General features: G+C 44.3%; 3 protein-coding genes across 3 annotated transcripts in view; all 3 read right to left on the minus strand.

Annotated features, from left to right (window-relative positions):
* Positions 1–12,219: 12,219 nt before the first annotated feature.
* ENDOD1 (endonuclease domain containing 1) lies at positions 12,220–40,029 on the minus strand (the record flags this gene model as incomplete). Its single annotated transcript, XM_082845215.1, has 2 exons — positions 12,220–13,442; positions 39,730–40,029. 2 exons carry the CDS (start codon positions 40,027–40,029, stop codon positions 12,240–12,242), a joined length of 1,503 nt encoding a protein of 500 aa, XP_082701341.1. The 3' UTR covers positions 12,220–12,239.
* A 2,929-nt stretch (positions 40,030–42,958) lies between these two features.
* Positions 42,959–44,543, minus strand: LOC309965625 (lysine-specific demethylase 4D-like; the record flags this gene model as incomplete). Its single annotated transcript, XM_082845212.1, is given in 3 exon segments — positions 42,959–43,198; positions 43,201–43,436; positions 43,439–44,543. Coding segments are annotated over 3 exon segments (1,581 nt in total).
* A 27,262-nt stretch (positions 44,544–71,805) lies between these two features.
* Positions 71,806–72,089, minus strand: part of LOC309965438 (lysine-specific demethylase 4D-like) — a gene marked incomplete at both ends in the record, with an annotated part of 909 nt that continues 625 nt past the window's right edge. The window contains one exon of the mRNA XM_082844962.1: positions 71,806–72,089. This exon is cut by the window's right edge and continues 625 nt beyond it. Coding sequence (XP_082701088.1) covers positions 71,806–72,089 — 284 coding nt within the window.

Below are 72,089 nucleotides of genomic sequence, written 5' to 3' on the forward strand. Positions count from 1 at the left end.
TTATCTGCTTTCTGTTGCTATAGATTAGTTTCCATTTTCAAGAATTTTACGCAAATGTAATCATATGGTACTTTCTTTTTCTTCGGTCTGGCTTCATTAACTCAGAATTATTCTGAGAGCTACCCATGTGGTTGTGTGTCAATTCCCTTTCACTGCTGAGTAGTATTCCATCCCTTTGTGCGGATATACCTCAATTTCTTTATCTATTCACCTGTCACTGAACATTTGAGTTGTTTCCAGTTTGGGACTATTATAAACAAAACTGCTCTGAACACCCACGTACAAGTCTTCGTATGGATGTATGTTTTCTTTTCTCTTGGGTAAATATTTAGGAGTGGAGTGACTGAATCATACAGTGGGTATATGTTTAACATTTTAAGATGTTGCCAAACAGTTTTGCAAGTGCTTGGACCAGTTTACATTTCCATCAACAGTTAATGAGAGTTCCAGTTGCCCTACATCCTCACCATTCTTGTGGGTGTGGGTGTATAATACATTTCACAGTGATTTTAATTGGAATTTCTATAATGACTAATGATGTTGAGAGCATATTTCATGTGCTTTTTTCCTTTTTTGACATACGTAGATCTTTTTTTTTATGAATTTATTTATTTATTTTTGGCTGTGTTGGGTCTTTGTTGCTGTGCGTGGGCTTTCTCTAGTTGCGGCGAGTGGGGGCTACTCTTCGTTGCGGCGCACGGGCTTCTCATTGTGGTGGCTTCTCTTGTTGCAGAGCACGGGCTCTAGGATCGCGGGCTCAGTAGTTGTGGCGCACAGGCTGAGCTGCTCCGTGGCATGTGGGATCTTCCTGGACCAGGGCTCGAACCCGTGTCCCTTGCATTGGCAGGTGGATTCTTAAGCACTGCACCACCAGGGAAATCCCAACATATGTATATCTTTTTTGGTCAAGTTTCTGTTCAAATCTTTAGGGATGGGACCTAAGCATCTGTTAAAAGTAAATAAAAGATCCCTGGTGATTCTAATGTTCAGTTGGGCTTAAGCACTACTGTCTTTCTGAAAAATTGAGTACAAATCTCTCATTTTAATTATGTGGAAACTGAAATCTGGGAAGAGATTGGATTACTTGTAAAGTAAGGGAAATTGCAAGACAGAGAAATCACCCTTAACACAATTATGGCCATTAGGGAGCAAGTTCTTCATTGCAGACTTAACTGCATCATTTCCATAAGTCGGATGAAGCATCTACCCATGTCAAGACTTGCTGGTCTTTGTTCCAAGCTGATCATTCATCATTTCTCTTAGTCATCTGAGTGTTTGTTCTATAATAAACATTTGAAGGAATTGACAATTGACTTCTTTTAACCAAATATTTGACAGTATTATAACTGTGGTGAAATGAAAGAGAAAATAGTCTTAGGGCTTCCACATATAGTGTTAACTACACAACTCTAGAGGACTCCATTCACATAGGCACAATGTGCAGTGTACAACCTGTACAACCTTATATGGTAATCCTGAACAACCTTAAATCTAAGATCTAGGTTCTGAATCTCACCTTCTAACTGTGTTATCCTAGGAAAGTCAGTTGAATCTCTGACTCTTGGTTTAAAATCTATACAATTTGGATAATTAGCGCTCACAGGATAAATATAAATGAAATGAGTTGATGTTAGGGATTAGCAAACCCAGGTGGCTATAGGAGCTAAAGCAAGTAACTTAAATGAGCAAAGTGGTTCAGAGAGGTGATCAAGAAAAAATGGCGTTCATGACGAACTGTCTAATCAGCTCTAGATGATCATGGCCTTAGAAAAATGCTGGCCCAGAGTTACCAGAGCTTTTATTTTTTAAGAGAAGTCAGAAATCAAAATAGGTGTGGTTCAGATGTCCACTGATAAATGTGAAAGGGCTTTATAAATCACAGCGCACCTTATATATTGAAAGGGCATCACTCTGTCTTAAATCAAGCTGTGAGTCAGTCCATGTGGGTCTCTTGTAGGTGTCTGTCCTACACCCCCTCCTTCATCTTTCTTATGACAAGTACCACCAACATCACACGGTTCACGACCCAGACTGGGTCAATCATCTTATCATGTTTTCCTGGCCACAGTGATTGGCCCAAGAAAGAATGTAGCCAACTGGGCAAAAAAAGAAAAAGAAAAAAAATAACTCCCTGGGGATTCTCCTAGCCAGAGCTAACAGAGAAGCTTCCTTCCCTCTCTAGATATGCGGCCATAAGGATGACTATCCAGAGCTGCCTGTGACCGTGCTCCATGCTGTACAAAGAGAGACCATCTACTCTAGGGGAGAATAAGGACAACATAGTGCGATAGAATTCCGTCATCATGTGAGTCCCTGATATCAAAAGACCCTCTCCCAGCTTCTGTTACATGATCTAGTAAATTTGGGACTGGGCTAGCTTCAAAGAGGTTTCTGTTGCATGCAACGAAAGGATCCTGACAAATGCATTTTGCCATCTTGAAGTACGATGGCAGCAAATGAGTTTTCACTGATTTTCAATACATCCTCGTGATATCTGATTCATGGAGAGAGGATACAGTGCTAAGAAGTGAGTCTTGAGGAAGGAGATGGAAAGGTGGCCATGGCGTTTCAGGGGAAGCTAACCAGGGCTGTGTAGAATTCTCTGTGTTGGTTTGGACACTGCACCCTGAGGTATTTTCTCGTATTTGAAAGCTCAGATGTGGGCTCTAATGAGCTTCCAGAAGTGATGGGCTTTTAGAAAGGGATTTACACTAGGACACATGAGAGATTGAGTGGGACATTTTGATCTGATATTTTATTAATTTACACTGAAAAATAGAACTGATCTGTAGACTGGAACACTTCCATCAGCGTCTTAATACATTATGGTCTTAAGTTACACAGGAAATCAAAACATAATTCAAAGCCACTTTGTAAAAACTTTGCTGAAATAAAGCATTGTTGAGGGGGGTTGAAGTCTATGTGTTTGGTGTACATTCGCCTCGGAGGCAAACCATCACCCGAAGCCAGGTCACAATCAAAAGTTTCTTGGTGGGAATGGGATAGAATAAGAGGTGTTAGGTAGGTCGAAGTTTAATGGCATTGAGCCAAAAATAATGATGCATTCATTTTGCAGGGCAGGTGATGTAGTCTTTGGATTTGGAAATATCCAAAGTTCAAGTTGCCAAGCCTTGCTCTCTCCTGGAGAGTACTCATCTGGGCATAGTCAGTGTGTGTCTAGGCAAATTTTCTTTCCCTGCCATACGATGACTGAGCACCTCCTTTTGTGCTGGAAACACTTTCTCTATACATGTCGTAATGCCCTCAGTTGGATTCTGGAGTTGTGGTGTGTGTGGCCAGCTCTGGAGAGCAAACTGTGTTCTTCATCACTCTGCTTTCAGTGGTGTTACATTGGCAGCTGGAAATCAGGCATGGTGAGGGTATTTATACCAGAGAAATTGGCAAACATTACAAATCAGGGTCTTTTCTTTCCCTCAGCAAGCTGGTTGTTCACCATTAACTAGCACACTACAGGTGATGAGCCTTCTTTCAGGTGTACATTTCTACTTTGATCTATTATGGGCTGATCTTCTATTTGACAAGTAGAGAGCAATTTGTTGGCATTATTTCTAAGATTTTAGAGGACACCACACTTTGTCCCTAGCCGTCACATTACAGGGCTCGCCTAGGCCAGGCTCCAGCCCCGTGGGAAGCTGGTCTAAGGCACTTCCTGACCCTCTGCTTCCCACCATGCCTCTCACCTGGCAAAACAATTACTGCCTATGGGAGTTGATCCAGCCAGCGGGGAGGATTTCATAGGATCATTTATTCTAAGTTGCTAGTATTAACACAATGGGCTGCTCTTTGTATTTTCATAGGAAAGAGACAGCCTAAGGGAAGGGAGCCAAGGGGGGAGATTTCTGGAAATACTGCAGGCTGCTGGGGGTGGAAGCAGGGCGGTTATTTCGGAGCATGAGTGTTACGATATTTCTTTTCTTTTTTTTTTTTTTTTGCGGTACGCGGGCCTCTCACCGCTGTGGCCTCTCCCGTTGTGGAGCACAGGCTCCGGACGCGCAGGCTCAGTGGCCATGGCTCACGGGCCCAGCCGCTCCGCGGCATGTGGGATCTTCCCGGACCGGGGCACGAACCCGCGTCCCCTGCATCGGCCGGCGGACTCTCAACCACTGCACCACCAGGGAAGCCCACAACATTTCTTAAATGCTCTCAGGTTGGCTGCCACCTAAGGGTAACCCTGCTCATCAATTTTGCAAGTCGGGGAAGAACTGATGACAATCATAATAATGATGAAAGTGATAATGATGACGATGTTGATGATGTTCTGCTGTCGTCGCAATAATGTCCCAGATTTCTCCGACTTTTGGGGAACCCTCAAATAGGAGAGAGAAATTGATCAAACTTAATCTCTGTGACTCATTAATGTGAAAGTACTTGTTGAAAAGCAAAGATTTATTACCTGCAATTTGGCAAGATCCTAAAGATGGTCCTGCAGTGGCATCCAGAAAAGGCGCCGTGACTCACAGGAAGTAAACTCAGATCTCCTGGGTCCCAGGAGCGCCCTCCCCTTTGACCAGCCTGCTGATTCCTCACTCCTGGAACTTTCACTTCCCTGGAAGTTTCCTTCTAAATGCCATGAAGAGGATACACCTGGATATGCCTCATTAACAAATAGCTTGGGAAATCAGAGACTTGAGACAACCTCCAGAATCATAATCCCAGGAGCTGCTGTCTGGTGTTCTTGAGGACAGTGACTCAGTGGCAGGCCCGGGCTGTCCTCCCATTGGCAGGCTGCCGGGGAGGTCTGGGTGTTTCCGCCGGTTCTCAGAGACTCCCCTGGGACTTTTCACTCCCTGGCACCCATTTCTTGTTCAGCTCTTATTATTTATTACTCATATGGTGTCTTCTTTTTAATGCCTAATATTTCAGGGACTCGGCTTACTCATATGGGAGGAAAGCAAACAGGCATGACGTGAGTGCAGAGCAGTCTACTGAAGACGGATTTCACTGACTTTAAGAACATGGGACTTGGGCTTCCCTGGTGGTGCAGTGGTTAAGAATCTGCCTGCCAATGCAGGGGACACGGTTCAAGCCCTGGTCCAGGAGGATCCCACATGCCACAGAGCAACTAAGCCCCTGTGCCACAACTAGTTAGCCTGTGCTCTAGAGCCTGAGAGCCACAACTACTGAGCCACGTGCCACAACTACTGAAGCCCGTGCATGCTCTGCCACAAGAGAAGCCACCGTGCTGAGAAGCCCATGCACCGCAACGAAGGGTAGCCCCCACTCACAGAAACTAGAGAAAGCCCGCGCGCAGCAACGAAGACCCAGTGCAGCCAAAAATAAATAAAATAAGTAAATTAAAAAAAAAAAAAAGAAGAACATAGGACTTAAGGATAGACAAGAGGCAGAATTCTGAGGACCTGAAGTTCAGAGCCTTATCAGGGCATCGTGTACAACGCTTACCGTCAAACCCAATTTTTGGCTAAGCCATGTACACTTTCTGGATAACTGCTTTAATTTTCATTTGTGTCTACTCACCTTTTTTAAAAAAGAACTATGCACTGATTTTTCAGAAAAAAGAACCAAACGTGGAGCCTTCTATAATAATAAATCTTTATATTTCTGTGATCCTTTATAGTTTACAAAGCATATTATCTCATTTGATTCTTCTGATTTTTTTTTTTTTTTTTTTTTTGGTCTCGCCTCGCGGCTTGCAAGGCTCTTAGTTCCTGGACTAGGGATTAAATCCCGGCCCTCGGCAGTGAAAGCGCCGAGTCCTAACCCCTGGACCACCAGGGAATTCCCCTCATTTGGTTCTTACATAAACCTTTTGAGGTTGATACTTTTATTATCCACATTTTACAGATAAGGAATTAAATTTCACAGAAGTTTGGAGACTTTCCCAAAAGTGTCGTAGGAGAACTAAAAGTTGAACCCGGGTCTACAGAATCCAGAGTGCAGGCTTACAAACAAACAACAAACAAAACCAACCCCAAGCCCTATACCGTAACTCTTTGTAGAAGCACTGAAGTGCAGAATTCAGGGCAAATTTGATCTTGAGCTCCTTGTTTTTCTTCCAAAGATGCCTGAAATCCTGGAAGCTCTTGTTAGAACATGGCCTCTCCTATAACACGGAGTCTTCGGGATGGTTCTAGATAGTGATGTTCCAAATCAGAGTAGCACTGATCCATACAGTACTGGATGGAACTTCTCTCTGCACCCATAAAGTAAAAAGTAAATAAATAAACCTAAAAAACTTTTTTTTAAACTGAATATCGTTCCATCTTAGCAAGTGTGCCCTTTCCTATCCAAAAGAGAAATACTCCCTAAGGAACTCTAGACTCCTGCTGTCAAAGTCTAGACGACTGTGGGTACACCTGTTGATACTCCAGTGTATGCAATGTTTGGGAATATCAGACGAATCCCTGCAGATGAAAGTACTTCTGAAAACTCTAGGGTTCTATGTAGGTGAGTCTGCCACCTTCACATGAAAAGAAAACCAATAAACTTGTTTAGATGGGCAAGGAGTGTCCAAACTTATACTTGTATTTAGGAAGGACTTATAGACATACATGAGAATCTTAATGAGAGCTGGTTTGAAACAGCTCTAGGTATCACCTTATCCCAACCACCACCAAATTATTTTACTCTCAAAGCCCTTTTCATTAAGCATGAATTACATTTTTCTATACTTTTTTTTTTATTTCTCAAAGCTATTATTTATTCTGTACAAGGTTCCACTATACATCACACATTCTTCTCCTCTTGCTTACAGAGTAAACAAGTGTACACCAGCCCTTTGGATCAGGTTCACAGGTCTTCCCTGGAGAAGGGTGTCAGGCCAGTTAGCCTCATATAAGTTTAGCTCTGGGTTGTTGCATGAGCCAAAGCCCTTTTGTTACCCTCATGAACCTCTCCCACTGCTCAGGAGCCTTCAGGTTGTGTAAGTGCCCATGAGGCAGGACCCCTCCTGGCTAGGGCTACCTGAGGAACTGTCCATCGGAAGGCGCTCTGGTTGGAAAAGTGATCTCTCTGGGGATGTAACTAGATCAAGATCAAATGAAGGAAGACTGGTCCTGAAGGGTCAAATCTTAGAAACTCGGAAGGTACCTAATACGTGCATCAGTTACAGCAGGAGGCGGAGGGATGAAAAGATACCTGGCAAAGTGGTCAAGAAGAGGGGTGGAACTTGCCAGTGAAAAGGGTGGTTCAGGAGCTAAGTCCACAAGCTCTGGGCATCTGCCAGCATGACCCTTCTAATTTTAATGTTTGAACCAGAGTGATCCATTAAGTGGGCCAAGTTAGGACACAGAGAATAAGTAGACCTCTTACAATTTCTTAATTATTTATCAAAATTATCTTTTGGTTCATTTAATTAGTATGGATTCTTCTTTATAAAAATAATCTCATTTTTGAAAGGTATGCCATCTTCAGAGAGAGCATGCAGTTTTATATCATACTCAAGCCTCCAAAGTACGAACGTGTTGTCAGCATCTGCTTTGGATGGGATGAGATCACCCAAGGATGGCACTGAGGCTGACAGGCAGGGCCTCTTGGAGGCTGTACCTGGCGAGAGCGAGTTGGTGGAGGAAGGAGGGTGGTCATTCTAGTGCAAGGTCTAAGGATTAACTATGAGGGCCCAGAAATTCTATCCAATCAATACTCCAGGATCAGTTAGTCTTCGGGCACTAATTCATAATGTCTTAACTCATAAGAGGCTGAAGAATAAATAGTATTGACTATTTACAGGGAGGGTCATCATCCTTTTCAGCCGCGAATGTGTACATGCTGTCTAGTTAACTCTCTTCCAAGTAATAGGGTTCTTGGGAAGCTGAGTCTGTTATAAAACTATGGACTTAGCAAGGAAGGGTCTGGAGGGGAAATGCTTCTCTACTCCAGAGACAGACCAGAAATGCTCATGCCTCCCTTCCTGAATAGGTGCTAAAAAACATGCAGAGTTCCTGTTCTCAGAAACTCCTTTCTCTAGACTCTAGGTCCAGCCGTCACCTGTCTCTTCAGGTATCTTGACACCACTGAGGCTCTGGATTCCTTCATTTGCATTCATAACCTCAACTCCCAGACCGGACTTTAACCCTTCCAGCTCTGCTCTAGAAACATCCTGAGGTCTAAGGCAACTTCATCATTTCATCCAAGGTGTATGGATATTATGACCAATAGCTATATCGACAACAGTTAACATTTACTGGGCACTCGCCATGTGACAGGCATGGGGATAAATGTTTTATCTTCATTAACTCATTGAATTTTCATAACAACTCTCTGAGGTAGGTACTAATAATTAGCCCCATCGCATAGACAAGGAAGCTAAAGCTTTGGGTGGTAACTTGCCCAATATCACATGGTTGTTGAGCAGGGAAGCCAGGATTCAAGCCTAAGTCATTTGGACTCCAGAGCCTGCGCTCTTAACCATTAGGCAACACAGCCTCCAGGAGTGACCTTGATCCCCTCCTGAGAGCATCTCTCTGTGAACTCCTAGTCACTGCATACAATCAATGAAGACAAGTGGTCATGAGTGCTTTCTTTGTTGAAATTTAAGCTTAAAAGCAATAGGTTTGGAGTGTAATTATTAGAAATCAAGCCATAATCTGGGAGTAAATAACAACAGAAAGAGACAATGAGAATTCTGTCTGAGAACCCATTTATAAAGGTCAAGGAGTCCACACTATATGGCTCATAGTGTAACATTTTGAAAAGCTCGTACTGTGATGAGTTTAGGTGAAATGCTGAACAAGACACAGAATCACACATAAGACCCTGCCCACACTGGGAAGGCAGCCAAGAATTCCTGCCACCTCCACCCCAAGGTTGGGTGCCCTAATAAAGGCCACAGAGAGGACCACCTCCCTCCAGAGACTGCTTGTCATTTCTCACACTGTGGAGGGGGGGGGGGGTGTTTCCTAATGAATAAACAAATCAGAGTGTTTCTATAACTTACTATGTGATTCAGAGTCAGTGAAGCAATAAGCCCCGGGTGCTTCAAATATTTCATGTCCCAGATAGTTTTTCAGATAAACAACATGGAAAAGAAGTTCTAGGGCTTGTTTCACTGATCTAACCTTCTCTGTTTTCTCACATATGATTCAAAATTTAAAAAAAAAATCCAGATGGGAGTGGAAACAGCTTGAGTTAATGTTGATCAAGAAGAAAATGGGAAAAAAATTAAAATCACAGATAACCCCCCAAACCTCATTACAGCCATCAGGATTCTCCCCCTTTAGATATCTTCCAGAATGGTTGATGCATGGTCAACAGTTACTTTATTGAGCATTGTAAGGTGCACAGCATTGTACATAGCTTTAAAATGTCAAATTGACTTTTGTCACACCCTCTGTAAAGGATTCCCCAGTGTCCACGGTTTCGTGGTCTTTCCTGCTGTGCTTCAGGTTCATGCTGTTAGTACCATTGCAGGCTTCCCAAGATGTGGTACATGGATCAGCTGCACCATGTCCTCACCACTAGATGTGTGAACTCCTCAAACATGGGGTCCATGTATCGTCGACCTCTGCAACTTTGCTGTCCAAATACACGTTTGATGGATGAATGACTGAACGAATGACCAGGGTTTCACTCTAGTTCCTTCTCCTGACACCGTCGTCTGCATTTAGGGGCAAGTGCTGATGCTGAGAAGCAAACGCTCAAAAGGCACAATGGAAAAGAAAAGTGTCCAAAGACATGTCTGATCCAGACTAGAAAATCAGCTCCATAGTGATGAAGAGTTGGCTGACGTCCCCAAAGGCCTGAGAATATAACGGAGCCACAGAAAAATCTTCAAGCCAGAGATGGGGCTCGTCAACCCAAACTCCCACCCCAAAGCCCAAAGTAGATCACTGGGAACAGGCCAGCAGTCCAGCCACCTGCTGGAGCCAGTGAACCAGATGCACAGCCAATACCAGTGGTCCGGAGCAAAGGGTCTCAGCCACCTAAACTCAGGGATATTTTTTCCTTTCCAGATTTCAAAAAAGGCCACACCATAATAAATAAATAAGACGCTAAACAACTGGAACTGAAAAGGAAGACATTTTCAAATGGTTCTCAAGCAGCAGTTCAAATACCTTGCTCCTTCCATGGTGCCAAGGGACTCAAGCTACCACGGATGCCCTCTTTGGGTCTTTCAGTATGCAAATAAGTACTCTGAGGGGATATCGAGTCCATGGGAGGCAGTAAGCATGACGTTATGCATGGATGGCTAGCTGTTTCATCATATAGGCCAAACCCATTTGATCCATCAGAGCCTAGTCTGTTTGACGGATGATGGAGAAAACTCTGCCCTGGCCCAGGCAGGCAGCTGGACCACAGATCTGACATCCCAGGTGTGATGGGACATATGCAGAAGACCTTGGCTCCTGATATGCCATCAGTTAGCATCAGGCCTCAGCTTCCTCATCAAATGAGGCTTTGGTCAGACCATCTCGCTGGTCCCTTCTGAAATTCCCTTTCTTTCATCCAGCAGGATTCCTGACCCATCAGTACCAAGGCAAACCCTTGCTCCTCGTGTACTTTCATGCTGCTAAAACGAAGGAAAGTCCGACTACAGATTTTTATGCTCACTAACAGAAGTGTTGGTAAAATACTGCTTCAGAGTCTTAGGTAATCTGGTGCATAGCTCCCTACGACACGTTCGCAGTCTGGTGTCATACTACCTTACCTTGCATCACAAATTGATCAGGATGGCAGCTTGCTGGCTGCTCTTCCACTCTGGGTCCAATTCAATTATTTTTCTACAAAATGTAACTCTCACTGCACTCGCATTTCTTGTCCACCGACTTGATGCAAATGGTTGACCCACCCTTCTCTCCTTGTTGCCTTTCTGGACCCCAAGTTTCTGCATCAAACTTTCAGATGCATGGTGGCCTGCAATCCCCAAATCAGTAGTTTACCCTTGGTCCTTTTCTATTATACCCCACAGCAATTCTTTAGGAAACTCAGAAAAATCCAGGTGATTCCCTCTCAGCTGTGGAAGGCAGAGCAAAGTCTGGGAGCTTCAGTTTCTTCCTGTCAATCATTTTCAGTGCAAGATTTAAAATGACAAGTGCTTAATCAAAAAATTGGGGATTAGCTCTCACATAGAACTTGAATTAACGGGAGAGTTATGTTTTCTAGCCTCAAACACACTAAAAAATAATTTCCTGAGATAATGATTCTGAATCAAGGTTATCCATATGTAAACTTATATATATGTATATGGATTTTTCTTTTTTTTCCGAGATGGCCAGAAGAGTTTTTAGTTGGGGGCTCTTTTTTATACCTTTATACCAAAGCAATCATTTAAGGACAGAAGTCAGAGTGCTTTACTACTTTCTACTTTTGGTATTGGGTACTTGTTTGAAGTGTAAGAAAGAATGATCTAGTATGTTGCAGAATATGAATTTTCATATTAGCTTAACATGTAGGTCTTTGAGCTCTGTCTTCTCAGCCAGAGATTTAACATATGTCAAGTTAATCCAAGCTTGGCTAAGGATATCCTCGGACCTACAGCACCTACTCAGAGCAGGGGTCTGACCTATGCACTCCCTTTTTTTTTACCTGGGAGGGCTGTACTAAAGCATTCAAGGGGCAAACAACCTTAGTCCTTGCATTCAGAATTTGTTATGCCACGTTTGCCATAAAATGCTTATCATTACCTAAAAGAAAAAGTGCCACGAAATTCAACTTTGAAGAAAAAAAAACAAAACAACCTTACAGGTCCTTGGGAGCCATGGAAAGCTAAGAGATATAGCAGATTCTATGTCCTAAGAAAGTTATTTCAACAGGGAAGCATGTCTTTACCTCACCAGGTCAGCTGAGTTGGGGAGAAAAAGAAGCAAAATGATAACAAATTGGCCAGGAATATTTATATCAGTTTTGCCTTAAGTCTCAGAGATTAATAGGAGGAACAAGACTCCTTTCTACTTTTCTTGGAAAGCCTTTGGTTTAAAGTTGTCCTCCTTTCCTGTAATTTTTAATTATCACAGATGAACACCTGAGTCTCTCACATGGTCACCTGTATCAGAGTGAATAACTGAAGGTGATGGCTTAGAAGTTCACCCACATCACAGTAGGCGACCTACACATAATCTCACCTTGAACACTTCTCTTGGGTGAAGTCAGGATTGTATCATCTTCCTTTGCAAAAACAGGCAGACACCCCCCACCAAAGGCCAAAATATTACAATAATTGACAGTGAACAGAAACCCATTACATAGGCAAAATATTCCAGCTTTCTCTATTAAAAAAAAAAATCAAATTCACTGTGACTGGGCACTCAGTTTTTTTTTTTTTTCTATAATTCCCCAGGATTGTCAAAAGTAATCTTGTAGCCAATCTGCTTGCCGACAGTAAAAATGACCTGAAATAGGCCACCCATGGTGCCAAAAGCAGTGTCAAAGAACAGAGAGATGATGCCACCAAGGCCCATTGCAATGTCCCTGCACACAATTGGAACTGCGCCTATGGTGTACACAGGAAAAGTGGCCACGTCCACAAGGACCCGGACAGGGATGCCCACGATACGGCAAACAACCTTCAGCAGGCAACAAAGGATCCGGAGAATGGCCCTGGTGATCCTGACCATGACTTTGAGTACCTTCCAGGGAATGCTGGCCAGCTCCTCCCCAATGGTCAAGAAGTAGGAGACGGTGGCTGACCCCAGGCGGTAAAGACAGCTTTCTAGACCACAAGTCACCTGTTTGGTGACATACCACAGGAAATACACAAGGTACTTCAGGATTCTGACTGCAAGGAAATAAATTAATTGGCAAAGCTTGATGAATGGGGTAGCAGCGAAGCCCAAGAGTTTTCTCAAAAGGCTACTCCTTTCCCCAGATGCCTCTGGAGGCAGCAGAGTGGACCTGGTACTCCTCGTGCTGGAGAGGGTCTCAGAGTCCCCTTCAGAGTCTACCCTTCGCTCCTCATCCTGGACTTGGTTGACCATTTCCAGGATTTTTTTCATCTTCTCTGTGTCTTGTTCACTTTCCCCACAGTTGTTCTGGAACAGCTGAGGCGTGAATGGAAGCAGTTTCTCAAGTTCTTTCACCATCACATCTTCTATGACCTCCCGGTCCCCGGTGTGCTTAACAAAGCCCATGGCCCAGCCTCCTCCAGGGACAGCACAACAGGCTGCCAGCCAAACAAACTCCGGGACGGTCACTTTGTCTTTGACCTTGAGGTCTGAAGGCACGGCACCTGCGATGATGTAGAGCTCTTCCCCATCGCCACACTGTGGGCTCAGGGCCCGGTCCATCAGGCTGTTGAGATTCACGTACCACCGTTTCTGGAAGGATGGGGTCATTGGAGCTGCATTTGTGAGAGTGAACGTGGCCGTGTCGGGGTCACTGCTGAGGGAGAACGGGTACAGCTGTCCTGTCTGGTATTCAGAACCCAGGTAATCTGCATGCAAGGCTTGCTTGCTTCCCAGATTGTTCACAGAGCTGATGGCATCAGCCTCATCCATCACCTCCTCAAGGCTGCTGTTGGGGTCATCAATCTGAAAGAAGAAAGAGAGGTTGAGATGCGTCCCTGTTCACAGCAGACAGGGTGTCCTTGGATCATTCTGCCAAGACGTGAGCAAAGTTCCTATCACACCAACACTTGCAAGGCTTAGGTTTGGAAGGGTACACACACTTCATTCTAATATCCCACAATCCTGGTGTCTGAAAACATCTTTCAAATGGGCTGTTTCCTATTTCACTCTCTGTGTACACTCCACTCCTGCCCTGCAGTAATACCCCATCGCACACTCACAAATACACCATCAGGACATTGGTTTTCAGTCTGCTGTGGTTTTATAAATTTCATAGCCCTTTTTGGGAATATTTTTCCATGAGATTCAAAAAAAATGAAAACAAGGGGAAAAGTAAATCTCAGCAGGCCCATAAAAATCATAACTGTAGGGCTTCCCTGGTGGCGCAGTGGTTGAGAATCCGCCTGCCGATGCAGGGGACACGGGTTCGTGCCCCGGTCCGGGAAGATCCCACATGCCGCGGAGCAGCTGGGTCCGTGACCCATGGCCGCTGAGCCTGTGCGTCCGGAGCCTGTGCTCTGCAACGGGAGAGGCCACAACAGTGAGAGGCCCGCGTACCACAAAAAAAAAAAAAAAAATCATAACTGTAATTCAGATAGTCAACCACCAATGTGAGCTGCAATTTAAAGAACATATTCTTAAATGAAATTTACATACTTTGAGATATACGAAAAACATTCAACTCTAATCAGAGCATTTAAATCAAATGCGGTGGTGGTGGGGGGGCTTTCCTGGTGGCGCAGTGGTTAAGAATCCGCCTGCCAATGCAGGAGACACAGGTTCAAGCCTTGGTCCGGGAAGATCCCACATGCTGCGGAGCAACTAAGCCCGTGCGCCACAACTACTGAGCCTGTGCTCTAGAGCCCGTGAGCCACAACTACTGAGCCTGCACACCTAAAGCCTGTGCTCTGGAACAAGAGAAGCCACTGCAATGAGAAGCCCATGCACCGCAATAAAGAGTAGCCCCTGCCCGCCCCGACTAGCGAAAGCCCGCACGCAGCAACAAAGACCCAATGCAGCCAAAAATAAATAAATTTTAAAATAAATAAATAAATCAAACAGGAGAAAATGTATAGATTATTGTCAGTTATTAGATACTTCCCAGGCCAAGCTAAAAGTAGACCAAGTTCTCTTTGAATTTCATCTCCTCATAATATTTGCTATCATTAATGCATTTTCTGTCCAGGCCAATCTAGCTATGTGTTATATATCAATAATGATCAATATATACATCCCTCTTGGTTCTGGTTTTTTTTTTCTTTTCTTTTTAAATTCAGCAGTGTAATACATACTTTCACTTTGCCAATCTGAAAAGATGAGAGGAAGGAGCTCAGGATTTTGCTGACTCTATTTTTTGCTCCCAAACTAGAACTCTATTTTTTGCTCCCACACTAGACTGTAAATTCCTTGACACCAGGGACCCTGTATATAGGACGCAGTCAAGGACTGACACCTACTAGAATCTCAAGGCACTCTTGTTCATCCGAGATGGTCATCACAGCAGTATTTATAATAGCAGGAAGTTGAATCAACCTACATTTTCAGAAACTGGGGACAGTTAAATAAATGGTGTTATATCCATTAAAGAAATATCTCAAAGCCATTAAAAAGCACTTGTAATAATGGGGAAATATGTGCTATAATGTTGAAAGGAAAAGGCAGATTATAAAATTAAATGATAACAATTTTTTTAATTCTAAAAATAGGCATGAAAAAACTTTGGAAGGAAACACATGAAAATGTCCACAACGGTTGTTTGACTCCTGAGGGTGAAAGTGATACTTTTTTTTCCCCCTATTTTCTTGTTTCTCTCCCTGTACCTCTTCTACCCACATCAACCCACAAATTATTTATATGTTATTTTCAAAAGGAAAAAAAACAAAAAAGAAACTAATTAAAATAAGTAAATTCTTACTAATTGATTCCCTAGGTTTAGACTCGCTAAACCTGTCTCTAAACCTAAGGGAGTCAAGGTCATGTGATCATGTGATCGTTGCACCTCCTGTCAGGAGGGCAACCAACTCTGCATTTCTCCAGCTCTGCAATGGCAAAGGTAGGCATGCTCATGCATGTCTGTGTAGGGTTAGCAGGGCAACAGATGAGCAAGTTGGTATAAAAGCAGGAATATTCACTGAAGTCTAATGATGAAGTAAAGCCATAGCCTCACCCTTCAAGGTTGTTCTGTCCCTTCCCCCAGTCTTAGAAGTAGAAACGCTCCTGGACGGTCTCCACTCCTACCACATCCTCACAGGACAGAAATAAGAAGCACATTCATTTTGCAGAGCGGCTGCCGCTGCTCTTCTATAGCTGAAAGATACACCCCATGGAAAGATCAACTTCATTCCTGAATCATGAGATCGAGATATGGCAGAGCCAAGATTATGGAGTCTTGGGTGGAAGGTCAGGAATTTTAGGATGCATGTTTCTCCATGGTTCCTAGGGAACCGTGTCTGCATTTAGCCTGGGGTAGCTGCTTTATCCCATCTAGCGGAAGTCTGGAGCTGGTTTTTTCATTGGTAGCTGTGTGACAGAGCACAGGTCAACACAGTGGTTCGCCTTCTGCCCGAGAGTCACCCAGGGATGAAATAATGCCTACAAGGACAGAAGGCAGGCTGGAACACGAGAAAAGAGAGATTCTTGGATGAGCAAGGGGAAGGAACAAAAGAGAGTCAGGCAGGAAGAGAAAAGGGGAGGGAAAAAAGACAGGGGGAAGACAAAAAGAGAGAGAGACTCGTGTGTGTGTGTGTGTGTGTGTGTGTGTGTGTAAGAGACAACACAATATCCTGCTCTTAGGCAGAAACCAGGACTGTGGGTTGATTTACTCCCAAACTTCAGAGCACGGTCTCCCAGCTGCCAAGGTCAGAGGAGACTGAGCTGGTTGCTTCTGCATCTTCTCGTGCCACTTGAGTTCAAGGGGCTGCCGTGGTTAAGCCTTTTCTGCCCACAGTTTGCAGGTACACGGGAAATGGGCCAGTATGAACTGAAGTGGTTAGGAAGGCCAGGGCCCAATTCCACAATGGGCCCTGTGCACCTCCCTGCCCTGGGCCTCCCTAGGCAAAGCAGAAACTAAACAATATGCTCTGGATGTGCAGGCAGAAGAGAGCACATCTTCCCTCCCCTTCCCCTTGCTTTCTTCAGAACCCCGTATCCATGGTCACTGTATTCTTATGAACCCCAAATTTGGCCCTATGGTTTGATGACAAGGTAGACTACAGTGTTTGAAATCAAGACAGAATGCCTGAATTCTGTACCTACATAGTGATATAACAGGAGGTCAAGAACTAATTTTTTTTTTAACTGCCAAGTAAATGCTTTCAATATAACATTCTACAGAAGGTATTTTTTAGCTGATTCTACAAACGGGGAAACTAAAACACGGAAAGATGAAGTAACTTTTCAAAAGATATCCAATAATTAGCAGGACAGGATCTGAACGGAGGTCAGTCTTTTTATTCCTAAGGTACATGTTCTTTATTACTAAGCCATATTTTCACCCATCTTAAAGAAGACTGCTGTACCAGTTTTCTCCACCAGAGAGTAAAAAATAACCACTGAAGTCTCCTTTTCTCTCTGTGTCACAGAATAAATGAAGTTCCTTAAGGTTGCAGGGAGATAAGCTGACGTCTGAGCCCCTGGAATTGCAGTCCCCAGAATGGAGAGAGAGTGGAAAGGAGAAGGTAAAAAGGTACATGTACAGGCTGGCCCTCATGCTTCCTTTCTGCCTTTGCCCAGAGCACATGGAAGCTGAGCCTCTAGCTTCACAGTCTAAGAAATGTGGCCGCACAGGCAGCAGGCAACTGGCCAGAGTAGTTTCCAGAGTACTACTATCCTTAGAAACTGGTCAGCTGGCTGGTTCCCCCAGAAGCACTGTTCCTGTTAGCACCTCACTTGGCTACTTGCTGTTTTTCTCTACGTCAGCAGCTGTAACAGAGAACAGTAAACACAGCAAAAGTTCACGGAGGAAGACTGTGTCAGGCATTCTAGGCTTGTCTTGTCTGGCCATAGTTCAATACACTAATGTATATAATGTATATAAATTAGTATGGATGCTACCAGTCAAAATTAAAACATAAAATAAATAATAGAGAAACTTCCCAAGGCTTACCTAATACAGTCTTAAATCTCTGACAAAAATACCAAAGAATGTTTTATGAGACCACACACTGATCTTCAATGAACCCTCTATTCTCTCCTTTGAGGATCCAATTACATCAAAGCCTCTCCTTCTATCCTTTTTGTGATTTATGTTCTTTTTCATACTTTATACCTTACTAACTTTGTATATTGCATTCCAGGTGAGTCCCTAGATCTATCTTCCAATTCACTAAATCTCTCTTTAGCTATGTTTAGTTTACTGCCTACTTTGTTGAGGTGTTTTTGTTTTTCATTTCAATGAATCTTTTTTTCTTTTCTAGCATTTCTATTTGGTTCTATTTCATAGTCTCCTTTTTTATTTATTTTTCCTCTCTTGAGGAATTCTTTTTTATCTTTCAATAGTTTAGACATTCTTAAAGTCCCTTTAAGATCTGTCTATTTTATTCGGTTTTTCAGTTTATTTTGTTGCTTCTGTTGGTTGACTTCAAGGTGGTATGTATACTTAAGTGCTTAGCAGTTTTTGCTCATAAGCTTGTCTTCATAAGAGGTCCATGATGTTTTGTTGAAAAAAAAAAAGGCAAAAATGAAAACAAAAACAAATCTAATAGGATTGCTTTCACAGTTGCCTCTGCCAGAGCCCTAAAGAGTTCAATGATTCTGGACTAGTTTCTGAGTTATTTTCTCAGTTCAGGGTTTCCACATGGAGAAAGCAGTGCACATTTGGACCCGTACAAAAGAAAGATGATGGCTTTAAGCTTATTTCTGGAGGGTGACTATTTCCACTAATGACAATGATGTGGGCAGCTACTTCCTATAACAACTCGCAGGTAGTTTTCATGCCTGGTTCACCAGTGCTACAACAGTTTGCCAGCCCCCAGCTTTACCTGGTGAGCCTAGTTCCAGACCCATGTCATGAAGAGGTTATGTAATCTTGATTCCTGTCCCCAGGCAGGTTAGAGCCCTAGTCCCTACCATCCCTGTGGCTTCCCACATATAGCTTTGGCTATTGATTTCTTATATATTTCTGGCACCTGAAAATTCTTCTTACTTTTTTGCTGAAATATGAATTTAATTTAAATACATACATATAATATTTTTTAATACAACATTTCTATGTGTTTGTAGTGGAAGGAGAGGCATTCCACATCTGCCCAGAAACTTGGTTTTTCCCCGTCTAAGGTTTATAAAGTTTCTCCTAAAGTATGCCTTGTTTCCTTTTATAACTTATTATGGATTCATCATACCCAAATTTACTTACTTCGCTTAAATCTCCTTTTTTCTATTTAGACCACCTACTGGATACCTGTTTGGTGTAAGTAGAACAGTATCTTCCAACACGTTTACTGATGTGTCAAGAACTTTACAGGCTGAAATCTCTCACTAAGAATAGGATATAGGGACTCCCAGATCTTTGCCAAATCACATCAGCCAGCGTACAAACAATCTGATTCTGTCTGGTTTTTCTTTGTTTATTTTTACCAATTCCTTTGCATTACCTATCACCTATAATTCTCTTGTCTGTTCATGTAGGCATTTCTGTCTTACTGAAATTTATTTCCATTGGTTTTGTATTTGCAACTTAGAGTCATTAAAAAAATGGATATTCCATTATGAAATCACTTTACCATATAATTTATAAAACATATTAAATCCCAGGCCCTTATAATAGTCTGCTAACTGATCTCCACTGAGAGAAATGCCCATGATGATTTCCACTTCCTCTCTTAAAACCAGTTTTTTAACTTATGACAAAACTTTCTTTTGATCTCAAGATGACTAATGTTCTAATGTCATTTGTTAAAGAGTCATCTGGAAATCTAAATAAAATTGGCATAACAGCTCCCCCTCATCATCATGCTTCCTAACTCTACAAAACAACCATTATGTCTTGGTAGGCTCTCACTTTCTGAAGGAATGGCAAAGTGTGTCTGTAACTAAAATACCTGATTCGTGTATGGAACACTGTACTAAAAATAATAAGAATATTTGATTTAAAAGTCTAATATATTCTTTGAGACACTGTCACATAAAGGGCAGGTGTTTTTTTTTCCATGCTCTCTGCAGACATAGTTTAAGGATCTGTTTATAGTAATTACAGTAAGTTACCGACAACACTGCTCCCTAAAGACAAAAATACAACTATGATGTAAGATGTAATTTCAGATTACAATTTCTGGGTTGCACTTGCCCTTTTGCAAGCACCACTAATCTTTCTCTTTGGTTTCCCAGCGGAATCGCTGGATGAAGGGACAGGCACAAAGCTCTCTGTGTAATCCACCTCCCTGTGGACCTAGTCCTCCGGGGCTGCCGATATAATCTGATACAGTTCCTGGGTTTAATGGAAAATTTTTTCTCCTAATCACAGCATGCTAGGTAGGTTTTAGAAGAATGTGTGCTCCCCAGCCACCAGCATCCTGCCCCATAAATAATCTTATAAAAAAATTCCTCTTCAAATTTAGTACCAAAAAACAAAACAAAACAAAACAAAACTGTTTCTCTCTCTCAACGAGTTGGTCTGTTTCCTTTAACCAGACAGCCAAAGCTATTTAAACCCATGGGATTTCTTTTTTGCTTTGGAATTAAATGAAAGGAGACTTTCAATTTTCCTGCTAATATGCATGTAAGAAAAGTGGACTAATAGAAAATTGAGGAGAGCTGGAGGGAAAGTAGGCACCCATTCAACAATATGTATTAAGCATATTTATGTGTGATCACTACTGTAGGAGAAAGCAGTAGGACTGGTAATAATAACACCACCAACACTTATCAGGTACTATATGCCAGGCCCTATTCTAAGAATTTCACTTGTACTAAATCAGTAAGTGGCTGCACTAAGTATTCACTCATCTAAACTCATGAAAACTAGGTACTTTTATTATCACATTTGGACAGGTGGAGAAACTGAGGCACGTGATGATTACGTAGCTTACTCAAGGTCACACAGTTAGTGAGTGGTGATGTCATGGCATGAACTCAGGAAGTCCATCCCCACAGCTGCTGCTCTTAATCACTGCTTCACATGCCTCAAAATAGGCCTCCATATCAAGAAACTCACGCTCAACTTAAGGAAACAAGATACGGATACATACAAAGTTAAATAGGAAACCAAGAAAAAACAACAGTGCAACACAAAGTTAAGTGCCAAATAAATGTGATGAAGAAAAAGAGCAAAATCGGATCCAGAGGAAGGAAGGGCACAATAAATGAGGTCAGAGAAGATATCTTACTTTTTGGAGAAAACAAAAGCTGAGGCAGGGTTAGAAGGATGTGCAAGATTTTGATAAACTTAGAAAAATAGAAAGGTTAGTAAGGCTTCACGAGACGTCTACACAAAGGCTTGAGGGCAGAGACGAGCAGCCTGTGAAAATGCGACTCTGAGTAAGGAAAAGTGAAAGGTTTAATTGGAAGGGATAGCCGGGGGCCAGACTATAAACGATCTGACATAACAGATAACTAATCATAGGATAATTATAACTGCGACTCACAGAGCGCTCTCTATGTAGCAGGCACCATGGTAAGTGTTTTACAGAACATATCTTTTTAAATCCTAACAGGAGCCCTATGACCTCCTTTGTAGATGTAACTGAGGCTCAGTCGTTGAGTAGCGTGAGGATGTCATACTTTCGGTGAGGGAGGGTGAGGTCGCAAACCCACATGGTGTGACCTCAGCGACCTTAACGCACTACTGCTCCATTCTGCTTTCTGTGTGCTTTCAACGCTATGCTTTCAAGTCTAAACTTGACCTGTACACAGGGGACATTCCCTGATGGCTTCTGAGGCTGGAGCGTCATTAGGGATGTATAATTCCAGGGAGATATACACCTGCCGGCACTGGCCAGGAAAGCCTGGACCACAAGGCAGCTGAGGGAATGGATAGGGAAGGACATGTGCGAGATTCTGGAAGGAAGGAGCGTCGGGATGTGAAGGCTGATGCAGGAGAGTCCGTGGAAGGTAGAAGATGATGTCCAAGGCTGGATCCAAGGTCACCCGGAAATGAGAGGCAGTGGAGGGAAACTGGACAGGCTGATCTTTAGAGGAGACTACATTGACAGGCAGAAATATTTGATAGCAGCTGGAGATACAGAACTGGAGCTTGGGCACAAAGGTGAGATTGGCCACAGAGGAGTTACAAAGGCTCAACCTGATGCACACACTTTCTGGGGTCCGGGCACTGTGGTGTGACTCACATAAGATTTGCACTGTAGGGGACTTCCCTGGTGGTCCAGTGGGTAAGACACGCTCCCAATGCAGGGGGCCTGGGTTCGATCCCTGGTTGGGGAACTAGATCCCACATGACACAACTAAGAGTCCACGTGCCACAACTAAGAAGTCTGCATGCCGCAACTAAAAGATCCCATGTGGGACTTCCCTGGTGGCACAGTGGTTAAGAATCCGCCTGCCCATGCAGGGGACACGGGTTCGAACCCAGGTCTGGGAAGATCCCACATGTCGCGGAGCAACCAAGCCCAAGAGCCACAACTACTGAGCCTGCGTGCCACAACTACTGAAGCCCACATGCCTAGAGCCCGAGCATCGCAATGAAGAGTAGCCCCTGCTCACCGCAACTAGAGAAAGCCTGCACGTAGCAACGAAGACCCAATGCGGCCAAAAAAAAAAAAAAAAAAATCCCGTGTGCCTCAACAAAGATCCCCAACAAAGATCCCACATGCCACAACTAAGACCTGGCACAGCCAAAATAAATAAATAGATTAAAATAAATAAATCTTAAAAAAAAAAAAAAGACTTGCACTGCAGTGCATGTAACCCCATGGTGCCTTGTGGACAATGAGAAGTGAACCAATGGATGTTTCTATTGATATTTTAATAGTTATGCATTTATGTTTAACGTGTTCTGGGAAAGATATAACCAGCATTTCCTACACATGACTTCATGGATATGATTATTTAGGATAAGACTAAATTTATTTTCCAATGAGTTGATTTAAAGTCAATGCAAAGACCAAATTTCAAGTAAATGCTAGTATAGGACGACTCTTGTGAAGCAGGTCTGCAAATGACTATCATTTAGAAAACACTGCACTGCTGCATCCCATTGGCTCTTCATACAACCCTACCACGTAAGTATTATCATCATCTCCATTTTACACATGGGAAAATTAAAACTCAGGTAAGTGACAGCTACAAGCTCACCCAATTCATAAGTGGCAGAGCCAAGCCTATGCCCAGCATCATCGCAGAATCAAAAGCTCCTAGCCCTGCCCATGCCTCTAGGTGAAGAAGAGAGGCCAAAAGCCACAGGGAAGCCAGGCTAGAGGATGGGGGGGAGGGGAGGGAGGGGATGAAGGGGCAACTGGGAAACTGACGGAGCCTAGGAGAATTAATCTAGTGTCACATGAAAGTCAAGGGAGGACAAAGCTTCTCCGAGAGGAGGATCAGTGTGTGGCACCTGCTCGGAGAGGAAAGGGAAGGATGGAGACAAAGCCTGAGGGCCCTGATGATTAAAGTGTCATTAGTGAGGCTTCAAAGGGCGATTTCCACAGGGGGCTCAGGAAGGAAGACAGGTGGTGGAAGTGACTGGATATGGGCAAGAGGAGGCTGCAGACAGACCTCCGTTTGAGAAGTTTTTACATGAAGGCAGGAGAGGAACACAGCCTTAGCTGGAGAAGCAGGGCTTACAGGTTTAAGCAAAGATTGTCCTCCAGCTCCCCACCTGCATCCAAGGAAGAGGAGGCATCGGGAGGGTGGGGCTACCTAGGTCTCCGTACAAGGGAGCATCTTGGGGCTTGAGAGCATCTCACAGGGACGATGACAAGGTGACGGGCTGGAGGGGCAGGGGGCCAGTGAACAGAAGCCCCTGTCCCTGAGGGTTCCTGGGCTGCGAAATCCACACACACCTCAGGGACCAATGTCACCTGGTACAGATTTGCAATGGGGGAATTTGTCACTGGTTGGGGCGGGGGGAAAGAAAGCTGCTGTGGACAGGGGCAGTGCTCTGCAGGACACAAACATGAAGCTTCGGCACTTGTCGGTGTCCGGATGGGACGGGGCCAAGGGTTGCAGGTGACAGCTAATGGCCCTGCTGATGTGAGGGGACCAAGCAAGTGCAGTGAGAAGCAAGTCTGGCTCGGGGAGAAGACTGGGTGCGTTGTGTCAGCAGCTGGCAGGTGCAGGGGTCGAGGGGGGCCCTGCTGCTGATGAGCGGCTGCCAGGAGTGCGGACAGTGCTGAGGAGTGTGGAACATGAGGGAACCATCCTGTTGGGCAGGCTGATCTCCAAAGACAAAGTGGGGAAGGGTCTTCCCTTTACACCAGTGAGCTAATTGCGACACATTGAAAGAATTATCTCCCTTGAGCTCCACAATAACCTACACATGCACATATGATTTCCTCCAATTTGCAGACAAGAAAAGAGGGGCTCCAGAGAAAATGGACTGTCCTCTAGATCTGCTCCAGGATTTCCCCCTGGGAAAGTTGGTCCTCAAGAAGGATGATCAAAATGGTGGTGAGGGGCTTCCCTGGTGGCGCAGTGGTTGAGGGTCTGCCTGCCGATGCAGGGGACACCGGTTCGTGCCCCGGTCCGGGAAGATCCCACATGCCGCGGAGCGGCTGGGCCCGTGAGCCATGGCCACTGAGCCTGCGTGTCCAGAGCCTGTGCTCCGCAATGGGAGAGGCCACAGCAGTGAGAGGCCCGCGTACCACAAAAAAAAAAAAAAAAAAAAAAAAAATGGTGGTGAAACTTTGCACTGATTCGCCCTGGGAAGGGTGGAGTTTCCTTCCTCAGCAGAATCTTAGGCTGAAGCTAGATAAGCACATGCTGGGAATGATTCAGACAAGATCCTGGGATGGGGGAGACCTAGTGAGCTCCCATCTAACTCTGTGGGGACAGAGAGGCTATTTCCTTTGGGGTTTGTTTTATTTTTCAACCAGAGTTAAATCATTAGACGAGTGGAATAGCGGGTGTTCCAATTTTGTTTCTGCTGTGTGAACTGTGATACACACACACACAGACATTAAAGAGTTGCTGTCACCCTGTTGCCCATCACCAGGTGGGTGAGAGGGCCCCCCCTTACAAGGAACTAAAACTGCAGCTGAAATCGGAACATCAGATAATCTTATCAGAGCTGGAGCTGGACGCTGCAGACAGGCCCTCTGCACACTCCCACAAGTCAGAATGAACTAGATCTGAGGACCCACCAGAAAAATACCCAGCTTGGGAAAGAGCTGCCTTTCAGAAAAGAAACAGGAGGCCAGAGGGGCCACAAGAGCCGCGGAAGGACGTTTGGGGAGGAATAAACCACCAGGCCTTTCAGCTCTCAGGAAAGAAGTAAGCAGAGTTCCGACCCACCCATTTCAGAAAAAAAAAAAAAAAAAATCCTCCCTGCTTGGCATCTAAAATATTCTTTATCCTCTTGGGAACAGAAACAGCTTTAGAAGAATTAGAAGGATGCTTTTTCCTTTTTTTTTTTTTTTAATAAGGAATGAGAAATGCAGGGCTTTCCATTTCCTGAACAGCCTTCCTCCCCCTGAATCACCCTTCCTCTGGGCTCCCCAAGCTGCCCACACACCTCCCTGCCTTTGGGGAGGAGGAAGCGTCTCCAGCTGTCCTTGTGCTGCGCACATCGTAGGCGCGTGGCGCATGTCTGTGTGGGGTGAACCGTGCAGAAGGGAGACAAACGGCCTGAGTTCTCTCCTCCTAGGTCGGAAGGTGGTGGAACAGAGGAGGGAATGAAAGGACGCTGCACTTCCATTTCAGACCTTCCTTTGTCTTCAGAATTTGAAAAAATAAAAATGAAAGGGGGGAGGTTCAAAAAAAATGCCCCAATCCTAAACTGGCACTGGGTACAGGCAAGGGAGGCCTGAGAAGAGGCCAGGGGGTGGCCTCGAGAGCGAACAAATTCCCGCGGAACGCCTCCAGTTGCTCCTCCCGGGAGCCTGAGAAAGTGCGCGGGCGCCTTTAAGACCTCTCCAGACCTCCGGTACCTTCTCAAGTTACAACACCCCTGGTCATCTTCCTCTTCACTCACTGAAGCCAGTTTTCCATTCTGTGCTCTTGTTTTCTTTTCCAGAGCAATTATTCTTAGCATTTGACAATGTGTTACAGAATTCAAACAAGTCAGTTAAATTGAGACATCTCCATTTCTAATTTTTTCCACCTTCTGTGTTCAGAGATCAGAGGTTCTTAGAATCACCTGGAAACTTTAAAAAGCTTAAGTGGGGGGGGGGGTAGTGCTTGGAGATCAGCACGATGTGGTTTTTTTTTGTTTTTGTTTTTGTTTTTGCGGTACGCAAGCCTCTCATTGTTGTGGCCTCTCCCGTTGTGGAGCACAGGCTCCGGACGCGCAGGCTCAGCGGCCATGGCTCACGGGCCCAGCCGCTCCGCGGCATGTGGGATCTTCCCGGACCGGGGCACGAACCCGCGTCCCCTGCATCGGCAGGCGGACTCTCAACCACTGCGCCACCAGGGAAGCCCCACGATGTTTTTTTAAAAGCTTTCCAGGTGATTCTAAATGGAGAACCCCTGGGCTGGATCCCTATCAGATTCTCCTTTGTGTCTGGTGGAATTAAGCCCCTGCCTGGACAGCTATTACAACAAATTAGTGATATTTCCTTAAATCTAGAGTTCTCCAAATTCAATCTGTATTAGAAGCAACTTGGTCCCTGGTCGGAGAACTAAGATCCCTCATGCTGCGCAGCGCGGCCAAAAAATAAAAAATAAATCATTTAAAAACGTAGATTTGTGTACTTCACACCAGAGGTGTATTCTGTAGGCCTGGGGTGGGGCTCAAAAGTGCATTTAAAAAAATTTCTTTTATTTTTATTTATTTTATTTTTGGCTGTGTTGGGTCTTTGTTGGTGCACAAGGGCTTTTCTCTGATTGCGGCGAGCGGGGGCTACTCTTCGTTGCGGTGCACGGGCTTCTCACTGCGGTGGCTTCTCTTGTTTCGGAGCACGGGCTCTAGGTACGCAGGCTTCAGTAGTTGTGGCACACAGGCTCAGTAGTTGTGGCTTGCGGGCTCTAGACTGCAGGCTCAGTAGTTGTGGTGCACAGGCTTAGTTGCTACGCGGCATGTGGGATCTTCCCGGACCAGGGCTCGAACCCGTGTCCCCTGCATTGGCACGTGGATTCTTAACCACTGTGCCACCAGGGAAGCCCCAAAAGTGCATTTTTAACCACCACCCCTAGTGATGCTGATGCAGGGGGTCCATGGACAGCAGTGAAACACAATTGCTTACTACATCCTTTCTGGTAGTGGCCCAGCTGGGCTTAATTTATTCACATGCTATTAATACTTTCCAAGAGGTATTATCCACAAATCACAAGAGCTGGGATGATAATGCCAAGAAAGAGAATAAAGTACTACAGGGCCATTTGGATCCTCCACCCATCAGAGCAGCTAATATTCTGATCCCCAAGATGGATAAACATGAATTTCCTGCCTTATTCATATGTGAAGTGAGAAGTCTCTTTTTGCTTATTTATACTTTTCGGGTCATACCTCACTGCTCTTTCTAACATCTTCAGTAGCATCCTATACTTCCGGGTTAAATGACAAACTAGCATAGTCATGACTCCCCCCACCCCCAATTTCTCCAACCTCCTCTCTCAAGTCTTCCCTTACATTCAACCAGAAAAGGACAACACTGTCCCCCAACCGAGTCAGTTGCATGGTTGTGATGTAAAGGCTGCCCTGCTTCCCTCTGTACTGCTGCCCCTGTCAACACTGGTGGAGGGGGGCCTTCACCATTCCCCTCCGCTACTTATATCCTAGCTGGGTGCCCGGGCCCAGCTCCAACCTCACCGCTCCTGTGTTGGGTGGTCTCCTTTGGCCCCCCAGATCCACTCTCCACTCTCCTGTGCTCTGCTCTGTGTCCCAGGAGGCTGATTTCTCGGGACCACATCATCTGAGCTCTCTGGCCCTCTGGCTTCTGACTGGGGCAGCCCGTGGGAGGGGGGAAGAGAGAGGATGTATTCCCTTGCTCCCTTCCCACCTGGTTGCTGTGGTCCTGGCTCTGGCTGAGTTCCTCTGCAGTCACAGCTCTCCCCAGCTCCCCGCTGACCCCACAGGCCTGGGATGGTGACAGCTTCCTGCGATGGCTAGGCCCTGGGTACTTTACCGTATCTTGTCGACTCCCTTAACTCTCGGCAAATAGTTTCTTCATTCAATTCTGTCAGTTACACTACTTTGAGAGTTCCACCTGTTTCCTTCCCAGACCCTGGCTGATATAGCCTCAGTAAGAGCCTTCCCAGCTCACCCAGTCCTAGGAGATCACACCCACCTCGGGGCCTTTCGTAGCATGAATTACACACATGGTTGGTATGCAGAATGGGTTCTGTTGAGTAGTGAGGGTCCCTTGAGTAGTCTAATCTGGCTGCCCACTCTGGGCTCTCCCAGCCAACCACCAGGTATGCCAACCCTGTCAGCCAATGCACCACATTCAACCCCTACTTCTAAATTAACCAAGTACTTCTGACACTATCTCTAAAAGAGTGGTATTTCTTAGCACATGACCCTCTCCTACCCACCTCCTTGCCAGGCATAACCAAGGGACAGCCAGCCTGGTAGGGACAGCAGCCTACCAGATGGCTCTCTTGGGTTCTCGATACAAGAAGCTCAAAGCCTGACAACAGTCAGGGTGTGAAGGTTGCTAGATGGACGTTAGGACTGGCAGCCAGCCTGACCCATGGGAAAGCAGAAGAACTCGTTAAGAGAGAAAAGACAGAGGAGGGTGGGAGAAAGATCCTGAAGACTCTGTGGGGCTGTTTGATTTCTAGAAGCTTCCCTGTTCTGGATCCTTTGAGGCCTGTTCCTGTGCCTGTGAATTTACCAGTGATCTCGTACAACGGTCCTGCCCTTCACCCGAATAAGCCTGGGTAAGCTTATGATTCATGTATCAAAAAGCCTGACGGGCTTCCCTGGTGGCGCAGTGGTTGAGAGTCCGCCTGCCGATGCAGAGGACACGGGTTCATGCCCCGGTCCGGGAGGATCCCACATGCCGCGGAGCGGCTAGGCCCGTGAGCCATGGCCGCTGAGCCTGCGCGTCCGGAGCCTGTGCTCCGCAACAGGAGAGGCCACAACAGTGAGAGGCCCGCGTACCGCAAAAAAAAAAAAAAAAAAAAGCCTGAAACCTCAGGAGTCTTACTCTTATGAGAACCCAAGTAAATCGGGGCAGGGACTTTGCAGGCCAGGAACCGAACCGTCTAGACACCTGGATTAAATCTCGGGCACAAAGGAAAAGACGCGTGTGCCTTGGTTGCAGAAGATCTGGAACAGATCAGAGGGGCACCCGGGGACTGAGAGAAGGCACTTCTACTAAATTCTTCAACAGAGAGTATCAATGGGAAAAGGAACACAGAGGATAGTGCAGGAACAGCTGAACTCAGAAAAAGTGGAGACCTGTCACAGGCAAGGCAGCAATGAAGCAGGAGTACGGGGGAAGTAAGGGCATTTCAGCAATAACACTGGGTCAGACCTAAGGGCACGGTAACCCTCATCCTGGTTGTCTCCAAGGCAGGCACTGGCTGGGAAGCAAAGGTTACTTATTCATTCCACATGCTTAACATACACGTATTGAGAGTGTAGACACAGCGCAGTCATACTGAACCGCCCTAACTCATCCACAGGGTAGGGATGATTTATGAGCTGCAGGCCACAGATGAGGACTGAATCCATGAGATTCAGTAACATTTCCAAGGTCAACCAGCTGGTAACTGACAGAGCTGGGACTCAGCCCAGTTTTGTCTCGCTATAAAACCAATCTTAACAACTCCGTATGCCCAATCCTCGCCCCTTCAGGCCTAAGAGTCTGGTGGGAGAGAGTTAAGTAAACCACTTCTTACGCCTGGTCTGCCTTCCCGACTACGTTAACAAGACACCTGAGGGCAGGGCACATCGTGGGTTCCTATTTCTGGGCTTAGACCCAAGAACTCAATAAATGGTTGTGATGCTGACGACAATATACAACACTGATAAAAGGATCAACAAGCAGCCGAGGTCTGGGGACTCAGCCTTTGCAACGCTAACATTCTCCCCCTGCTGCCCCAGAATGAATAAAGGGATGAACAGATAATAAACAGGGTGAGCTTGTTTCTGCCCCTGAAGATCCCTCTAACTGCATGCCTACCTCTTAAACCCCAATTCATTGACAGAGAAGAGAGAAGAGAAGAGAACAAATTGATGATGAACTCTTGTTGCTGATTGGCTGTGACCACACTTATGATGTAAGTAAGTGAGAAGAAACTCCTAGGCTCTGACTGGCCTGGGGCAGGAGGCCCCAGGAGCAGAAGGGCATCCGCTATGGAAGCAGAAAAGCAAGAGCAGTGACAAGCCTGGTCAAAGAGCTCCCTGGGTGCAGAACGGCAGCCTATGAGGTACCACTCACTATCAACTCAGTTATGCATCACCCTCATCTGAAAACTGGGGAAGGCGCATAGCTAATCTCCACACAAGATTGTAACTAACTATAAGACATGGCCCTTCTCCAAAGCCAACAGGCAAAACGTACCCTTCATCTTAAAGATCATTAGAAAAGGGGACTTGATAGCCCTTGGACCCTTTTCCACAGCATCATAGCTCTCATGTCAGGAAATGATTTATTTGCATCCAACCTCAACCCTCCTCAAGCTGTTGAAGCTTAAGACCTCTTGTCTTTAGCACAAAAGAGACAGCATCTGCTTCTCAATGTTGTGTCACATATATCCTCAGAGGCTAGTAAATCTGCCCCCAGGCAAAATCATTTCCATTTCTTTGACCTCTTCTCTTGGGTTTTGTGAGCTTTTCAAGTTCCTCTACAGGTGAGACTACTTGGCAGCAGGGTTTAGTGACCGAACAGAATACCAGATTAGAAATGAGGAGATCTGTCAGCTCTGTCACTTACTGGCCTTGTGACCTCGGGCAGACCAGTGACACCCAGGCCCCTGTCTCTTCTATAAGAGGAGAAGGATAACACCTCCTGTGCTCAGGAATGAGGAGAGGGGGAAGAAAGCAGGATTATTTCAGGCCATCAGTCAGTTATACATGATACAGACTTGAGAGAAAAAGCTGATGAAATAGACTTTGCATTTCAAGTCCCCAGGCCTTCTATTTCTAGCGAAAATGCTTAATGAGACAAATTGTTTATGTTTCTGTGCAGACTTGCTCATCAAAAAGTGTGCTGTTTGAGAGGCTTGTTAGATGTGGCTTCACAGAGTCCAAAAGGGTGCTAAGCCTTGACTAGAATAAAGGATGTGAGAGTGCACGTCTCTCTATATGTAATGGAAATTTCTGGAATGTTACACACACACATACACCCATAAACACAAACTGTGAAGACTGGCTATCTGTGAAAAGCGGATCTTTTTCTTTATATACTTCCAAAATGCTCAGAAGAATCTTTTTACCATAAGCACATATTGCTTTTATAATCCTAAAAAAAACCCTAAATATGATAAAGAACCAGCACCCCATTAAAAAGGTTCAAGGAAACTGTCTGTAGGTCTAGATCTAAGGCTGCCATGCCATGATAGGAATAAGACTGCAAAGCTTTCAAATTTCACCGCTGGTGTTCAACCCATATCTGCTGGATGCTCACAACTCAACAACATTTATTAAGCACTTACTCAGTGCTGGCATCATGCTAGACCAGGAGTTGGCAAACTACAGCCTGTGCACCAAATCCGACCCACCACCTGTTTCATAAATAAAGTTTTCTTGGAACATAGCCACACCTACTCATTTATGCATTGTCTGCAGCTGCTTTTGTGCTAGAACAGCTGGGTTGAATAGTTGCAGAAGAGACCATACAGCCCAAAAGTCTAAACTATTTACTATTTGGCCCTTTACAGAAAAGGTTGCTGGCCAGTGTGTTAAGCAATGAGGATGCGATGGTGAGTATGACAGGCCTGAGCCCTGCACTCATGGAACTCACAGTCTAATCGGGGGCACTCAGTCAGTCACGCAACAAATGTATTATCGTACCACACTAGCAAAGAAACGTGTGTTTGGTGCCACTACAGAGTATTATGGGCAGTTGACCTAGGTGGGAATATCACGGAAGACAAAAAAGCCCAGCGGGTACAAGGGTCCTATGATGGGAGAGAACATAGAAATAAAAAACAACAAAAACAAAATAGAAAGAAGCCAAAGTGGCAGGAGGTTAAGGCCTGGCAATGTGTGACGCCAGATACGGCCAGAAGGGGAATGGGAGACCAACCACGCAGGACTCTGGAGACCCTGATAAGGACTTGTCTTTATCTGAAGAGAAATGGGGAGCCCTGAAGCGTTTCCAGTGAGGCCACTGGAGATACAATGAGATGAACGTTTTGAATTTCTCTGGCTTCCAGGTGGAGACCTAGGTGGGATGGGTTAGCCAGTCAGGAAGCTGTTTTGCAGAGGCCTGGATGAAGATGGTCGCAGCTTGGATCTCAGGGTGTAGATGGTAGGGATTAGAGGGGTGAAGTCTGTCCACTGAGGTGCAGAAGCAAGACCATCAACCATCCCGAACGGTCCACTTGGCTGTGAAGGAGGTGTCCAATGTTATCATGGGTTCCATGGTTCCAGATACAACACAAATATCCAAGAATGACAAAAGACCTTTTTCTGGTTCATAAACCCAGCTTTCCTTTCCCTGTGTTTCCGTGTGTCCTGAGACTATGATGGATGCCCAGTCTTTCAGATACATAAACAGTGGCCATTTCCTTACATGGTCCCTGTTCAATCATGCATCCTGGGCAATTCAACCACCGCTGAAATGAAGGTGCAAGTCAACTGGAACATGTAATCTAATTTATGTTTTCAAATCCTATTTCATCCAACTATTTACTCTGCAAAAGGTGAAGTACTCATATTTTCAGTTTTGATTAAAAATATTAAATGCCCTCATTTGACCTCCTTTGAATGAGCCACACGTCTGTCAGGCACTGGGTAAATAAAAGCATGACTGGTATACTAAATGGTGCTTCTATTTTGGGTTCATCCATGAGTTGGTTTCTTTTTTATTTCTCCTTCCTTTCAGTGGCCAAATAGATATGTCAGCAGGCAAGGAATTATTGCTTCCATAGATGTCAAGTTCTACTAACCAAAAGGGTACGTGACCACTCAGGAGACATGATACACAACATGAAGGAAAAACATTTTTGAACTAACAGGAATTCTAGGAGCGAGATCAGATCACTGGCAGTGAAAGCTACTGGCAAACAGGAGGACTTATTTTCTCATATTTCCGCTTGTACAGCTGACAGTTTAAAAGGAAGAGGAATTAAAGCCCAACAAATAAAATCTTTATTCCTCAAGGAATGCTCCATTCAATCACCATGAGTTATAACTGAGATTTCCAGGATGGTGTGTTAGAAGCCAAGCCAGACATCATCCAAAGAACTGGATCAGTTCAGTAAAATAAAAATAAAATAACAGGGCTTCCCTGGTGGCGCAGTGGTTGAGAGTCCGCCTGCCGATGCAGGGGACACGGGTTCGTGCCCGGCTCCGGGAGGATCCCACATGCCGCGGAGCGGCTAGGCCCGTGAGCCATGGCCGCTGAGCCTGAGTGTCCGGAGCCTGTGCTCTGCAACGGCAGAGGCCACAACAGTGAGAGGCCCGTGTACCGCAATAAAAAAATAATAATAATAAAATAAAATAAAATAACAAATCAGTCAATTTGGAATCCGGAGAGAAAATACTGACATTGTCAGTGGAAAGCAGCATGGTAGAGCAGAAAGAGAGCTAAGAGCTCTGGAGTGGGACAGCCATAAGCTCCAATCCAGACTTTGCCATCTAGCAGCTTTGTGACCTTGGATAAGTTATTTAACGACGCTGAACCTCAGTTTCCTAAACTATAAACCATGGGTCATAGGACCTAGAGTTGTTCTGTGAATGAGTTAATTTGTGAAGATCCTTGCACACAGTAAGGGATCAGTACATGATAGTTCCTTTCCTGGATTGTCCAAATTTAAGTCTGGGCTGAAAGAATGGTGCACAGCTCCATCACCACTAGACTGTTCCAGGACAAAACATCACTAAAATGTTCTGCCGATACAGCGCAAGTACCCTAACTCGCTTCTGAGAATGACCACGAATCAGATGGAAACACTAAATTCAAAGATGAAGAAAAAGCCAGAAAAGGAGAAAAATGGAGTGAAGGGTAGCATGTATGACTGCTGTTTTTACTATCTGCACTCCAGTAAGGAAGAAATTGTGAGCAATTGATTTTGGAACCATCCTTGTGAGCCCGGCGCTTCCTGGCCCTCCTCGGGCTTAGCAGAGTAGGCTGGAATGCAATTGCTCACTGTTCGTCTTATGACAACACACCTCTTGGTTGCTCAGGTCTAGGAGGGTGGAGGTGCCTCTGGCACCTGTTTTGTTTTTGTTTTTCCAATCACCTAAATCCATCTACCCATCCACCTGTCCATTCCATCGTCCATTCATTCAATCTCTCACCATGTACCTTCTGAGCACCTATCATGTGAATGTGGGACATATACCGAGCATGTGAGAAGATACACAGTTGGATGTTTTAGGTTGTTGGCGAGATTTGTGGAATTGCAGGAGTTGCCTATCTAATCCAACATTCCATTCATGTGTGCGTGTTTAACATCTATTAGAGTAAGACCTTAATAGTGTACACATTACTATTTATTAAGACCTCACCATATTACAGGTTCTATGCTGCGTGCTTATATGTGTTATCTCGTTTATGTGTCACGACCACTCTGTGAAGTCAACACTGTTATTATCTTTAATGAACAGATCAGAAAAATAGGACTGGAAGAATTTGATCACACAGATTGTAAGTGGCAGAGCAGCGATCTGAAGTCATGGTTTTTTTCTTTGTTTGTTTTTGTTTTTGTTTTTGTTCTTTTTGCGGTACGCGGGCCTCTCACTGTTGTGGCTTCTCCTGTTGCGGAGCACAGGCTCCGGACGCGCAGGCTCAGCGGCCATGGCTCATGGACCCAGGCGCTACGCGGCATGTGGGATCTTCCCGGAGCCGGGCACGAAGCCGTGTTCCCTGCATCGGCAGGTGGACTCTCAACCGTTGCGCCACCAGGGAAGACCCTAAAGTCACGTTTCTTAACGAGGAAGGAAGAATCAGAATTGTCCTGTTTGCTGTGTCCCTTACCCAGAGATGTGTATGATATCTTCTTTATATCTGTTCTCTGACACAATTAAAAGAGGGCTGATGTTAGAACAAATGAAACAGTGTGTCAAACAGTTTCAGGAAGTGCAAGCAAGAAGCCACTGATGGAAATTAAAAATTAAGGACTTAATCGAGGTTCTAGCTGTGACAACTGTTCACATACATTTACTAAGATTTGAAATATGACTTCATTGGGCCCTTTAGGAAAATACTTTTGCCGTTGGCAGGACTATCTGCTTCTCTCCGGAGCCACTGACACCTAAGCAACATTCACGTGGCCAGATACGTGCTCTGACTTGTCCTACGACTGTTGGGAAAGAGAAATGGAGTAGAAATTAAGATTTCCATATAAAAGATGAGAATTGAAGTCCTATGACCATTAATGCAGTGGATCCATGGGAAGTCAAAGATCTCCATGGTTCATCAAAAGAGCTCCGGACTAGGAGCAACTAGTCATGAGTTCAAATCCAAGCTGTGTGGCCTTGGGCACAACAATTAACCTCTCTGAGCCAGTTTCCTCATTTCTACAATGAAGAGAATAGGATCTACCTCACAGTATTTTTGTAAGATTAAAGAAGTATAAGCAGAATATAAAACCAGTTCCTTCCAATATTCACGTTGACAAAATGACAGGGTCTTGAGGACTTCCCTGGCGGTCCAGTGGTTAAGACTCTGCACTCCCCCGGCAGGGGGCACGGGTTTGATCCCTGGTCGGGATACTAAGATCCCACATGCCACGTGGCATGGCCCCCCCAAAAAAAAACTTTTTTAAAAATGACAGGGTCTTATACGTTCGCTTCTAGCGTGAACTGACAACATCCTTTGCAAAGGCATCACTAGTACCTTATCCAAAAATTCTTCCATTAAACAGAAATGAGCTGAGCAACTAAAAGGTTTGAGGCTCCCTGTACTAAACCAGAACCCAGTTCTCAATTTTGACTGCAAACCCTCCGGACCATCTCTGTCCTGCTAATAGGGACACACTGTCTCATCTCTTTCTTGCCTTCTCCCCATTCTCAATTTAAAGGTGACCACATTCCACATAAAACCCACAACAGCCCTCTGTCTCCTCTGTTTTCTTTTTAAAAAATTTTTTTTGATGTGGACCATTTTTAAAGTCTTTATTGAATTTGTTACAACAGTGCTTCTGTTTTATGTTTTGGTTTTTTGGTCAGGAGGCATGTGGGATCTCGGCTCCCCGACCAGGGATTGAACCTGCACCCCCCTGCACTGGAAGGCAAAGTCTTAACCACTGGACCTCCAGGGAAGTCCCTCCGCTTCCTTTTAAAGTTCTCATTATGTCCTTCAGAAGGCCCCTCAGATGCGGGATCCTGTCATCTGATGCTAAAGAGATCGAAATCATCTGGGGTAGTTCCAAAGGCTGGAGCTAGAACAGGTGGGGTGGATTTAGAGGAAGGTTCCAGCTCTGCATATGGAATATGTTTGGAACAGTGGCTGCTGGTTAGCTGGGAGGCAAGCTTCTAAAGCAGGCAGCTCTCCACCAAGGAAGCCCAAGCAGAATATCTCACCAACTGCTGCCTGACTGAACCTCCGAACATCAAATGATTTTATTCAACACTTACTGAGTGCTTTCTATGTCCTAGGCACTAGAAATGCAAGCCCTCAGTCTCTCCGCTGGAGAGACGGACCCACAAGCAGGTAGGTATAAAACAGTGTGGTAAGTAAAAAACTAGAGAAATTACAGGGAGCACTGTGGGGTGGACCTAACTCAGGAAGTGGACCTCACTCAGGTGGGCTCTTCCTTCTGGAGGAGGTGACACCTCGGCAGTCTTAAAGGATGGAGTAGGGAGGCAGTGAGGAGCAAGATGGGGGCAGTGTAGAAATGGCATTTGGGGCAAAAGGAATCAGCATGAGCAAAGGAACAAATGTGACCAACAGAATGGTTTATGAGAGGCACTCCAGGCAGCTAGATAATGCTAGAACAGTACATGAGGGTGGGGAGGGGTAGGAGACAGGCTGGAACTACAGACAGGAGCCAGGGCATGGGGCCCCTGTAAACTGCATTCTGCAGGGTGGAAGTCTGGGTCCCTGTGTTTTTAAGCACAAGAGTGCTTACAACACCCTAAAGGTTTTACGCACGAGTGACTTCAGTTTCTATCATCTTCCATTCAGGAGGTTTTCGGTTGTTGTTGTTTTTCTCTCCCCAAAGGGAAACTGCAGGACAGCCTTGCAAGCTGCCTTAATTGAGCCTCAGGAGCTTCAGGGTCAGAACAGCCCTACCTGACTAACGACGGAAGGCAAGCACCCAGCTCCTTTGGTCCCCTGCCTCTTCCTCTATCTGCTGGGCCTCTTGGTAACACTAACTTCCTAAAGAGGTGATGTGGGCACAAGGTGACTCAGCATTACAGAGTGCTTGGAAGCAGCCAGAAGTCCACGTTGAGCCCTGAGCATCTTTCTGCAGTGGGCACACTGGCTGGGAGGCAGGCCTCGGGGGGGGGGGGGGGGGCAGGTTTGCTGCAGTGTGCTCCAGAGCCTGCCAGCATGGCAATCTGGCGGCTTCTCCCCCCTCTCTCCTTCCTTGCCTCCTTCCTAATAGCCCCTGGCTCCTGGCTGACTTGACTGGACACTGCAGTGGGAAGGGACGGGCAGCACAAAACTGTCTTGCAGAGAAAAGCATCCTTCCAGTTGTGCTCAGCCACTGGGCCCTTCCCACCTCCCCGGTCGGGAACTCTGGTCTCCTGTGCTTTTCTGAACCACTGTACCTCTCACCTCTGGAGCTGCCATTTGGAATTACTCCCTCCCACCCCACCAGCTCCTTCCTCCTTCCGCATCCTATTTTACCTCTCCAGTCCTATCCCTCATTACCAGGGCCCACGGTCTCCACTGCCTATGTGAAGGTTCTGTCCGTTTCCTCTCTGCTGAATGAGTCATGCTCCTTTGGGCTCCTTCAATAACTGCATAAATGGCTCTGCTCCACACCCTGGCCCCAAACCTTCCTTGATCACTCCTTCATACCCGACCCCTCCCTTCCATCACTCCTCCTTATTCTGAGCACGTGAGTCATCTACTCACTGAGTCATCTACTCTCTTGTACTGGGTTAGCTGCTCCAACCACTCCCCACACACTAATCCCTGACTCAGCCGTGCGTATCTCACACAGCATGTCCCCTCTGCTGGGAATGTCTTTGTCCTTGTCTCCCTTCTGAACTCCGCCTCATCCTTCCAGGTAAAGCACAAACGTCACCCTGGCCCAAAGGCTTACCCCGTCACCTCCAAGACGGATTAAATCTAATAAGACTTCTACCCTTTTAAACTGAGGATGTTTTGCTTATGTCATAATAACAGCTAGGACTGATATACCAGGCACGAGAACCTTATATGGAGTAATTCATTCAATCCTCAAAATCACCCTGTTATTACCTCTAAGTCAACCAGCCCAAGTTTACAGCAAGTCAGTGGAAGAACTGAGGCTTAAACCCATGCAGCGTGGCTCTAATCAGAGGTGTTGCCACCTCGTCACCCAGCAGACCAGGAAGCCTTTGAGTCCCAGAGCTACACTCTGTTCCCCTGGCACCCCAAGTGCCTGGCACACAGTGGGTGATTACTAAATGTGGTAGTTCTGGATTTAACTGAAATTTGTTCAGCATGCATCCCACGTCTTCCTCACATGTACGTTCTGTCTCCCCAAGCCATCCATGAGATCCTTGGTGAGAAAGGACCAGGTCATCTATTTTCCTCACAGGTCTGCAATCACATGCATACTGGGGAACTGGGGGAAATGCAGAGAGCTCTAGGGGTGCAGATGGGGGCAAACTAACTTTAGGTTACTATATGCCTTAAGTGTGTATACTTTACAAAGGCTTTTTCACATGCCTGATCTCAAAGGTTCTGACATCAACAGGCTGTGGAGAAGGTAAAGAGACGGCCTGAGAGCTGGTCAAGGTCTTAGAGCCAGAAATAACTGAATGATATTATAGAAATTACAACCCAGGGCTCTGAATAAAACAGCTGAACGCCAGTCCCCTGCTCACAATGCCTAGGCAGCTGTGGCCATCAAGAATGGGCAGGCTGATGTAAGTCAACTATATTTCAATTAAAAAAAGTAAAACAAGAAAAGATCAAGGTCAACCAGTTCTTAAAAAAAAAAGAATGGGTGGGCTGAGTGTTCAGCTCCTCCCCCAGATCGGGTGTCCTTGGTTGCTGGGACAGAGGAGCCTGGCAGGGTGTTCTCCACAGGAGGCTGGCTGCGCAGACCTAGGGCAGGGTTTGTGAAGGCAGCTTCAGCAGGACCTCTGGGAGCCTCTTGGAGTGTCTGCTCATTCTCACCAGACAAAACAGAAAACCCTGAGAGATGACACAATTTCCAAGTGGTCTGATAATATAGATATGAAGAGCCAGGAGAAACAGGTTTGTTCTTCCCATTAGTAGGAGGTAGTCAATGTCCCTACTATTTGTAACTATCCCATCGCATTTCTAAAAATCCATACCTTTATTTCATTGTCCTAACCCAACATTAACTTCAGATCGAATTTACTCAATGTCCTGTGCAGAAGGGAAGGCTTTTCAGGCTCAGGTGGCCTCTGCAGAAGAAAAGCTTTTTCCTAGTAGGAAGGGCAGTGAACTTCTAGCCAAAAGACCTGCCCCATCTTTATGCAAGTCTCATCGCCCTGCTGAGCCTTGATCTCCTCTTCTGTAAAATGGGCATGAAAATGCCCACTCACCCACCCATCCCACAGAATTGTGGCAACGACCTGTGCGCTCCCAACCTAGGCATCCCGAAGATTTGAGTGGTCTCTTGGGTGTCCGTCTCACTGTCCTCATTATTCAGGAAGTGAATGAGACACTGCAGATGTCTCCTCTGAAGTGCAGAGAGAACCACCTCCCACTGGGGGCCTCGGACCCCTGAGGCTTAAGCCAAGGCTCACAGATCGCCCAGCTCCGGCCGTGGCTTTGACAGGGGACGAGGCTGTCTGTAACTCCGGCGGCGCGGTGGGGCGGGTGGAAACCCGGGTTTCCCGACGCTGGCACCGAAGGCTGGGGCTGCCCTTCCCCGCCCTACCGCTCACGGTGGCTGCAAAGTGCCCTGGGAGGCCAGCCCAACGGCCGGTCTTGGGAAGCGCCTCGCTTACCTGCGGCTCCACTAGCCAGCGCTGCTCGGCTCCCAGGGGCGCAGGGCGCGCGGCGCGGAACGCCGAGTACACAGGGATACGGTCCCAGGTGCTGTACAGGGTGGCGAAGCGCTCGGCGCCCTCGGAGCGCTGACAGATCTTCACGTGGGCAGCGGCCGCCAGCCCCGCGGGCGGGGTCCCGGCGTAGAAGAATCGGTCGCATTCGCCGAAGCCGTCTTCCTGCTCGCTCACGAGCCGGCCCTCCAACAGCCCCGCCAGAGCGAGGAGGCCGCCCAGCGCCAAACAGCGCGCGGGGCCCATGGCGCGTCCGCGGGCCGGGCGGGGAGAGCGCGAGGCCGCCGAGCGGGGCCGCGGGGAAGTCGGAAGCCGGGGGCGGCGCGGCTGAGCTAGCGCTCTGCGGGCCGAGCTGGGCGGCCCCGGCGGCAGGGGCGGGTCCGCGTCCCGAGGCCGCGCCTCCCTCTCACCCTCCTCCATGAAGAGGGCTGCGCAGGCCCGGCGCCGGGCGCGGGGATGCACCCGGACTTGCACCGCCTGGTTTCTGCAGTCTGCGCTCGCAGGCTCGGGGACGCGCGCTCCCAAGACTGAAAGGTATGAACCGGGTCAGCTTAATCGGAGGAAACGGGAAGTAACCGTCCCTGGGGCTGGGAGCCTAGAAGCCTCCTGAGCCAGCGCGCCCCAGGGATCCTCAAGGATGCAAAGAGGCGGCAGGAGATGCCCACAGAACTGTGGCTCTTTGGCTCTGATGGGCAGGGACCCCCAGTGACATCCGACGGAAATCAGTCTCCCCCTTCCCAGCGAAATGCTCATCCGCCAACACACGGACACAACTTTGATGAAGTTTCAGCAGATCAGAAGCCAGGAGACCCAAGTTAAAAATCCTCTTCTAGGAAATTCCTGACCTGGGGAAATAGGACAGCTCTTGTGGTTTACTTGGTGCTTCGAGGCTTAGAATCAAAACCAAAACCAAGAAAGAAACGAGACCGGCCAACATCACTGGTTGGTAGGTTGGTTGATTCATATTTCTTTCTTGAGTGCCTATGTGCCAACCTGGGTTCAGCGACTGGGTACAGTGGTAAACAAGAATAGGGTCCCTGCGGTCCTGCAGACGAAAACTAGTGGGGAAGCTTGTCGTTAATCAAAGAAACAAGCTATGAAAGGAATAATGACACACACTGAACGTGGAGCTCTGAGAACCTGCCCCTCCGGGGATTCAGGGCGTGTTTGCCTGAAGAGTGTTGTCTGGTCTGAGACCAAGATGTTGACATGAACTAGGCAAAGAGGAAAGCAGCATGGGCTAAGGGGTCTCCCAGCAGAAGGGAACATGATATGTTGGAGGAATTTAAGGAAGTTGGGTGTGGGTAGAGAACAGAGACCTGGGAGAAGGTTATGAGAAATAGGGCTAAAGGAGGCAGGAGACACAGCATTCAGGGGATCATAGGCTAGAGGCCGTCAAACATTTTTCAGCAGGACACGGACCCATATTGAGAAAACAAGCTTCATGTAATAATCTTTATGCTTAAAACTGACATTGCAATCTAGTATTTCTGTTGTATTCTATTTTGTTCCCCTTTAAAAAACATGCTGCTGGTAACCCACAAAGTTGTTTCTATGACCCACTAATGGCTCATGTCCTGCAGTTTGGAAAGAAATATTATATAAATCATGTTGAGGATTTTAATCTTTCAATGGCGTAGACACAATCACATTTGCTTTCTGGGCAGAAATGGGCAGACTGGAGTGCCCCAGAATGAATGAAGCAAAACATTTATAAAGATCCAGATGAGAGATGGTAGCTTGAACTGGGGTGGTGGTTGAGACAGAAGCAGAGAGCCCACTAGGGTGCCTTCACTCACATCTTATTATTTAATCTTATTTCCTCAGTGTGCCACGTGGGGAACTGGACCAGAGCGTTCAGATGCTTGTCCAAGATGGCATAATCAGTGAGTCCTGAGCCAGAATTGAGCCAGGCCCGTCTGCTTCCTAAGCCTGACCTTTCCTCTAAGTCACAGCAAATCCATGAGGTGAGCCAATAAAATAGGAGAGAAATTGTCAGAAGAGCACATTTTGGAGCTTAAGAACCAATTCCTTGGAGGCTTCAATACTTGAAAAGTTTGCCTATGTTTGGCCCCTGAAATGAAACCTAAATTTATTTCTTAAAAAAAAAAAGACACATGCAGTGTGATGTCACAGTAACAACTAGACTTGGAGTCACATGTTCCTTCTGCATCCAAACTATCATTTTCAATTTCCAAAATTTATTCTGAGTTTGGCCACTTCTGTGCATTCTCAACACTATGGCCTAAGTCAGTAACCATCGATTCTCACCTGTGTTACTTAGATGTTCTACCTACTTCTCCTGCCCCCAAGCGGTCCACAGAACAATTAAGGTGATTAGTTAAATATGCAAATTATATCATGTCAAGTGCTGTTTTAAACTTCCAATGCCTTCTCATTTCAAGTTGAAAAATCTCAAATATTTAACATGAGCTACAAGATCCTGCCTCTCCCTTCTCTAGCCCCAGATACAAATGAGCTTCCTCTCTATACACACAAAAGCACCAAGCTCTATCTTAGGGCTGTTACACTTGTTGTTTTATCCAAGTGGACATCAGCTCTGGACCTTCCTTCTTGTCATTTGGGACTCAGAAAGGTCTCCTGCTTTATGAAGTATCCCCTGACCACCGGAACCACACCGCCCATTCTGCACTATCACCCCACCCCCTTTAATCTTTTCACAGAACATATGCCCACTTGAAATTGTCTTGTTCATTTATTTGTGGATTTGTTTATTGGGATGTGTCAATGACTTAACCATGTGAAATGTACGTAGAGCATTGAGAAGGCAGTGGAGACTTGGAGGGAAGATTTTCACATGCTGGCACTTTTTGCCCTGTGTTTGCTCATCTCTCCTAGCAACCTGGATCAGCCAAGTGTCAGGTGATTTCCTCCAAGTCTCCCTTCAGATAGGGCTGCAAACCAAATCCCCCAACCCAGCCAGCCAGCTGGAACCCAACAATCAAGCCCAAACTCACTCACCAACATCACACAAGGCAACAAGCTCAGAAAAATAAGTTTGGCTTGAAATGCTTTGATATAATTATTAAGAAAAGTGCAGGACTCTCATGCAAGACTAGTGACCTGCAAATAGCCAAAGCTCTGAAATGTCAATGCGACCAGCCTCAAAGGATCCCCACGCAAGAGCAGTGGGGTAGAAAGGCATCCCCTGGGCTTAGGGGACAGGGCCACAACCACACCCAGAAGCCTTGGCGGGATGCTGGAGCCCAGGGCTGAGCGGGTCAGCGTTGTCCGGCGAGGGTGCAACCACAGGCAGGGGCTGAGCCTCTGGGTCCTGAGCAGTGTCCAAGGAAAGCCTCCTCTTAGCCCTGGGGAGAGCAGTTGGCTCCTGAGTCCCCTGTTTCCAAGGACGACGACGAGGTTGGGTGGCCATCTGGGGCGGATGGACCTGGGGTTGGCGGCTGGGTCGGACCTGGGGGTCGGACCTGGGGTTGGCGGCTGGGTCGGGCCGGGCTCCCCAGAGGTGCAGGTGGCCGCAGCCTCAAACTGGGCCGAGCAAGAACCCCGGACCGGCGAAGGGCGCCGGGACACAGCAGGCACAGGGACTCGGTGGCGGGTCTCACCGTCCGCGGCTACAGGCACACGTGGGCGCCGAGCGCGGCGTGGCTGGTGGTGCCTCGGGCCCAGAGCGCTCCCCAGGCGGCGCGGACCTCCCTCCAGGCGTTCAGGCCCTGGCTGCTGGGCTCCATGGGCCGCCTGTGGTCCACCACGGTCCGGTCCTGCCCGCGTTTCCACAGCTCGTAGCGCTCTGGTTGCAGGATGCGCACGAAGGCGTCCATAGAGAAGGCGACCCGGGCCGCCGCGCAGCTGCACTGTGACGCCACTTTCCCATAATCGATCCAGCGCGGGGAGGCGAAATTGATGGCTTCCGCGCCGTTAAAGCCGTGGTTGAAGCCAGAGTGGTAGCCATAGGGAAACGTCACTATGAACTCTCCAGCCTCCTGAGTGACCCGACCGAAGGGGATGCCGTTGTCCTTGAGGACGGTGGGCGAGATGACAGCCACCTTGTGCCGCAGGAAGGCCTCACAGCCCCGCGAGATGCCCAGGAAAAGCCCCCTGGCCAGGAGTTCCAGGCGCCGGCCGTGCTCCGGGGGCACCGCGTACCAAGTCTTGGGCTCCCCAAAGTGCAGGTAGTTGATGCTGTAAAGGTCCATGTCCTCCGTGTGCCAGGCAAAGGCGGTCTTCCACATGCCGAAGTAAAGATAGGGGGTGTTGACGCCTTCGATGACCACTCCGCACTCCTGTTCCAGCAGGTCCTGAATGGTTCCCAGGTGTCCAAGGTTCCACTGCTTCGTGCTTTCATCAAATAAGGAGCCACTGACGTCCGCACCATAAACCGGTGAATCATAGGGGCGTGTTTTCCAATATTTTCGCTCCAGTTCCTCAAAATCAGAGTAGAATGGTGTCTGGTGTTTTTCACTGTTTGTTAAGCGGCGATACTCACGCACGGTCATGGCTTTCGTCTTTTTGTGGTGCTGAGTAAACACACCTGCCTGCCCAGAAATCACCTGCTGGAGAGGAGCGGCTATTAAGATGTCATCGATATCATCATAGGTCTCTCTGGCTTTCCAGTCCTTGGGTGGAATTACCTTGGCCAGGCCTGCTCGGTGTGCACCTTGGGATTCCATATAAGCAATGTATTTGTCGAAATCATTAAACTCTTCTTTGGTTGGATGAAATACCATTATGCTACAACTTGGGTTCTGGGCCCAGTTGGACTTAGACTTCATAGCTTTCATTAATAAGCAAGAAACTCCCAAGTTTTTACTTATGTTCTGGATAGGTGAGGATGCTGGAAAACACTACTTTTTCAAAAATGGGTTGGAGTATATCAGCAGGAACCCCCAGTAGACTTTAATGCAATGAGTTGATAATATTTCTTAGGCTTGCTGATTCTGCAGGGGACTCCACGCTGGGCAGAAGCCTTGCTCAGGACTGATGCTGGCTGAGCCTGCAAGTCTGTGATGTCCTTGGTTGACACTTGGCTCTGGCCTCTTGAGGTCTAGTGAATCACCCAGCCCTGGGTGGGTATCCCAAATGTCGTGTCTTCAGGTCAGTATTGAAAAGAAAATTTAAGAAAAAATACAATAAAGACAGGTTGCAAACTAATGTTTGGAAATAGTTATTAGGTAGCTACAAATACAACACCACCATGGAATATAATTGCATATTCAAATAAAGGCTAAAATTTCATAAGTTTGACAGTACAAGAAATGGTGTTGTTGTGAACAGTGGAAATTCCTGTACTCTAGTAAGGAGAATGGGAATCATTACATTCACTTTGAAAAACTATTTGGACAGAATCCACTAAAACTGAACTTACCCATGTGCTATGATTCATGCCTAGGATATGTGTATGTCTGTGCAATGAATGTCAAGTCCAAGAGTGTTCAGAACAACATTATTTCAGTAGCCAAACACTGGAAACAACTCAAATGCCAGTCAACATTAGAATGGTTAAGTACACTGTAGTATATTCATACAATGGAATACAATACAGCAATGAAGATAAACAAGAACTACATGAAAATATAAGAATAATTCTATAAACGGAATAGTGAGCAAAATTACCCAGACCCAAAAGAATGCCTATTCTTTGCTTCCATTTTTATAAAGAGAAAATGGAGGCAACGTAATCTATGTTAGAAGTCAGAGTAGTGCTTACCTTTGTGAGAGACAGAGGTTGTGAGTGGGGGTGTGAGGAAGTCTCTAGAATAATGTGAATATTCTATCCTGAAGGCAGGTGCTGGTTACACAGCCATCAGAATGGCTCACTGTCATAAATCATCAAGTTATGATGATACTTACAAATTTCTGTGAAATAATTTTTTAAATTATTTAACTAAATTTTACAATATAGTTTAGGGTGAAAAGCATTAAAGGAGACAGATATCTTTCATCGTACCAAAAGGAAAAGGAAGGGTGATTGAAAATATATGAACTGAACATTCAATTGAAGAAGCTACAAAATAGAAGAAGAGAAAGAAGGGGTAGGAGTAAAAAATAACAAAGAATAAAGACAAAGTTAATGAAAGAAAACACATAGAAGACCAAACACTGATGACCAAAAGTATTCTTGGAAGAAATTAATGATAGCAATAAAACATGGGCATAACTGAGCCTAAGAAAGAAGGGGAAAATAAACCACTAGGAATGAAATAGTGCACAAAAGAACTTTTAAAATTTCAAAAGAGAATCTTAGGAGAAACGTGACAGCAAGATTTTCAAAAGATAAGAGAAAAGAATAATTTTCTGGAGAGGAAACATATCCAAAATGGATCCAAGAAACACCAGAAATCTTGAATAATACCCCAGTATAAGAAGCTGGTTCAAAGTATGACCCCTGAAAGTCCAGGAGACACATCATTTTATATGTGAATCTAGAAAAGTTGCAAGAAACAGTTAACTCTTATTGTGCAAATTGTCTCAGAGTATGGAAAAAGTTGGGAAGCTACTCAGATGAGGCTATTCTGATCTCTGATAGCAAAACGAAAAAAGGACAATAAAAAATAAAGCTACAGGCCTTCTTTGTTTATAAGCATAGATGAAAACCAAAAATGGAACGTTTTCCAATGAAATACAGCAATATAATAAAAGAATAATACGTCATGACCAAATAGAATGGAAGGATGATTCAACATTGGAAAGTTTACTGATATAATCAGAATATTAACAAAGTAAATGAAAAATGCCATCATCTTATAGGTACCAAAAAAGCATTTGATGAAATGCAAAATCCATTCATGATTTTACAGTTCTTACTTGAAAAGCATCAAGAGAAACTTGTTTTGTAAGATAAAGAATTTCAAGGTAAAAAATAGCAAGGATCATTCTTAACAGTGAAACAAAAGTAACATTCTCATTAAAGTTAGGAAAAAGAGATGCATCAACATGGAAAGCTGCTCAACATCACTAATTATTAGAGAAATGCAAATCAAAACTACAATGAGGTATCACCTCACACCAGTTAGAATGGGCATCATCAGAAAATCTACATACAACAAATGCTGGAGAGGGTGTGGAGAAAAGGGAACGCTCTTGCACTGTTGGTTGGAATGTAAGTTGATAGAGCCACTATGGAGAACAGTATGGAGGTTCCTTAAAAAACTAAAAATAGAATTACTATATGACCCAGCAATCCCATGACTGAGCATATACCCAGAGAAAACCATAATTCTAAAAGACCCATGCACCCCAATATTTATGGCAACACTGTTTACAATAAGCAGGTCATGGAAGCAACCTAAATGCCCATTGACAGATGAATGGATAAAGAAGTAGTGGTACACATATACAATGGAATATTACTCAGCCATAAAAAGGAACGAAATTGAGTCATTTGTTGAGACGTGGATGGATCTAGAGACTGTCATACAGAATGAAGTTAGTTGAAAGAGAAAAACAAATATCGTATATTAACGCATGCATGTGGAACCTAGAAAAATGGTACAGATGAACCGGTTTGCAGGGCATAAGTTCAGACACAGATGTAGAGAACAAATGTATGGACACCAAGTGAGGAAAACTGCGGTGGGGTGGGGATGGTGGTGTGCTAAATTGGGCAATTGGGATTGACATGTATACAGTGATGTGTATAAAATTGATGACTAATAAGAACCCGCAGTATAAACAAACAAAAAAACAGCTAATACTAAACTTTCTTTAGGTTATTTGTATGGAAATACGTTAAAATAAATGTTTCAGACATTACACGAAATTTCTAAAATACTTATATGTTCTGGTATAATGTTATAAGTCATAATACTCGTTATTACTTTAAAATGTATATCTCAGAAATAACTAAATTTCCTTGTCAATTTCATTATTATGAACTTTCATCAAATCTTTAACTGTGGTCATTTTTAAGTCTTTTGTCATTTACAGAGAGTGCTGCGTGTACTCTGATGCTTTTGCACAAATGTTCCTATGAAAGTGTTTCATCTTCAAGGAATTCATGGAAAACACTCTGACAAGTACAGGTTTTTGATAACTGACTGTACTATGTAACTGAACGAATAAGCATTTTCAGAACTCTAATGGCAAACTGATGATTTCATAAAAGTGTCTTACAAAACATCAAGAAGAAAAAATAGTTACTTACATGGGAATGAGTGAACTGATGAGGATGATTATAATATTTGTGACTTTCTGTTTGAATAAAAAAAAAAATCCCACAAGAACTCTGAGGCAAAAAATATACAAGTCAATTTTCACTGCAAAGTAAAGGAGCTGTTACAGCGGAAGATTACTGGACTGAATGTCACTATTATGACATAGTATGAGTGTGGTTCGTGTTTGGTTATTGCAATCATTGTTGATTTCTTGTGATCATCCATTTACAATGCTTTGTGTCAGTTTATTTATCACTTGTAAAAATAAAATACAGTGTGTGTGTGTGAAAAAAAACCATATTGAAAACAAAGTCAAAAATAAATTTCACTATGTATACTCCATGTTCAACTTGAACTCTATGGAGCATATGTAATAGTTATAATTTTAGGACAGAAAATATATGTGTACAAATAAACAAAGAAAAAAAAAACAAAGCAAACTATCTTATTAACCCAATTTCAAGTGCTTCCGTAATACTGTTTCCTAATCCTCTTAAGCTCCCCTCATTTCCACCATTCAAATATTCTCTTTCACTTTCCCCTGTCCTCAAACTTCAGGCACACCTATTCCACCCCACTTAGAATCCTTCGAATGTCCTAAAAGTCCCTAAGTGATCTGGCCCACCAACACCTCTTGACCTCACCCCTTTCTACCCTGCTCCTTGCTCTCTCCTTCCAAACACATGCCTTCCTGTGTCTCAAAAAAGGCCGGTATACTCTTGTCTGATGATCTTAGCACCCAGGCAACTCTCAAGCCTCAGCCCAAACATCACCTTTTCAGTGAAGTCTCTCTCCTCTGATCCCCTTGCTTTGGATACAAGTAGAGAAAATTTTCCTTCGAAGAAAACAGGTACTCTCTCAGAAAACAGTTTCAAGTGAAACTTGAACTGATGGCCAGTACCCATGTAACTCTTCCAGATTCTACTCAAATCAGCCCCACCCTAACTGCATCATTCCTGATGCCATCACAATTGAATGGAATCAGCTCTTCCAACTGTCTAGTAAAAGGCCTCATTTTTAAAGTTATCAGTGCACAAAACACAGGTATTTTGCCTGAAATTTTTCCTTTAAGATTTCTTACAAGAAAATATATGGCATCTAAAGGTTATACAAATTTCAGGGTCCTTTTAGGTACAGAGGGACTTCCCTGGGAAAGCTGCCAGAATGGGCAGAGCTAGCACAGTGGTCAGGGCATTAAACACCACTAGTACCTGGTCAGCACAAGAACCAGGGAGAGGAGAAGAAAACCACGCTAAAGAAATCGGTGAGGAAGAGCTCAACTGCCTTTAGAGAACAGAGGCATTGAACCTTCCTCACCCTGTAGTCTCCCCAACAAGACTAAGAGCAGCTGGCCTGCCATTGTTCCAAGTAATAGAAACTCCCCACATCTCCTGTGGTCTGCAAGAGGTGCCAGAGGTCCCTATATGCTATCTGGGGTCCATTCAAGACAAGAAGAAGCTGGGGCTGGGGCCCAATCCTCTACCACCCCTCTCCCCAAAGAGGTCACCACTATTTGGCTTAAACATAAAACCCTTATCCTTTGGGTCTGGGATCAGGGACAAAATAATAGCAAGGAAGGGCTTGCTCTCTGTGACCCCTGCTGGTAGCTTTTGTAAGAGTGCATCAAATGCAAGAGCGAAGAGATATGGGAACATATGCATATGTATAAGTGATTCACTTTGTTATAAAGCAGAAACTAGCACACCACTGTAAAGCAATTATACTCCAATACAGATGTTAAAAAAAAAAGAGTGCATAAAACGAATGTTTCCTGCAGACCCGAATACTGATGGCAGGGGCCCTTTGAGTGAGCAGCAGTAGCTCTTTATACCTCTGCCCTGGAGCCTTATGCACCATGGAATATGCAGAAGGTAGGTAATGGAGGATCAATACTCTCTTCTCCTTTTCTAACTTTAATGTCAACGATAGAAGAAACAATCTCGAGTTCTCTATAGAATGTATTGGTAATAAATGGTGGGGAGGGGAAGTGGTTGACAATCTAGCTCACCCCTGAGGGAGTATGACAAATGCAGTTAACTTAGCCTCTAAAGATTGGGTGGAAGTCAAATAATATCTCTCTTCCTATTCGAGAAACACCTGATGAGCACTCAAGGGTATTGGGGATAGATTGTTATGAAGGAGAAGCATTGTTCAAAACTGACCCTAGATGTTCATCCTAAGATGCCTGAACAGTAGGCTAGCCTAGACTCCTTCCATGACTGGAGGGCTATAGCATCCAAAAGGGCCCAAAGTCCCCAGGTGCCTCCAAACGAACAGGGCTGCTGGCTTTCCCAGACAGCTCCTGTAAATGGCTGGCATGATATCTAGGCAGCTTAATTCCGCAAGCAGTCTGAAGGTCCCTTTCCTAATAAAGTGGTTGTCATCAAGGCCCTACATGAAGGAGGAGCAATGGGCAAGGGGCCTCCACTACAACAAAACCCTCCTCCACATGGGACGCCCCTCCACGTAGATGCTGAAGAAATGCAGAGCCTATGTGTGCCTTGCTCTGGATGTGTTTCCTGAACTCATATTGTATGACTTTGTGGAATTTTCCTCCATGGACAAGGGGACTCAAAAGATGGGAAGAAAGCAAATAGTAAGGTTTCATCAGGGTTAGGGTTTTCCAGCCGTGTGTATCTCAAGGAGAGAGGACCAAGTGTCTTGATGGATTGGATGGAGGGATAAGAGAGTGATTAAAATGATGGTCCAGTAAATTTATCTTGGGTAAAAAAGGAAATGAGAACATGAGGGCAATGATGGAGAATGAAACAGTGTTTGATTCATGGGCTGAATGTCTCCATTAGGTCAAATACTTCTATTAGAACACTGGGAAATGTAAGCTAGAAAGAGAATGGGATGCTTGAAACATAGGTGGTACTCTCATTATTCCCATTTTATGGAGGAAGAAACTGAGGTGTAAAAAAATTTATATTTAACTTAACAGGTTGTGTTCTCAATCTCTAGAGTTATTTTTGCCCTTGTCTTATCTTCCATATAAAACTACTTTGAGGGCATTGTCTAGGTCTTTTTCATCATCATATTTTCCAAGGGATCTTGGTACTTTATATAGTGCACACTCCAAAAATGTTTATTAAAAAAATAAGTAACTAAATTCATTTGGCACACACTGCAGTCTCTCTCCTCTTGGTTACACCCCATTTTTCTTCCTATTCTCTTATCTCAGGAGAAGAGAAGATACTCCCCCTCTCCAGAGCTAATCTTGTCATTTAAACTCCTTAAATTGACACCTCCCATGTATTCCAAAACTATGGTCAATTAAATGATCACTATCACCTCCGTAAAGAGTTGAATCATCAGTCATCAGTCTGTTTCCTGATTTAAGCTGCATCCATTCTCTTTCTTTCATTTCAATACCCAACATGTCAAAACATAAACAAAATAATCTACGTTTACAAAAGCATTTCCTCACCTCTCTCGGCTTCTGATTCTGACCCCACTTCTCCACTGAAATTCATCTCTGTAAATCATCATATCATCTCCCAAGTGCTGCTCCATGGGTTACACTTTATCTCTCTACCTCATTGATTCATGGCGCGCCTCCTTCCTCCTAAAATGTCTCTGGCCTCCAGGGTACTGATAGTCTTCTCCGGTTCTTTTCTTTCTCCTTGGTTCCACTTCTTTTTCTACTATACAAATGCAGTCTTATTTCAAAGCTAATTTCTCATCTCTCTTTGAACTCTTTTTATTTTTCCCCTTAAATTTCCTTTTTATGTTCACGGCATTCTTTAGTATCACACTCTCTCTCTCTTTAAAGGTATTATTTATTGCCATAGCTTTCTCGAATAGCACTGACTTTCTCCTGCGCTTCTGATTTGCTTTTCCTTCTTGACTGGCCACTGAACCCCTGAAAATCAACTTGTTTAGTAGAAATTGATCATCTTTCTCCTGAAATTCACTTCCTCCTTTAGAAATCTTTTTTTCTAAGGATGGGAATACAGTATCCCAGTTACCGTTGGTTCTTACATCTCCCTCTCCCTAGTCATATAATCGGTGAGGTCAGGGGATCCCAGGACAGTCTACTGTGAGGCCCCAGCGACATCTGTATACCCCAGGGAGGCTTCCTGTGCTCTCCTTCCTTATATAAGGAGCCAAGGATCCAGCTTGCCTTCCTCTCCTACTTATAGCTGTCACGACTCAAGCTAGACCCTGAGGATCTACAAGTAGCAGTTACCTGTATCATGTGATAATCTGCCCATCTCACCCTAATTTTTAATCTTAAAAATTCTTCTACAATGATTTTATTTAAAACTATATAAATATATAATGAAATTTTTCATTCTATATGAACACTTCCTCAAAGAAATGAAAAGAGAAGAGTGAAATAATTTAGAAGGAAAATTAATGTCAAAAATTTAAATACCGTGCTAAGGGTCTTTCCCCTAATACACCATAAAATGCTGATTATGAATATCACACAGGCCCTCATTTCCCACTGAATTATTAATAGACAACTAAAACAAGGTTAGAGTTGCATATTTGTTTCTGTCTTTGTTTTTGTTAGCTTTGCCACGTGGCATGTGGGATCTTAGTTCCCTGACCAGGGATCAAACCCGTCCCCCTGCAGTGGAAGCAGAGAGTCCTAACCACTGGACTGCCAGGGAAGTCCCCTGTATTTGTTTTATAAACTAAATTATTTCCTTCTTACATTTCTAAGGATCCTAGGAGGAATGAGGCCGGGCTTCCATCTCTACAAAATAAATAATCTAGATACACATCAGTCTTCAGATATTGAGCATCCAACTGAAACACTCTGATTTTGTAAGTGTAACTCTGTGCGCAAATCAAAACTTCTCAGAATTTGCCGATTACAATTACGGTGATCCTTCAGTGCTCCAGACAAATGTCTTCTCTATGGGTCTCAGATGGTTGCTTTTACTGTGAAACCGCCTCCATGAATTCTTTCAATTGGAGCCACAGGTACTAGCTGAGAATAAGTACCCTTTCGTTTCAGTTACTCTTCCATTTTACCCTTATTCATGGTATCCCCAGTAACACATAAATTTTTCATCTAAGGAAACTTGACAATTCTGACAATTGAAGAAAAGTATTTTTAGCACAATGATTAGACTTGATGGATTTCTGGAAATTAGGAGTCTTTCAAAAATAATTCCTCCAAGCTTTCCTGGTGTGTGTGTGTGTGTGTGTGTGTGTGTGTGTGTGTGTGTGTGTGTGTGTGTGTGCGTGTGCGTTTGCGTGTGTGGTTTAAACTGGGGAAGGTAAGAAGTGAAGTCAGTTTAATAAATCCTCTCACTGTGGCCATTGTCCTGTTTGCTTATTGTACAGATCGCTCAACAATTTCAAGACAGCAGGAAAGCCTTCTTGTCTTTTATGTTCCATGCATATTTCAAAGCTATTATTTCAAATGCGGATTGTTGACAGAATGCCTCAGACGTTAGCCATTGTTTCTGCTGACAGCCAATATCTAAATGCTGTGTTTACTAAATTTCTTCTCAAGTTAGAAAGTCTACTCACTGTTTATTGAAAATAATTATAACCATAATATTTGATGGCTAAATAAATTCTATTTGATGAAGATAAGTGACTCAAAGTTTCCCCTATTACTGGAGAGTCATTTTGTTTTTTACTTTTCCACAAGTATTACTAATCCCTTATAAATATCCTATACTTCAGTACCGAGATCAGTTTATTTGGTAAAACATTAGTGAAATAATTAAATTCCTTGGATTAGATATCTAGAAATGGAATTACTGCATTGCAAGACTTAAACATTAAAAATACTTATAATGTATCACCAAAACTTTCCAGAAACATATCAGTTTACATCCTCACCATTAACTTTACTCTGAAAAACAATCTTTAATAATTTGTTAAGAAAATTATTGTGAAAAATTTTGGTGAAAAATGTAGCTCAAGTATTAATTTATACTTCTTAGATTACAACTAAGATTGACTTTTTCTTCTTCAGTGAATCTAGCCATTTGTATTGGTTCATATCCTTTGCCCATTTTTCTCTAATATGGTTCTAGTGTTATTTCTCATTTACTTACAAGAATATTTTATATATTATGTGAATATTTCGCATATTTTATGCAGTATATGCACATTTTACGAATTGCTTATGTGAATATTTTACATGTTAAACCCTTTGTTTAATCTGTTCATAGTTTTTTCCAGTTTGCTCTTTCTTTAATTTATATTTAATTTTAAATGGTTTTGGCATATATTTCATTTTAATATATTAAAATGTTGAGTGGGTCTTTTCCTTTGTAATGCCTTTCATGGCCTTTATGTTTAGAAACTTAGAAAGTTATTTGCCCCTCCAGAGACAGATAAATATTATCTTATGGGGTTTTTCCTTTTTATATGTTAATTGTACTTTTAATTTGGATTTTAGTTATACCTTTAATTCTAACTGGGGTTTTGGGGTTTGTTCTATTAATTTTTTATTGTTTTGCGAGTATGATATGAAGAATAAGGGAGATGTAAGTATGATTCCTAGTCCTAGTTTGTTGTGTTCCTCTCTATTAGTTTATAGGAGCATTTCTTTTTCTCAGTGCTCTTAAGTTTGTTCCGTCTCAAAATTCTGGTTGTTTAGTTTTATGAAAACTTTTTAGTTCCTTCTGTGACAACTTCCTCTAGTTTTTCCCCCTGTACATTATCTCCTGTATTTGGATATCAGACCTCATGGACTGGACCTCCAATTTTTGTGTCTTTTCTTCTTCTAATTTTCTCTCTCTTTATCACTATGCTTTATCTTCTGAAAATTTTTCTCATCCTTATCTTGTAAACCAACTTCTACTGACTTTTTCATTTCTTCTATCAAACTTTTAATATTTAACAGCTCATTTCTGTCCCCTTAGCTTTTTCAAGTGTATTTAGCTTCCTTACCTGCCCCCCACCATTGTCCTATTTTTATTTCACAGGTGCACTTATTTCTTCTCTCAGAAAATACTAAAACCCGGACCCATATTGAGAAAACAAGCTTCATGTAACAATCCTTATGCTTAAAATTGACATTGCAATCTAGTATTTCTGTTGTGTTCTATTGTGTTCCCGTTTAAAAAATATGCTGCTGGTAACCCACAATGTCGTTTCTATGACCCAGTAATGGCTCATGTCCTGGAGTTTGGAAATAAATATTATAAAAATCATGGTGAGGCTTTTGATCTTTCAATGGCGGAGACACAATCACATTTGTCTTCTGGGAAGAAATGGACAGACTGCAGTGGCCCAGAATAAATGAAGACAAACATTTATAAAGATCCAGATGAGAGATGGTACCTTTACTGCGGTGGTGGTAGAGACAGAAGCAGAGAGCCTACTAGGGTGCCTTCACTCACATCTTATTATTTAGTCATATTTCCTCAGCGTGCCACGTGGGGAACTGGACCAGAGCGTTCAGATGCTTGTCCAAGATGGCATAATCAGTGAGTTCTGAGCCAGATTTGAGCCAGGCCCGTCTGCTTCCTAAGCCTGGCCTTTCCTCTAAGTCACAGCAAATCCATGAGGTGAGCCTATAAAATAGGAGAGAAATTGTCAGAAGAGCACATTTTGGAGCTTCAGAACCAATTCCTTGGAGGCTTCAATACCTGAAAAGTTTGCCTATGTTTGGCCCCTGAAATGAAACCTTAATTTATTTCTTAATTAAAAAAAGGCACAAACAGTGTGATGTCACAGTAACAACCTGACTTGGAGTCCCCTTTGATCTGGAGTTGATGACCCTGGTCACATGGTACTTGTCCCTCAGCCAGGTCATCCTTACCCTTGTACACCTCTGCCATGTCCTCCATGCGAGGCTGTGAGGATTAGGGTTTTCATGGGATTGTTTAACATTTATATTACTATCTAGGATTATACATGTTCCCCAAAGTCGATTCATGTTGTCAACTCTAAACACAATTAAACAACTAGAAATCAATCCCTCTCTTTCTCATGTTCTTTATACATGCTCTATTATGCTACTTGTCATGTAAGGGTATTAATCATTCCTCTGTCTGTCTTCTCTAGTAGATCATGTACTTCGGGGGACAGGGTTGTACCTCCTTAGTCTCTGGGTCCCATTGGCTACCACAGATTCTGGAGTAATAGATGTCAAATTTGATAATTATGTTGTTTCAAAAAATGCAGAATATATAAATAAATTTTCAGTTTTTATGACTAAAGCTTTTATATGATTTTAATTCACTGTTTTTCAAATTTTCTTGATCCCTGCCCCCCCCCCCTTTGATAAGCATAACTATCTCTGCCACTACTCCCCCACCGTCTTCGGCAAATTCTACTTTTTCCCAAGACCCCTGTCAGTGACCAACACGCACATAACACAGAACATTTGCACATCCCATAGCCAGGCTGATTTTGTCTACTTTTAGTTCCTTTTAGTTTATAGTACAAACAAGAAAGCTTCTTTTTGTTAGCTTGTTTTCCAAAGAGAAGTTATATGATGATATTGAGTTTACTTTTGCAAATTACAAATGTCCTCACCCCAAGATCCTAGAACACAGTACGTCATGGGAGTACCTTGATCTAATTAAAGTTTTTACTGACAGCTCATTCTAGGGGAAGCCAGTCTTTCCCAGCATCTTTATGAGCGATAATTCGCTGTCTCCATTTGATCACCTCTGGTCCCTTTTCTTTGCCACTGACTCTCTTCTCCTGGGGACGAGGTTTCAACCCAGATCCTCTTAGGCCTCTGCACTCACACCCATGCCAATCCAACATCTGTCGATAGCTGTCAACAAAGACCTGAAGGGGAAGAATAATGGCTGATGTGGAATAAAATGACATTCTACTTGGATTTCAGTGGTTTTGTTGATTCTCTTCCAAGCTGTTTGAAGACATGAGTCAAACTGGACCCTTCTCCAGCCCTGCAGTCCTCACCACCTCATCTCTCATACCCAGTTTTGAATCCCTTCATCCCCACCAATCCATTCTGCAGCTGGAGTGACTTCCTAAAATAAATCTGATGACATCATCCTACTCTAACAGCCTGTCAATCGGTCTCCATTTGCCTTAGGATGAAACCCTGCTCCCTACCTGACCCCCCAAATCACTGACATCTGATCCCTTCCTCTTGGGCCTCACCACTGGCCTGTGCCACCTTGCCATCAATGCTCTGAGCCGTACTATTCAACTTCCTGCCGTTTCTACCACAGAGAGTACACTCTCTTGTCCCTGAGACTTTGCATTATAAAATACTACCCTTGGCCTGGAATTCTCACCTTGTATTCCCATCCCTTCATCTCTTTCATTTACTTTTTTTTTTTTTAAACACAATCCAGCTAAACATTAGGTCCTCAAGCCATCCATCTTCCTAACAAGCATTTCCTCACTCACCCCTTGCCCTCCTCCTGACCTACGTGATGTTAAGGGCCCTTTCTGATTGTGCCTTTTTTTTTTTTTTTGCAGCATTTGGGACCTTAGTTCCCTGACCAGGGATCGAACCCAGGCCCCTTCAGTGGAAGCACGGAGTCCTAATCACTGGACCACCAGAGAACTCCCTGTTTGATCCCAGTATTTCCCCTGTATCTAATTGCTACCTTGCCCCTCAGACATAAACATAGTGCCTACTATACAGTAATTATTCAATACACTGAGTAAATAAATGAATAAAAGTAAGGGAGAAAGCCCATAAAATTTCATTTGGAGTCTCATGGCTCTAGTTCATTCATTCATTTTCAAAAGGTTTTTAAAACCTCTACCATGAGCACTGGCTAGATGCCCACTATTCAGGGAGGAATGAGGTTTGACTTTGTCCCTGCTCTCATGCCAGCACCTCGCAGGGCTCCTTGGGTAACCAGAAAAGAAAGCAGAAGTTAACAGATGCTCTGTCTTAGACAGGGAAGGGCAACACTGAGGAATTTTCACGTCCCCAGTGAGTTCTCTAACGTGCAGTTTATGCTGTGTCACCTCTAGTCCAGTGCAAGACAGATACAGAACTTTATACCACAGAACTTGAAGTAGGTAGGGAAGACAGATAGACAGACAAGGAGTTCCGATACAGTGTGAGAAGTGCTCTTTAAGAGAGCTATGTGCTATGAGGGCAGAGAAGGGTCGCTGAAGCTAATCTGGGGAGAAGTAGCTCTGGAAGGACAGTAGCAATGGTGTAAAATCATACTTAATGATGAGATATGTTGAAACTGTGGCTTGTAAACTAGAATAATGATTAAATTTCTAGCTCCCTGAAGCTACTTCTTTGTCACTCCTCTCTATTGATTGTCAAACTCTTGTATGAAATTGACAGGTAGTGAGGAACGTAACCCCATTTGGATTATGAGGAGAGGCAAGGAGGCTGAAGAGTAGCTCCTATTTGGGTGAGGATGTCTGATTCATTTTCCTCATCATGACTAAACCTAAGAAAGGACACCAGGCTCAACCCTCAAGTGAGAAGCAGAAGCCCTCAGAGTCAAAAGTGGTGGCTGACACCCAAGCCAACAGGAGGCTGAATCACGCTCTCCTGAAACTGTGGGCAGAAGTGTCTTCTTTCTGGCAAAGCTAAACCTTGGATGATGTCTAGAAGTAACACTAGACAACCCCAGTCCTCATAGAAGCAGCCATGTGTCCTCATGTACACTCTCACCCCATGACCTTGCACTAAAATGGACATATGGTCCATAGAACTCCTGAGCACTTCCGGATTGCTCAGCTTTTGGATATTGATCCAGATGTTAGGGGACAACTGCAGACAGGAAAAACTTTGAGTCTCCTCATGCAGAGAAATATTTAAAATAACTTTTCTGAAACTTTTTTTTTTCGGCTTTCCTTGTCTGCAGGGAGAACAGTGTAGTGGTTATGAGCTGGGCCCTGGAGTTAGACTGTCTGGGTGCAAATGCAGTGTGCTCCTGGGCATATTGTGGAACCTATCTATGCCTCAGTTTCCTCATCTACAAAATGAGGATAATGATAGAACCTACCTCCTAGAGTTGTTTTAATTATGACAACATGCATTAATATACCATGTGTCATTGATTCTAGGACATGCATTTTTCACATTTTAACATGTCTGAAATTGAGGTGCAATTTACAGTCAAAAGCATAGCAGTGTTTAGTTGCCTCAGTGGTAGGAAAAATAATGGTGTAGCTTATAATCAGTGGCATCTTAGATGTGATGAAATTCAGGATACAAGGAGCTTAGAAAAATACATAGCACATAAACAGTACTAAATGAATATTTAATAGATGATACAGATATAAAATATATATAGGTCTTCTAACTTCATCAGAGCCAAGCTATATAGCTCATTTTTAAATCAATGTCCAAGATATCAATGGCAAATGATAACATGACTGACCCATTTCCCAGGCAAGAGAGAAGCTGCACTTCATACTTAGCCTGGAGTTTGGGGAAGCATCTGGTACACATCCCTTTATTTTAGCCAGGAGCTCAGAAAGGTGATATAACTGAGACCCACTGAGATGTGGATACCTTGGACAGGTAAAAGCTTTATGTCTCTTTAGGTCAACATTCTTTTCCTAATCATTTATTAGAGTGACTGGTACTCTGAGACACAGTAGAGAAGTAGGAGCTCTGACATTGAGGCTCAGAAATCCAGCTCTCACCCCAAACCTGCATACAGCAGGGAACAAATCCAAAGCCCTAAGTTAACCAACTGCTCTTCTTAAGAGGATAGTGATCCTTGGACTACCATTCCCCAAGTGACTAATGAAAGTCTTGTTTTCCAATTATAGACCCCGCTATCCCTAAGAGAAGATGCAATAAACACATTTTTTAAATACCAGCAAATTTCCAGTGATGCTCTAGTGCACCTTGGAGACTGGTTCTATAAGCAACTCCTAAGCCTCCCAGACCAACTTTAATTCAGCTCAACTCTGGGCCCCAAAAGGAGTTTATTCAGATGGCAGACATGCAGACATGAGTGAATATTATATATTTAGACAGGGGATCAAAAGGAGGCCTTTTGTTTCTTGCTGATTGCGTGTCCCCTTTAAAATGTATTCGACTGTCAACGGGACAAAGCAGAACATTCTGTTTTAAACTTCCATATTTTAAATTTTCTTCATTTTGAATAATCTCTGTATCTTTCATCTGTATTGTTTTCTTTAACTGGAAAAAACATATATTGCCTTTGTATTATGAAAGTTTTTTTTACTTGCCAGGAACAAAGGAAAATGAAGTTCTATCAATATGTTTATATTAGAAAGAATAATTAGAAAAGTAGAATAAAAAATATATGCATGGTATGATCACAGTCTGTGAACATACGCAAAGGATAATAAAAGACTGAGAAAAGCTCAATAACTGGCTTTGCACCATAGGTAAGTAAAATTATTTTGTTTTATTTTTCCGTATTTAAAATTTTATGCAGAAAAACTTACAAGTGGGAAAATGAAATTCGTTTTCAAAGCAAATAGTATTAAATTCAGTTGAAGTTTGGAAACCACTGTAGGTTCCATAAATATACATTTTTAAAAAACTCACAGGAGTATTTCATTTTCACTAGTTGTTCATAGATCACCAAGGTCCTGAGTCATTTTATAATACAAACAGGAAATGGAGGTTCTGATGAAGCAAGATGACCAAAATCCACCTTCTCCAGATATGGATAAACTGCTTGGCTTGGCTCTCTTGCCTAACCCCTGTTAAAATTATTTAGTATTTTCATGGTCCTTTCAGGATGATATAACAAAATATCACAGTGGCTTAGAAACAAGCATTTATTTCTCACTGTTCTGGAGGCCGGAAGTCAAAGATCAAGGGGCAAGCAGAGTCAGTGTCTGGTGAGAACCAACTTCCTGGTTCATAGATGGCTGTCTTTTTGCTGTATACACACATGGCAGAAGGGGCAAGCAAGCTCTCTGTGGTCTCTTTCTAGAGGCACTAATCCCTCTCATGAGGGCTCTCCTCTCATGACCTAATCACCTCCCCAAAGCTCCACTTCCAAATACCATCACTTAAGTTTCAACGCATGAACTTTGGAGGGAGACAAACACTCAGTCTATGGCAGTAATGTTGAAGACAACAGTCTGTTCAGTGGGTGAAGGAGGACCATTTGACTTAAGTAGATGGTGTCATTTTTCCAAATATTGATGTGGATACAGGAGACACTTATTCATTCAGCAGACACTGAGTGCCTTCCTCCCCACTGTGGGCTAGGCTCAGGGCTAATTGCAGGAGACAAAGAATGTATAAAACATGGTCTCTGCTGTCCTGGAACTTACAATCTCAGCTTTCTACCAGGTCATCTTGAATTTCAACATGGAACTTTAAACACTTATTTCAGAAATCTATTTGCCTAAGTATCTATTCCATTATAACTACTTATGAATTTAAAATAAATGCTGTTTATTTTTAACACTGCAAAAAAATATTAAGGCAAACATTCAGTCCTATCTGTGTCTATATGTGTCTGTCTTAGTCTGAATATAACAGCATCTGGCAATTGCAAAAGGACTCCAGAAGTGCAGATAAATGGGAAAAGCAGAGGTCTGGGTATCAGGAGACTTTGATTTAAATCTAAGCTCTGCCATTTACAAGCTTTTTGAGCTCTCTGAGCCTTAAGTCCCTCATTTGTAAAATTGGAATTATAATACCTACGTGACATTTTGGACATGAGAATGAAATGAACTAAACAATGTGAAACACTTACACTATAGCAAAACTGAGTAAATGCTAGTTTGTTCCTTCCATAAAGTTTCACTGTAGGTAGGTGGCCAGTTTTCCATTTAGGGGAAAAAAATGCAATTATAAAAATCTGGATTTTACAAGACAGGTATTTTTAGGGCTCTGGTTTTCTTTTCAGAAAGATTAAACTCAGATTATAAACAGGTTAGCTGCAGGATTCACCTTGACAATTCAATTCCAAATCAAGATAGCACAGAACCTTTGCAGCACAACCTTCCAGAGGCCAAAAAAACCCTTGATCCACTGGCCTTGACCAAGTCTCAGGTAGCCTTCCGGGGCACTAGCGCTGGGATCACTGTGGGCAGAAAGTGCTCATTAGGACAATGCCTGCTAGTGTGTGGGCCCGTGTAGCAGGCGAGACAATGAGACGAGATCTCCACCTCGCTGTGCAACAGTAATTTTGCCAAGGTTCACGCAACTAAAAAAAATTTGGAAAAAAAAAAAAAACCACGTTCAGCAGATATTGAAAAACACAACACAGGGTGAGGACGGGGAGTGTGGGAATAGGAGCTGCAAACTATTTTGTATAGAATGGATCACAACAAGAGCCTACTGTAGAGCACAGGGAAGTATGCACAATATCCTGGGATACAACATAATGGACAAGAATATGAAAAAGAATCTATATATATAACTGAATCTCCTTTCTGTACAGAAGAAATTAATGCAACATTGTAGAGATAAATCTACTATACTATAATAAAATAAAGATAAAACACAAATTAACTTGCAATAAGAAGATGAGGGAAGGGCAAGGAAAATCCCAGTGGTCCATGCTAAGATCCAGGAGGTACATGGTAGGTGACCACCCTCCTCTGATCTGTCTTAAAAGGCTTTATTGAGAAAAATGGAAAGGAGCAAAAAGAACCACGACATTGGCCATGTTCACTGAACTATCTACTGTCTCCCTAGACTTATTACCTGGTTCCGCTGTCTCCTAATTTTGTCCACCAGTGGTGACCAGATGACCTGTCATTTTAACCACATTACTCTTTGTCTCCACATGCAGATGTCTCTTCTGGATGCTTTATGCTCCCTGCCCGTTTACCCCAAGAGCTCTGCCTACAATTCCAATGGTATTTAGACTGTGGTCGCAATTCCTGTTCTCTCACAGGTCTGTCCGATCACCGTGCCAAACACAGTGTAAGGCCCCTGTCCCTTGTGGCAAATTCTGCTCTAAAAGTCACCGAGTATTTGAGGCCTTTGTCTCTGCATTATTAGTCTGCTCCACATGGACCGAGGGCCCAACAATGGGGGCATCTGTTACAGATCTAATATTAGCAACAAACACAAGTCACATCATCTTGTATAAAGACAATACTGAGGGAGAAACATTCGGTCACTAGCAGAGACGTGGCAGCGTTAAACAAGGGGCTCTGTCAAATGCTGGGGCTGTCTGTCATTCAGGGAGGGCAGAAAAGAGGGGAGGGAGAAGATTGGAGAGTGTAACCCATCCTTTCTTTCGTTCCATTCTGCTGTCCTAGGGAAATACAACTGCCCTGCACAACTCCTACCATATCTGGCCTCAGGTCAGGCAGAGAGGTCCCCTGTCCCCCTAGGAAGACATACAGAGGCCTTAGATGTGAGTGTGAGAAACAGTCATGCTTAGGCCTAAGGAAGACGTGCCTTCAGCAGAGGGGCTACCAAACTAACAAGTCACTGGATTGAAAACCGTTGGTCACGTGGCTTAGGGCATTCTGGGTGTCTCCCCTTTTCTAGCAGCTCCAAAGGTCCAGCGAGATCATTTGGATTATCCTCCATGGCTTGTGGAGTCTTTGCAATCCAAATGGGCTGTTTAGAACAGGGGGCAAGTCTGAGCTCTGGAAATGTTTTGTTTGGCTATCAGGACTTGGAAGTTTTTTTTTAACTAGCTGTCAACATTTACATGATTTTTTTCATAAAATCCCAAGTTGTTAACTTCTCTGGAAAATTCAGAAAATGACTCCCCCATGACCCTCATTCCCACAAAACAATAGTAGACTGGCCCCCAGGAGAGTCCTTGGCTTTACGATGGGGCATGAGCCGCCCTCCTCACAGCAACAGTCACTTACATAAACGGCCTGAGCCGGGTGGCAATGGGAATTTTCTATCAGGGGTCAAGGGTCTCACAGGAAAGGTCAGCAGGCTCTGGGTGATCTGAGCAGTGGGCAGGAGTGGATGAAGGAAGGAGATGAACCCCATTTCAAGGAAATACAAACTCCCACCACCAAAAAGCCGAGCCCCAGGTACACGGGCTTGACAGATAGACTGCCAGCCAGCAGAGCTGGACACTGTGAACAGCAACCAGAGAAACAGAAACATTGGCCAAGAAGCCTGCACAGAGCCTTGTCACGTGTCCATAGTTGGAATGAAGATGGGGAACGGCAGGGGCGGGAGAGAAGAATGTGTTCTCTCCGTGTCCCTCCATCCTTCCACTGGGCATTTCGAGAAAAAAACAAACAAACCCTCTCACTGGCACTTGCTGAAGAAACTAAACTCCCATCCACCCCTGCAGCCTAACTGCCCATGGACCAAAAGTTAGATGGGTGGGTGTCAAGCATGCCTGCACAGCAGTTCTAACATTTGTACTGCAGCCAATGGAGCTGGAATTTTGGGGTGGTGAGAGGATGGGGGGAGGATCTAGACATCAGTGTGTTTCCAGCGCACCGGAGCAGTGCCTCTCCACCTTGAACATGCCCCTGACTCACCTGGGATCTAGTTTAACATGCAGACTCTGAGTCATAGGTCTGCGGCCGAAGTCTGAGCTCCTGAACTTCACCGAAGTCAAAGGCGATGTCCATGCTGTGAATCCTGGCCACGCTTTGATTGATAAGAAGCTACAGCCTTTTCCAAGAGGCACAGGAAAAGATGTTCAACATCGCTAATTATTAGAGAAATGCAGATCAAAACTACAGTGAGATATCACATCACACCAGTCAGAAAGGCTATCATCAAAAAATCCACACTTAATAAATGCTAGAGAGGGTGTGGAGAAAAGGGAACTCTCCTACACCGTTGGTGGGAAAGTAAATTGATATAGCCACTGTGGAGAACAGTATGGACGTTCCTTAAAAAACTATAACTAGGGGGCTTCCCTGGTGGCGCAGTGGTTGAGAGTCCACCTGCCGACTCAGGGGACACGGGTTCATGCCCCGGAGCGGGAGGATCCCACATGCCACAGAGCGGATGGCCCCGTGAGCCATGGCCACTGAGCCTGCACGTCCGGAGCCTGTGCTCCGCAACGGGAGAGGCCACAACAGTGAGAGGCCCGCGTACCGCAAGGAAAAAAAAAACTATAAATAGAGCAACCATATGATCCCACAATCACAGTACTGGGCATATATCCAGAGAAAAACATGGTCTGAAAGGATACATGCACCCTAATATTCACTGCAACACTGTTTACAATAGCCAAGACATGGAAGCAACCTAAATGTCCAACGACAGGGGAATGGATAAAGAAGATGTGGGACATATATACAATGGAATATTACTCAGCCATTAAAAAGAATGAAATAATGTCATTTGCAGCAACATGGATGGACCTAGAGATTATCATAATGACTGAAGTAAGTCAGACAAAGACAAGTATTGTATGATATTGCTTATATGTGGAATCTAAAAAAAAATGATACATATGAACATATTTACAAAACAGAAACAGACTTAGAGAACAAACTTACAGTTACTGGGGGGAATGTGGGAAGGGATAGTTAGGGAGTTTGGGATTAACACGTACACATTGCTATATTTAAAATGGATAACCAACAAGGACCTACTGCATAGCACAGGGAACTCTGTTCAATATTATCTAGCAACCTAAATGAGAAAAGAATTTGAAAACGAATAGATACATGTATATGCATAACTGAAACACTTTGCTGTGCACCTGGAACTAACACAACATTGTTGATCACCTATACTCCAATATAAAATAAAAAGTTAATAAAAAGGAAGAAGAAGCTATAGTCTTTTCCTTTGTCATTCTCCTTTCAAGTACTTTAGCAGGGACAACCTCAAGTCTGTCACCTCTAAGTCTGAAACTAATAATAGTAATGAATAATATTATTAAAGTAATACAAAATAAGTAATAATAATAACTTCAATAATGGCTGGACTTTGTTGTGTGCTTCTCGTCAAACACTGTGCTGAAATCACACTTTTTTAAAAAAATATCTTCAACTAGATGTGAAATAATAGCTTGTTTTTCCTCAAGCTAGTTACTACTCTAAGTCTCTTACTTATATTAAGTCAGTTGAGCTTCACAACCATACTATTGTTGTGAATTCTGTTATTATCATGTCCAGAAGCAGCCCGCCGAGGTCACACGGTTTTATGAGCGCAGCCCTTGTGTTTGGACACAGGGTGTGTGCTGGGCCCCGCTGGCTCTCCCAGGAGCAGGGGTCTCAGAGTGCTGAGTCACTTGCCAGTCACCCTAGCAAAAGGCAGAGCTGGGCTTCCAATCTCCATCTGCCCGACTCTACAGACTGAGCTTCTGGAAAGAAAAGTGCACGATGTATACAAATTGGAAGTCAGGTTCTTGGCACATTGTAGACCCTCATAATATGGTAACCACGTTTCCTGTCTCTAGCCTACTTGTTTTTACCTTTCTCCTAGAGTAGCCAGTGTGAACTGTAGACAAGCAGTTACGGGGGGTGTCTTTATCCATTTGGGCTGCTATCACAAGATACCATAAAGTGGGGGGATTGAGCACCATTTTCTTTTCACAGTTCTGGAGGCAGGAAGTCCAAGACTAGGGTGCCAGCATGGTCAGGTTCTTGGTGGGGGTTCTCTTCCTGGTTTACAGACAGCCACCTTCTTGCTGCATCCTCACATGCTGAAGAGAATAATCTTCTCTCTTTTTAGAAGGGCATTAATCTCATTCATGAGGGCTCCACCCTCATGATCTAATTACTTCCCAATGGCCCCACCTGCAAATCCCTAACTGGAGATTAAGGTGTCAACATATGAATTTAAGGAGGACACATTCGGTCCACAGCAAGGGGGGAGATGGTGGGAAAACGGAATGGAACACAGGAAATGGCATTGAAATGACCAGGCTCCCTAAAGGAGCCAAGGAATATCAATGTCATGAGTGGAGGAAGGGAGGGATTTGATAGTAAGCCACACTCACTTCCTAGAGTGAAGCAGCCAGTGGGAGCATTCAAAGTCAGTCCCATCCCCCTGCACACCTGGTAAGAAAGGAATGCCCAGAGTAGCCATCATTCTCCCAAAAGGTGACCTGTACCCATTTGTCAGGAATGATTGAGAAAAGTGAACAAGAGAGCTGCCATGAGCCCAAGAACAGACTGAAACAGCTCTGAGAGCCCCAAGAGGCTTTGGCCCTGAACTTGAGGCTGACTGTTCCCAGTAAAAGACACCTTTTCTCAGAGGCTCTAAAACCAGCAGTTTGGGGGAGAGCCTGGCTATGGTTATGGTAGCTGGGAAGAAGCTGTGGCATGGTGAAACTGCCTAACTGCCTGTCTGTCTCCAAGCAGACCATAAACGTCATACTATGTTTCCTTAGCATGTAGGACTAGCCTGGCATGGTGAGGGTGCTTAATATTTGTGGAGTCAATGAATGAAGGTCTCATATTGGAATAAGACAAACAGAGTTTATTCTCTGGCTCTGTAAGTTATTTCAAACCCCAGCTTAGAACGGGATATCTTATTTTAAAAGACAATTATCATGAAAGCAATTATGCTGTAATAGGAATTATTCTTTTATTTTAGGTGTTTCTTATGATACTAGCTCTTTTTTTCATTTCTATTGGTGGTTTCAAGTCATTCACTCAATAGACAATATTCATTGTGTCCTCACTAAACAGAGAAAGCCAAGAAAGATAATTATCTACTGTTGTAATCTGGTTCAATGCATGAGCTAAACCATAGGTTAATGAAGTACTCAGAGTCCTAGAGGGTCGTGTGTAAGTACAGTCAAGGTGATATACCACAAGAGAGCTGAGGTTAGGTCACCTGGTTACTAAGGAGTTTCTAAGGAAAAAGAAACTTATGCAATAGACCCTTGACATTCCCAGGGAATGGATCCTAAGCTCTTTCTTTGCAAATTCTTAATCCTAGCTCTTTCCTAAAAATTATCCGTCTCTGGCGCCAGGATTTCCCGTGCATAGCCTCAAATTCTAAATCTATAGGCCGTTCAACTCTCACACCTGATCTCTCCCCTGGTAGCTGGTTTTCCAGAGGATTTCTCCTGAAGTCTCCTGAGGAGATGCCTTCACTGCCCTCCACATTATGTGAATATGGGCCTCAGCACAATTCCAAAATACTGACTGCAACAGCTGGAATGGCTGTTGTCAACTTAGTGAATGTCAGTGATCTGCTGGCTCTGTTAAAGTCCCACCTAATGCAATACAAGTCAGAAACGTGACATGTCAGCTGGTACAGCAGGAAACGAGAACATGCAGACATTCTGCTCTCGGAATTTGCATCTGGTAGGAACGATAGAGCCATTTCCAGGGATGGCTGTGAATTATCCGTGCTTTCAAAGACTCTGTGGCCCCCAAATTTCTCCATCCCCAGGTCACCTAAAACACCAATAGCCCCAATCACTCAGTGGGAGGAGTTTGCATTTACTGAGTTAGGACATTTTATTCCTTCCCCCCGCCTCAGCTCCCGCCACCTCTCTCCTGCTCTCCAGCCACTTTGCTAATCTGTGAGCCCCTTAAGGGTGCCCCACCGCAGGTATTTGCATGTGTTGTCCCTCTGCCTAGAGTGATGCTCTCACTCCCTTGTCCACAGCGCGCATTCGAAGACCACACTCCCAAGAGGCCACCCTCTCCGACACAGCAGTCCTGTCACTCTCTAACCCCTTACTCTGCTTTATTTTTTCTCCTAGCCCATATGACTGCTTGACTTGTTATGTCTCTCTTTATAATGAGAATATAAGCTCCAGGAGAACTGAAACTTTGCCTTTTTCACTGTTGTGCCCCCAATTCCACAAACAGTGCCTGGTACACGGTAAGTGCTTAGCAAACATGTGCTGAATGAATGATTTAAATAATAAGTGAGTGAACGAGCACTGAAATATATAGACACCATGTGAAGCTTTTAAGAAGAGGTTCTCTGAGAGATGGGACAAAGAAAAGATGCTCTCTGAGGTCTACAGGCCTGGACGTAGCTCTTTTTTAGGTAGAGGGGCCTGAACATTTAGGGCACGAGGATACTGGATGCCAGGATCCTAGAAAAATCCAGAAACCCTGTCACACAAATGTTGCATTTTCATTGAGTGGCACCTCCAACATGTTACCCATGCCCAACAGGGCTCAGTTCTGCCCTTCCTCTGTCCTCCCTGAAACTACTTATCCCCCTAACACCCACCACTTGCTGAGGAACCGTGAGAAGGGCCTCACTATTACCCTGTAATCACTGCAGGTCAATGACAAGGAGCTTGGGAGGCATTTCAGTTTGAGCGGCTGGTGAGCAGAGCGGGATGGGCAAGGGCTGCTCCTCACCAGGATCTGTTCAACTCAGATCAGTGTCCATTCCACTTATCTCGGTAGCCAATTCCTACCAACTGTTTGTGCTTTCCTATTTAAAGTGATGAAAGGTAACACAAACATTGGGGCAAAAAACGACTTCAAGACCCATATATGGTCACAATCTAATGACATAAATATAATGGTGAAGTTATTTCCAAATATTTGGAAAGGAATCCTTACACACCACACAGAAACTGAATTGGTGTAATGGTTAATGTCTACGAATAATTCACTGTGGCCAGGTAGTCAGACAGATCCATAACTGACCCTTTATACAAATCTTAGAGTCCCAAGACCCGAACTCCAACCTCTGCAAGATACGTTTACGTACAGGTTCTAATGTCCATCTTAAAACTTTGGGCTCCTAAGTAATAGTGATAATAGGTAATATTTATTTAGTACCAATTATGTTTGCCCTGATCTGAACTTGTTATGTGCAAACTCTAACAGAGGTGCAATGTGGCTAAGAGCTCACTTTTCCTAAACTGGCAAGTGGAGAGCCATCAAAACCTGATTTGTTGAAAGACTACTAAACAATCTGGTGTAGGAGTCTGAATAAAGGCTGGGTCCTCTGGCTCTTGACTGATTGTGAAACCTTACCTTGCCTTTGTAACACTGCAACAAGGACAAATACGACAAGGAGTGGAATTTGTAAATGGGTATGTGTGACCTTTTGTGCAAACATGCGGTAGATCATGAGCAAAAAAAAAAAAAAAGATCAGTTTTCTACTGGTAAAAATAATTGGCAGGGCTTCCCAGGTGGCGCCGTGGTTGAGAGTCCGCCTGCCGATGCAGGGGACACAGGTTCGTGCCCCGGTCCAGGAAGATCCCACATGCCGCGGAGCGGCTGGGCCCGTGAGCCATGGCCGCTGAGCCTGCGCGTCCGGAGCCTGTGCTCCGCAACGGGAGAGGCCAAAGCAGTAAGAAGCCTGCGTACCGCGAAAAAAAAAAAAAAAATTGCCAGTTTCCTCCAAAACTAAATATAGTCTCACCATACAATCCAGCAGTCGCACTCTTTGGTATTTACTCAGATGAGCTGAAAACTTACATCCACACCAAAACCTGCACACAAAGGTTTATAGTAGTTGTATTCATAATTGCAGAAAAAATTGGAAGCAACCAAGATGTCCTTCAGCACGTGAGTGGATAAATAAAGGGTCATACATCATACAATGGAATATTATTCACCAATACAAGGAAATGAGCTATAAAACCACTAAACGTGGAGGAAACTTAAAGGCATATTACTACGAGAAAGAAGTCATCTGGAAAAGACAAAACTATGGAAGCAGTAAAATGATCAGTGGTTGTCAGGGGGAGGGGGGATAATTAGGCAGAGCACAGAGGATTTTTAGGCAATGAAACTATTCTGTATGGTATTATAAGTGTAGATACATGTCATTATACATTGGTCAAATCCATAGACCGTACAACACCAAGAGTGAATAAATTAAACTAAGGAATCTGGGTGATAATGAGGTGTCAGTGCAGGTTCTTCGATTGTAACAAATGTTCCTTTCTGGTGTGGATGCTGGTGGAGGAGCCTGGGAAGGAGTATGTTGGAATTATCTGTATTTTCCACTTAATTTTGTTGCGAAGTACTCTGCAAAATTAAAGTCTATTAATGAAAAGAAAAGTAACCTGTAAGCCTGGGGGTGTGGTGAGGAAAACAGTAGAACTGAGCATCAGAGAAAGAATACGAGCGGATGTCCTAGGCATTGGGCTGGCCCTAGAGGCCAGGAGAGTGTATGGATGCACATCAAATTAACTGAGCACCTCTTCCATGCCTGTCACATTTATATCCCCAGTATCTTCACAAAATTCTCGCACTGTAATTCTGGCTCAGAGAATATCAATGATTTTTTTTGCTGAAGCTCCCACGACTAGAAAGTAGCAAAGCACAGGTTTGAATGCCATTTCTGCTGACTCTAAGTCCAGTTCTCCCCTCTAAGTAACTGCTGGAAAGCTCAAAGCAGTGACTACCGAAAAGTATGCTTTACAAAAGACATCACGCTTCAGGTTCAACTTTGCACATACACATACAGAGGGGGTCCATGGATGGACTGACTTTGTGGATGGAGGGACAACACAAAACCACATCAACAGCATCACATTTATTTACTTCACCATTAAAAGAAAAATAAGAGGCTGCAGGGAAGGTGATAGGAAAGGAGAACTGAATAGAGAATTGTTATTACTATCCAGAGTAATAGCCTTTCTGGCGTTTCCCATACCAAGGACAAAACTTCATAATGGACAGAGTCAGCTTCCCCTGGGTGTCACCCTCTCTGCCATGATGAGGAAGGAAAGCTTCTGCAGCTCTGGAGAGGGGCCAGGGAAGGGGGCCTCACAGTCTGGTGACAATGCCGACCTCCCCAAGTCTCCTTTCTTCCCTACAGTGCATGCCAGGGACACGGCCCATCTTCCTCACCTCTTCATGGCCACACTCATCTTATTGTTCCATCTCCAAGCCTGGTTGGAAAGGAAGATAAAGCCTCCCTACCTTCCTATTTCCTTGCTGCTCCAAGAAAACAAAGTCTCCATTCCATATTGCTTCAGAAAAACAGAAGACACACACACACACACACACACACACACACACACACAATTTCAGTACCTTACAAAGCTCTGGTGTTAATGTTACTATTCTAACATCCAAGTCCCTTCGCAGCTGGTAATTATAGGTCTCTTTTAGAGTCCCCACCCAACCACCCATTTTTAACATCCTAAGAGTTCTCACCTGAAATCTCCCTTATTCTGACGAATATCTTTCCAATGGTCATGCAGAGCCCTATTCCCAGGCCACTTTGTCATAATCGATCCAGCACTGGGTGGCAAAATTGATGGCTTCCGCCCAATTAAAGCCAGAATGGTAGCCATAGGGAAACGTCACCATGAACTCTTCAGCCTCCTGAGTGACCCGACCGAAGGGGATGCCGTTGTCATTGAGGACCGTGGGCGAGATGACAGCCACCTTGTGCCGCAGGAAGGCCTCACAGCCCCGCGAGCTGCCCGGGAAAAGCTCCCTGGCCAGGCATTCCAGGCACCGACCGTGCTCCTGGGGCACCGCGTACC

This window comes from Leucopleurus acutus, assembly GCF_964270905.1.
Source record: "Leucopleurus acutus genome assembly, chromosome: 8".
Lineage (NCBI taxonomy): Eukaryota > Metazoa > Chordata > Mammalia > Artiodactyla > Delphinidae > Leucopleurus > Leucopleurus acutus.